The 71063-nt window shown below is 40.6% G+C and overlaps 5 protein-coding genes and 1 non-coding gene across 9 annotated transcripts; 4 read left to right on the top strand and 2 right to left on the bottom strand.

Moving 5' to 3' along the window:
- Positions 1-19731: 19731 nt before the first annotated feature.
- TRNAF-GAA (transfer RNA phenylalanine (anticodon GAA)) lies at positions 19732-19804 on the bottom strand. The gene has a single exon. It is a non-coding gene; the product is annotated as a tRNA-Phe (tRNA).
- Positions 19805-28166: 8362 nt separating this feature from the next.
- On the top strand, positions 28167-36184 carry LOC141591395 (B3 domain-containing transcription repressor VAL1-like). 3 transcript variants are annotated; one of them, XM_074411700.1, is made up of 13 exons: positions 28207-28895; positions 28982-29063; positions 29151-29252; positions 29346-30004; positions 30254-30350; positions 30740-30914; positions 31975-32051; positions 32132-32551; positions 32737-32789; positions 33713-33826; positions 33909-33976; positions 34160-34223; positions 35024-36184. In XM_074411700.1, exons 1-13 carry the CDS (start codon positions 28777-28779, stop codon positions 35055-35057), a joined length of 2064 nt encoding a protein of 687 aa, XP_074267801.1. In that variant the 5' UTR covers positions 28207-28776; the 3' UTR covers positions 35058-36184. The 3 variants fall into 3 exon arrangements, with proteins under 3 accessions (XP_074267799.1, XP_074267801.1, XP_074267800.1); XM_074411698.1 differs by lacking the exon at positions 34160-34223 and having other exon boundaries at positions 28167-28895; XM_074411699.1 differs by lacking the exon at positions 34160-34223 and having other exon boundaries at positions 28437-28895; positions 29171-29252.
- Positions 36185-36655: 471 nt separating this feature from the next.
- LOC141591397 (CBL-interacting serine/threonine-protein kinase 11-like) lies at positions 36656-38794 on the top strand. Its single transcript, XM_074411701.1, has one exon. The coding sequence runs from the start codon at positions 36917-36919 to the stop codon at positions 38228-38230; it is 1314 nt and encodes a 437-aa protein (XP_074267802.1). The 5' UTR covers positions 36656-36916; the 3' UTR covers positions 38231-38794.
- Positions 38795-47844: 9050 nt separating this feature from the next.
- On the top strand, positions 47845-51172 carry LOC141591402 (U2 small nuclear ribonucleoprotein B'' 2-like). Its single transcript, XM_074411708.1, has 5 exons — positions 47845-48014; positions 48342-48514; positions 48595-48688; positions 50263-50339; positions 50706-51172. The coding sequence occupies exons 1-5, from the start codon at positions 47939-47941 to the stop codon at positions 50976-50978; spliced, it is 693 nt and encodes a 230-aa protein (XP_074267809.1). The 5' UTR covers positions 47845-47938; the 3' UTR covers positions 50979-51172.
- Positions 51173-51967: 795 nt separating this feature from the next.
- LOC141591398 (glutathione S-transferase L3-like) lies at positions 51968-54113 on the top strand. Of its 2 annotated transcripts, XM_074411703.1 has the most exons (9): positions 51968-52039; positions 52319-52393; positions 52563-52623; positions 52696-52779; positions 52867-52965; positions 53056-53164; positions 53253-53329; positions 53593-53700; positions 53797-54113. In XM_074411703.1, coding segments are annotated over exons 1-9 (714 nt in total). In that variant the 5' UTR covers positions 51968-52037; the 3' UTR covers positions 53896-54113. The 2 variants fall into 2 exon arrangements, with proteins under 2 accessions (XP_074267804.1, XP_074267805.1); XM_074411704.1 differs by lacking the exon at positions 52696-52779 and having other exon boundaries at positions 51969-52039.
- A 2044-nt stretch (positions 54114-56157) lies between these two features.
- On the bottom strand, positions 56158-58551 carry LOC141591399 (putative serine/threonine-protein kinase PBL7). The gene is made up of 5 exons (XM_074411705.1): positions 58271-58551; positions 57704-57945; positions 57419-57608; positions 56928-57319; positions 56158-56702 (listed from the first exon to the last, which is right to left on the bottom strand). The coding sequence occupies exons 1-5, from the start codon at positions 58419-58421 to the stop codon at positions 56487-56489; spliced, it is 1191 nt and encodes a 396-aa protein (XP_074267806.1). The 5' UTR covers positions 58422-58551; the 3' UTR covers positions 56158-56486.
- Positions 58552-71063: the final 12512 nt, after the last annotated feature.

A 71063-nucleotide genomic window follows, 5' to 3' on the forward strand; every position in this document is an offset into this window, starting at 1 on the left:
CCGAATGATAGTTTGATTAACACACCACAAGATGAAGTAAAAGAAAGCTAATGAAAATAAGGCCTAATGAGGGTAGGACGAGAGGAAATCAGATGTTGCGTGTCTTATACGGGTTCACATAGTCGGGTCGGGTACGGTGCTCCAAAGCATCCAGACGGTCGAAAGAACTCCTAACCAACTGTGAAAGAGTACCAATGCTCCTTTCAAAATTAAGGACTTTCAAGGAAAGAGCCTTCGTAGCTTCCAAAGTAAGAGCTTGATCTCCCGCCATCGCTTTCCCGTGCATCACCAACGCACCACCCTGACTAGTAAGGAAAGTGAGACGATCACCATGTGGGAACACTTCCCCACGGATAGCCTTTAGCTCCCTTTCAAAACCCGCCAATCTCTTATCCACACCCTCCATCCACGAGTACACCCGACTAGCATCCAATTAAGTCTAAGGACCGAGATGGTCCAACTCGTGACAATGCCGTAGCCAAACTAGTCGAATGCTCCTCAAATTTCTGCATTAACCCACTCATAAACCCTTCCAACTTCGACTCCATTGCTCCCAAACCCGAATCCACCGGAACTTTCTCAACATCTTTGACAAGTAGCAATTCGGGTCCATCAACAACAAGACCCATTAATTTGATTAACTTGTCACACATACAATCTCTAGCACTTACACCATAACTTTCAGGCCCTATCACTTGCTTAATCTCCAACAACCTAGATATCCACATACCGTAAGGCAAATCGATGGTAGTGCTCAATTTATCCTTGGTGACCGTAAGACCCGTTTGAAGAATACGGTGCAAAACAACACTCCCCAAGTTCACCTTTTGACCTTCCAACCAAGAATAAACCATAATCGCCTCATAACTCGACACCTTATCACGGCCCCCTCTTCTCGGCACTATGGTGTTCCACAAAAAATTCAAGAGAAACTTAATTTTGGCCGAAAGAGGACGAACCACGATATTGACACCCTCCGTTGTCTCCTCAAAATATTGTTTCACCAAAGATTCCTTTTCACGTCCAACATTAGACCATTCAAGACTCGGATTTAATTCAATCCCTTCATTAGGAACCGAAAAAGCAGAGCAAAAATCCGAAACAGAGACGGTAACATCGACACCATTAACAACCGCATGCAACACTCCCTTTTTAATTGACACACTAGCAAAGAACTGTACCACCTCAACCGGGTATACAGGACCCGAAAACTGACTTATGTGACTCCACCCTTGAAAATCAAGAAAATTGATAAAGAAGGAAAGAGCGGGTACACTAACCAACCAAGACTTCGGATAATACCGACCACCATGAATAGAATACCTCAAAACGCGATTGACCAAGATGCTTTCATCGTGTGTAAGCCGAACACGATTTAAGCCCTCCTTTGTCGCGGCTTTCGAAGCATCTCTGAACAGAGTACGAGTAACACCGTTCCGAACGATCACCTCGGGTTCCTCCACAATCGCTTCACCATTATCAACAACAACTTTATTTTTACCTTTGAAAAGGCGGCGTCTTTTTCCTTCGGAGACCGATTCGTCCCGACTACGAAACAGGGGCGAGTTTTGGTTTGGTTGTGGTGAAGGACAATTCATGGAATGAGGGGTATGTGGTGGCAAGGGTGATGTTTGGTGAGGAAGGGGACGGTTTTGGTGGTGACGGGTTGAGGATCGGGTGTTTCTTGCATGGGATGTGTTCATGATGATGGAGATGGTTTGAAAAAAAGATGATGGTGATTGTTGGAGTAAAGAGGAAGATATGTAATGATGGTAAATATTTTGGGGGAGGAAAGAGGTAGGCAAGTGGGGATGGGTGGACGGTCAAGGGTAAGGGTAGATATAGGTGTGGGTTTTTAGGGTAAACAAGTGTAGGTGTTTTATGGTAAGTGAAGTTAATTAAGAATAGGAAAGTAATAAGATGAAATTTATGGTGATAGGATTTGAGTTAGGAAATTAGGTTGATATAGGAATCATTGAGCCGTGTATTGTGAGCCTTTTTGGTGAGATTTTCTTTTGTTTTTTTTTTTTTTTGTTTTTTTTTTTTTAAAAAAATATGGTGTGTTTGTTTATTGAGAAAATAAGTTTGGATATTAATTAAATTCTAAATAGCAAATAGAATTTTATGAAAATAATATTTCTATAAACGAATTTAATCATGCAACGCAATATACGGACACAGTCATACAATCTTAACTTAATTAGTCAGTCATAAAAGGATTAAACATATATAGAAGCTTAGGTACCACTGATTAAACCAATTTCCAACCGTAAAGTCTCAAATCGTTCTCTAGCTAATGATTTTGTCAAAATGTCAGCCCATTGTTTTTCAGTACTACAAAATTCAAGTTTTATATTCTCCTTCTCAACATGGTCTCTAATAAAATGGTGTCTTATTTCAATGTGTTTGGTACGAGAATGTTGTGCGGGATTTTTAGAGATTATTATCGCACTAGTATTATCACATAAAATAGGAATACATCCTACGTCAACACCATAATCACGTAATTGTTGCTTAAGCCATAAAAGTTGAGTACATACCAGTCCTGCAGCAATATATTCGGCTTCAGCAGTTGAGAGAGCAACCGAATTTTGTTTCTTCGATCCCCACGTGATGATACATTGTCCGACAAATGTGGCGACACCCGACGTGCTTTTCCTATCTAGAGAACATCCCGCGTAGTCGGCATCGGAATAACCGATTAAATCAAAATTGCACTCCATTGGATACCATAGGTATAAGTTGGCCGTTCCAATTAAATAACGCAAAATTCGTTTTACGGCCGTCATATGCGATTCTTTGGGAGACGATTGATATCTCGCACAAACGCATACGCTAAACATAATATCGGGTCTACTTGCAGTCAAATATAACAGTGACCCAATCATCCCACGGTAAGTAGTCTCATCAACTGATTTACCGTTTTCATCCAATGTCAATTTCTTGTTCTCGACCATTGGAGTAGGCATAGCATGTGAATTTTCCATTCCAAATTTCCGAATCAACTCCTTGATATATTTCTGTTGATGGATCTTAATGCCTTCATCTGTTTGTTGTATTTGCAGACCTAGGAAGAATTTTAATTCTCCCATCATACTCATCTCGAACTCGGAAGTCATCAATTCAGAAAAGTATTTGCATAGGCTTCGGTTGGTCGATCCAAAGATGATATCATCGACGTATATTTGAACAACCAAAAGGTCAGAATCCTCGCTTTTTAGAAATAGGGTTTTGTCGACGGATCCTCTCATCAATCCACTTTCAAGTAGAAACTTGGATAATCTGTCGTACCAAGCCCTAGGTGCTTGCTTCAATCCGTATAGGGCTTTATCCAATTTGAACACGTGATCCTCAAATTTGATATTATTAAAACCAGGGGGTTGTTCAACGAAGACTTCCTCTTGCAAATATCCATTCAAGAATGCCGTCTTGACGTCCATCTGGAAGAGCTTCATTCCTTTGTGTGCGGCGAATGCTATCAGAAGCCTAATAGCTTCAAGACGAGCAACAGGTGCGAAAGTCTCGTCATAATCTATTCCTTCTTGTTGATTATATCCTTGGACCACCAATCTTGCTTTGTTTCTGACAATGACTCCGGCATCATCCAATTTGTTCCTGAAGACCCACCGAGTTCCAATGACTGTTCGATTTTTTGGTCTAGGAACTAGATGCCAAACCTTGTTTCTTTCGAACTGTTGTAACTCTTCTTGCATAGCTACAATCCAATCCGATTCAAAGAAGAGCTTCATTGATGTTCTTTGGTTCGATCATAGATAGGAAAGAGTAGAAGGAGCAGAAATTGTTCAAGGAACGTCTTGTCTGGACACCCTTCTTAATATTCCCAAGAATATTGTCCATAGGGTGTAAGTTCTTGTATTTCCACTTCGTCGAAGTACTTGGTTCATCCTCGTTATTTGAGCTTGACCCGACTTCACTTGGTTCAGAATTTGAGGAAGTTCCCCCTGAATCCAATTCGGGTGTTGTATTTGAGCCGATTATAACCTCGGACTCTACACCTTGATTTGGATTCAATGTTACAGTAACATCATCTATAACATTGTTTTGGGAGTTCTTGTCTTTAGTCAATGTTATAGTATCATCAACTATAACTTTGCCTTTATCCTTTGAGGAACGATCAATTTCATCGTTTATTCCCTCAATCTCATTATCCTCTAATTCCAAATCCGGGGGGTCATCTCTTGTGAGACGGAAGTCGGGTTCATCCAAGTCTTCTTCCTCATCCTGTAAAGGCTTATCGAACACGTTATCTTCATCAAAGATAACATGGACACTTTCTTCAATACAGAGGGTTCTCTTATTGAAGACTTTATAAGCCTTGCTATGATCTGAGTATCCTATAAAAATCGCCTCATCACTTCTAGGGTCGAATTTGCTTAAAAGGTTTTTACCGTTATTATGTACAAAGCATTTACTCCCGAAACAACGAAGATGGGAGATATTCGGTTTTCGACCTCTAAGGAGTTCATAGGGGGTTTTCTTAAGGATAGGTCGGATCATAGCACGATTGTGGATGTAGCAAGAGGTGCTAATGGCTTCAGCCCAAAAGTTACGAGGTAAACCACTACACAAGAGCATTGTACGTGCCATATCTTCTAAGGTTCTATTCATACGTTCAACGACACCGTTTTGTTGAGGAGTTCTTGGTGCAGAAAAGTTATGTCCTACACCATTAACTCGACAATATTCTATAAAGGTTTGATTGTCAAATTCGGTGCCATGATCCGTACGAATAGATACTAGATTAGTCTTATATTTATTTTGAACACGTTTTATAAGACAATCAAATTCATCAAAAGTTTCATCTTTTGAATGAAGAAAGATAGGCCATACATACCTTGAGTAGTCGTCTACAAGAACAAAGACGTACCTGGATCCTCCTCTACTTCTTACCTTCATAGGTCCACAAAGATCCATATGTACCAGTTCCAAGGCTTCATTTGTGCTCACTACTCGTTTAGGTTTGAACGATGATCTTACTTGTTTACACCTAGCACACGTGTCACACATCTTTTCTTGGTCGAACTTGATCTTAGGCAGTCCTTCAACCAAGTCCCACTTCTTGAGTTTATTCAAGGTTAGTGAGCTAATGTGACCGAACCGTTTATGCCATAGACAAGGATCATCAAGTGTAACTTTCATACATGAAAACGAGTTAGTAGGCACAGCATTTAAATCTACCATATAAACGTTCCTTTTACGGTGGCCTTCAAGAATAACGTTCGGTTCCTTCAATAATAATGCGACAACTATCGTATATGAAAGACTACTTTGTTACCTTTGTCGCATAGTTGAGATATACTGAGCAAGTTATGCTTTAGACCATCCACAAGATAAACATCACTGATTGCGTGATCCTTAGAAATTCCAATTTTGCCAATGCCAACCACTTTTCCCTTTTTGTTATCCCCGAACGTCACTTTTCCTCCATTGAAGGGCTTGAGTGAAAGAAATAGATTTTTGTCTCCTGTCATGTGTCTTGAACATCCACTGTCAAGATACCATTGGTTGTTTTCTTTCACTACTTCCTGCATAAAGGATTAGATACAGTTTTTAGGTACCCAAGCTAAGTTGGGTCCCTTATTATTAGTTATTCTAAATACCAAATCCTTTCGAACCCAAACACGTCTAATGACCGTTTTTCTAACTTTAGGTTTGTTTGGCTTGGGAGGAGTTCTAGGGTTAGGGTTTTCTCTAGGTCTCGGAATTTCTCTAGGTCTCGGAATTTCTCTAGGTCTCGGAACTTCTCTAGGTCTCGGAACTTCTCTAGGTCTCTCTTGACTATTTGCCTTGTGAATAGGTTTACTGGATTGAGATTTACAAGGGCTTTGTGAGGTGCTAGGTTTCTTAGAATAGTCAAAGGCCATGTCATAGAACCAACGAAATTTGTTGTTCCTTTCTTCGTTAGGTTCATTAATGGGGGTTTCCTCATCCTCGACAACTGTGTTAACAGTTTTAGCATGTTCGGCATTTTTTCGTAAATCATGAGCCTTTTTGACACAATTGATTTGGATATGACCCGTATGACCACGGTAATTGCAAATCAAGTATTCCGGAAGATCAGCATACATCCTCTTTCTAAAGTCAAAATCTAAAGGTGTTGATTTGCATTTAGAGTGATCTCTACGGCTATAGCACTCATGTCCCAACCCCATCTTCATATTATTGTCAGATTGTTCGGTTAGGAAGTTCAGGACTTTCGTGCTACCTTCCCATTTGTCATGTACCTTTCTAGCGTGTAGAAGAAGGTCTTTTAGGGTTTTAATTTCCTCTTGACATTTCGTGTGATCTACATCATTGTCCTTTTTAAAGTTGTCACGAAAGTCTTGGAATCGTTTGTTAAGAATGAACACAACATCGGTGTGGTGTTTCTTAACATTGATCATATCGGTCTTAGATTCTTTTAATTGCTTTGAAAGGGAATCTATCTCTTCCTTTTGATCCAAGATCACTTCTTCATTAGAATTGACCTTAGCTTCCAAAAGTTCTCTCGACTTTTCTAAGTTCTAAAGTTATAGCTTCATTAGTCAGTAACTTTGGCTTGAAGGTGCTTAATATTAAGCTTTAGGTCGGAAGTTATAGCTTCATTAGCTATTACTTTGGACTCTAATTCCTTCTTTTCACCATAGTAGAATCTAATGTTGTAGCATTTTCTATATAATTTTAGACTTCAACTTCTTAGCTTTAGTCTTGAGAATATGATTCTCTTCCGCAATTTTGAGAATCTGTTCCTTTAGATCCTTTAACTCCAAATCCTGTTCGTGACACTTATCAAGAGATTGTTCAAAGAATTGAATTAAAGAACTTTTAGACAATTTCCTAACGCGTTTCTTAAGCTCAAGATAACTTACCTCTTCATCGTCATCCTCGTCCTCGATTCTCCAAGAAAGCAATAGTTTGAATGAGAATTTGTGCTTTCATCGTCATCAGCGGAGATTAGGTCAAGACTGACACTCATTCTTTGAGACAAAGATTTGCTACTTCGTCGTCTTCAGATTCCTCGTCATCTTCTGAGTCAAGGTCTCCCCAACACGAAGCCATCATAACTTGCTTGAATTCTCTCTTTGTCTTCTCACGTTTCGTCTTGTCCTTTATTTTCTCCCATGTTGGACAATCTTTGATCATATGACCAGATTCTCCACACTTAAAGCAACCTCTATTTGCAAAGGACGACTTTGAGTCATTAACCTTCTTGTTGAATGACTTGTTGTTGTTGTTGTAGGATGATTTTGTTTGTTTATTTCGAAATATTTTATTTTTGAAACGTCGTGCAAACAAAACGGTTTCATCCTCTAATTCAGAGTCAACCTCCTCACTATTTAAGGCCATACTCTTATTACGACTTGGTTCAGCGTCATCTTTGTTAAGAGTAATTTCATGGGCCATGAGAGCACCGATAAGTTCTTGATAAGATAGGTTTTCAAGATCTCGTGATTCCTCCATTGCGGTGACTTTAGCACGCCACTTTTTTGTAAGGCTCCTAAGAACCTTTCTAGCAATGTCCTCGCATGAAATTTCCTACCTAGGTTTTTTAGTTCGTTTATGATGCTTGAAAACCTTGCGGACATACTATCTAAGGACTCATTAGGCTCCATGATGAATAGCTCATATTTTTGCATAAGCAAATCAATTCGGTGCTTCCTAACAATGGAAGTACCTTCATAAGCTAATTCGAGCCCGTCCCATATCTCCTTGGCCGTGGAACATGAAGAGAACCGATCAAACTCAGTGGAAGTCATTCCGTTTTGCAGAAGACTTATTGCTTTGGAGTTTTTCTCGGCTTTCTTGTAGTCGGCCTCGACATAGTCCTCTTCTTTCTTTTCATAGGTAGTGCCTTCCTCGGATGCCACAAGAATTTTATGCGGTCCGTTTTGGATAATCCTCCAGCACTCCCAATCGTGTCCTTTCACATAGTGAGTCATCATGTTTTTCCACAATCCATAATTCTTCCCATCAAAGACGGGACATTTGAGATATTTGGAATCCATTTATCACGTGATAGGCAGCGGAATATAAAACAATAAGATAAATGAAAAACAAGATAGATCAGCCTCTTTGCGGTTAGGCAATCAAGAGCACGAGGCTCTGATACCAATTGAAGAGTCTATTGATCCAAAATACTCAAGAGGGGGGGGGGTGAATTGAGGATTTAAAACTTTATGAAAGCTTTTTCTTTTGTGTGAATGTAATTGATTATTTAAAGTTTATCGATTAAACTTTAACTAATCAACTAATGATTGTAAGCAAAGTAAATGAAAGAACGAAAGAAGAAGAGACACACGGATTTTTGAAGTGGTTCAGTTTCACAAGTCGAAACCTACGTCCACTATTCTCGATTAATAAATTTAGTACCTTTCTCCGGATTACAAATTTACTAACCCAACTCGTACAACTAACTCTAGCTGTAACCAAATGAGTACCGTTAAATACTCGAGTGACTAACTTACGCTAATAAGAAAGCACTAATGATTCTTCTAATAGTTCACGTTAATGAACAAGTAAGAAATCAATTATAGCACTATTATCTTATAACGATAATGAAGAACAAGTATGCGAGTTTGTAGAACACGACCTTTCGAAATTTGCAAATCGGTTTTCGCTAAAAACACACGGTTTGCACTTTTAAAATATGAAAACAATTTTATGCTTAAGGTCTCTATTTTAGATATTGCAAATGACAAAGTATTTATAGGCAAAGAGAAGGAGAGCTACACGGTTTCAAGGAAACCCTAATAGCCGAATAATAGGATATAATTATAAATTATATCTTCTTATTATCTCTTACCTAAAAGCCATAGAAGATAATAAAGAATATTCTAAAAGATAGAATATAATCTTTCTAATATTATCTTTACTATAAATTCTAAGATTATGATAAGATTTCCTAAAACAAGAAAATCTTTTACTATAAACAAATATATAAGTAAGATATACAAGATATGTAAAGATTATTTTATAGAATAAAATCTTTACCTAATCTCTTAGGCAACACGGCATAACACGGCTCATGGGCTCGTGAATCCATGCAAACCCTAATCTTATTATATAATTAGAATTTAGGTTTTAGGAGAGGTCAGATGAAAACCCTAATTGATAGTAAAGTCCAACTCATAAGTTGACCCAAAACCCATCAATTAACGCCAACCATAAAACCGGATTCCTCACTAAACCGGGCTTTATAAAATAAACACTTTCATTAAAACATATAAAATAAACTTTAAGAAATTACAAAACAATTTTCGAACCATTTAAAAGTCGTGTATAAAAACTCGCATTTCAATGTTATAGTAGAAGAGCTATAACATTGAACTCTTTTACTAGTAATGTTATAGCTGCAAAGCTATAACTTTACTAATTAAGAAACTCATACTTGATTACCATTACGAGATAATCACCTATACTATTCTAATCTTCAAGAAGATCTTCGAGTATAGGCTACATCAACATCCAAGCTTGATTTAATCTTCCGCATTTAACTCCGTCTTTTTTCATAATACTTGAATGAATCTTTGAATTGTTTGATCTTTAATAGAGACTTGAACTTCTCATGTAATCGTCACAATCCTCTTGGTTGCTCGTAATAGGTTAATGCTAAAACACTTAACAAACAATTACACGCAACAAGTATATAATATATAAGGCACCTTGACATCATCAAAACATAAACATATAAACCATATGGTCCAACAATAATGATAAATGAGGAAACTATTTTAAATCGAGTATGACCATTAGATGCACGTATTTTGATTTATGCCCTCCGAAAGTCGAGATTTCGTTTGAGGGTCTCGGTTTTACGAAATTTTCAAATGTCTAATCTTACACTTTTACCTCCATGAATGTCTTAATAATGATATATGATGAAACTATTGTAAACGGAGTATGACCATCAGATGCACGTATGTTGATTTATGCCTTCCGAAAGTCGAGATTTCGTTTGTTGGTCTCGGTTTTAGGAAATTTTCAAACTCACTAATCTTGCACTTTTAACTCGATGTCTTAATAGTGATAAATGAGGAAACTATTGTCAATGGATTATGACCATCCGATGCACGTATTTTGATTTATGCCTTCCGAAAGTCGGGATTTCGTTTCAGGGTCTCGGTTTTACGAAATATTCAAATGTCTAACTTTACACTTTTAACTCCATGAATTTCTTAATAATAATAAATGAGGAAACTATTGTAAATGGAGAATGACCATCAGATGGATATATTTTGAATTATGCTTTCAGAAAGTCGGGATTTCGTTTGAGGGTCTTGGTTTTATGAAATTTTCAAACTCACTAATCTTGTTGTTTTAACTCCATGAATGTCTTAATAATGATAAATGAGGAAACTATTGTAAATGGAGTATGACCATCAGATACACGTATTTTGTTTTATGTCTTCCGAAAGTCGGGATTTCGTTTTAGGGTCTCGATTTTACGAAATTTTCAAATGTCTAATCTTACACTTTTATCTCCATGAATGTCTTAATAATGATAAATGATGAAACTATTGTAAACGGAGTATGACCATCAGATGCAGGTATGTTGATTAATTCCTTCCGAAAGTCGAGATTTCGTTTGATGGTCTCGGTTTTAGGAAATTTTCAAACTCACTAATCTTACAGTTTTAACTCCATGGATGTCTTAATAATTATAAATGAGGAAACTATTGTAAATGGAGTATGACCATCAGATGCACGTATTTTGATTTATGCCATCCGAAAGTCGAGATTTCTTTTGAGAGTCTCGGTTTTAGGAAATTTTCAAATGTCTAATTTTACACTTTTAGCTCCATGAATTTCTTAATAATGATAAATGAGGAAACTATTATAAATGGAGTATGACCATCAGATGCACGTATTTTGATTTACGCCATCCGAAAGTCGGGATTTCGTTTGAGTGTCTCGGTTTTAGGAAATTTTCAAACTCACTAATCTCGAAGTTTTAACTCTATTAATGTCTTAATAATGATAAATGAAGATAATATTGTAAATGGAGTATGACTATCAGATGCACGTATGTTGATATATGCCTTCCAAAAGTCGAGATTTCGTTTGAGGGTCTCGGTTTTAAGAAATTTTCAAACTCACTAATCTTGAAGTTTTAACTCTATGAATGTCTTAATAATGATAAATGAGGAAACTATTTTAAATCGAGTATGAACATTAGATGCACGTATTTTGATTTATGCCTTCCGAAAGTCGGGATTTCGTTTGAGGGTCTCGGTTTTCCGAAATTTTCAAATGTCTAATCTTACACGTTTAACTCCATGAATTTCTTAATATTGATAAATGAGGAAACTATTGTAAATGGAATATGACCATCAGATGCACGTATTTTAATTTATGCTTTCCGAAAGTCGAGATTTCGTTTGAGGGTCTCGGTTTTAGGAAATTTTCAAACTCAATAATCTTGCAGTTTTAAATCCGTGAATGTCTTAATAATGATAAATGAGGAAACTATTGTAAATGGAATATGACCATCAGATGCACGTATTTTGATTTATGCCTTCCGAAAGTCGTGATTTCGTTTTAGGGTCTCGGTTTTACGAAATTTTCAAATGTCTAATCTTACACTTTTACCTCCATGAATGTCTTAATAATGATAAGGGATGAAACTATTGTAAACGGAGTATGACCATCAGATGCACGTATGTTGATTTATGCCTTCCGAAAGTCGAGATTTCGTTTGATGGCTTCGGTTTTAGGAAATTTTCAAACTCACTAATCTTGCACTTAACTCCATGTATATCTTAATAATGATAAATGAGCAAACTATTGTAAATGGAGTATGACCATCAGATGTACGTATTTTGATTTATGCCTTCCGAAAGTCGGGATTTCGTTTCAGGGTCTCGGTTTTAGGAAATTTTCAAACTCACTAATCTCGAAGTTTTAACTCTATTAATGTCTTAATAATGATAAATGAAAATAATATTGTAAATGGAGCATGACTATCAGATGCACGTATGTTGATATATGTCTTCCAAAAGTCGAGATTTCGTTTGAGGGTCTCGGTTTTAAGAAATTTTCAAACTCACTAGTCTTGAAGTTTTAACTCTATGAATGTCTTAATAATGATAAATGAGGAAACTATTTTAAATCGAGTATGACCATTAGATGCACGTATTTTGATTTATGCCTTCCGAAAGTCGGGATTTCGTTTGAGGGTCTCGGTTTTACGAAATTTTCAAATGTCTAATCTTACACGTTTAACTCCATGAATGTGTTAATAATGATAAATGAGGAAACTATTCTAAATGGAATATGACTATCAGATGCACGTATTTTGATTTATGCTTTCCGAAAGTCGAGATTTCGTTTGAGGGTCTCGGTTTTAGGAAATTTTCAAACTCAATAATCTTTCAGTTTTAAATCCGTGAATGTCTTAATAATGATAAATGTGGAAACTATTGTAAATGGAATATGACCATCAGATGCACGTATTTTGATTTATGCCTTCCGAAAGTCGGGATTTCGTTTTAGGGTCTCGGTTTTACGAAATTTTCAAATGTCTAATCTTACACTTTTACCTCCATGAATGTCTTAATAATGATAAGTGATGAAACTATTGTAAACGGAGTATGACCATCAGATGCACGTATGTTGATTTATGCCTTCCGAAAGTCGAGATTACGTTTGATGGCTTCGGTTTTAGGAAATTTTCAAACTCACTAATCTTGAACTTTTAACTCCATGTATATCTTAATAATGATAAATGAGAAAACTATTGTAAATGGAGTATGACCATCAGATGTACGTATTTTGATTTATGCCTTCCGAAAGTCGGGATTTCGTTTCAGGGTTTCGGTTTTACGAAATTTTCAAATATCAAATTTTACACCTTTAACTCCATGAATTTCTTAATAATTATAAATGAGGAAACTATTGTAAATGGAGTATGACCATCAGATGCACGTATTTTGATTTAAGCCTTCTGAAATTCGGGATTTCGTTTGAGGGTCTCGGTTTTAGGAAATTTTCAAACTCACTAATCTTGCAGTTTTAACTCCATGAATGTCTTAATAATGATAAATGAGGAAACTATTGTATATGGAGTATGACTATCAGATGCACGTATCTTGATTTATGCCTTCCGAAAGTCGAGATTTGGTTTGATGGTCTCGGTTTTAGGAAATTTTCAAACTCACTAATCTTGCAGTTTTAACTCCATGAATGTCTTAATATTGATAAATTAGGAGACTATTGTAAATGGAGTATGACCATCAGATGCGCGTATTTTTATTTATGCCTTCCGAAAGTCGAGATTTCGTTTGATGGTCTCGATTTTAGGAAATTTTCAAACTTACTAATCTTGCAGTTTTAACTCCATGAATGTCTTAATAATGATAAATTAAGAAACTATTTTAAATGGAGTATGACCATCAGATGCACGTATTTTGATTTATGCCTTCCGAAAGTCAGGATTTCGTTTCAGGGTCTCGGTTTTACGAAATTTTCAAATGTCTAATCTTACACTTTTAACTCCTTGAGTGTTTTAATAATGATAAATGAAGATAATATTGTAAATGGAGTATGACCATCAGATGCACGTATGTTGATTTATGCCTTCCGAAAGTCGAGATTTCGTTTGAGGATCTCGGTTTTTGGAAATTTTCAAACTGACTAATTTTGCACTTTTAACTCCATGAATGTCTTTATATTGATAAATGAGGAAACTATTGTAAATGGAGTATGACCATCAGATGCACGTATTTTGATTTATGCCTTCCGAAAGTCGAAATTTCGTTTGATGATCTCGGTTTTCAAACTCCCTAATCTTGCAGTTTTAACTCCATGAATGTCTTAATAATGATAAATGAAGATAATATTGTAAATGGAGTATGACCATCAGATGCACGTATGTTGATTTATGCTTTCCGAAAGTCGAGATTTCGATTGAGGGTCTCGGTTTTAGGAAATTTTCAAACTCACTAATCTTGACGTTTTAACTCCATGAACTAGTTTTGTAACACGTGAAAATCACGGATTTGACTTTTTTTGTTGGTTTGTTTTCGCTGTATTGTTCGTGAAAGTGTTTTTCGCCTTTTTTCTGTACTTTCTTTTTGACTTGGAGATATTATAGTGAAGTGAAACCCTCAAGACTCGGATTTTGGTTGAAACTGTCTCGATTTGGACAGTGAATGGGACTGTTTAATTGTGATAAAAACGACTAAAAACTCAACAGAAACTCTGAGGACTGCAATCGAACAGTCGACAGAACTGTTTATAACCACGATTCCAAAACTCTACAATCGAATAGAGTAAAGGATGTGATTGGGATATGACTTAATCCAAGCACAAAGCCACTAGACTAAGCCTAAGGATAATTTCAAGCACACAGCAAAGAAAATACCCGACTCTAAGCACTAAGCAAAAGAGGATTTTCCAGCACTAAGCAGAGGAGATTAGTAGAAATCAAGGTTTCTAACTTGTGTTTGTTCATTCATCAAATTCTGATTTTTACACTAAGGAATGCCTTGCTTTTATAGGCCAAGCAAAACAATCCTATCCATCCATCCAACCTAGCAATCTAACGGTCCAAAAGACCCTAGAAAACCGGTTTCAAAAGGTGGCCCTAGGCCTTACACAAGTTCTTACACAAGTTAAAATTCTTAAAGGAAAAACAAGAAAGTAAACTAATGAGGACAATGATAATTAGGACTCCTTGGAAGCTTCAAAAGATCCGGCCATTTAAAGGATATACGAGTTAGAGCATGTAAGAGAGGCTTAAGAGGTTGTCTTGGACGAAATGGGAAACTTGAAAGCGACCCTTGTCCTTGGTGTTGCAAATCGTGTAAAAGGGGCCACCCGGTTTGTCCTTAGCCTTGCTCTATGACAACCACCTTCCCAAGACACCAACCCTTGGACAAAAATGCTCTTGACTCTTCATAGAAGACTTCTAAACCGAAAAAGCTCCATTATTCTTAGACGGATTTCTTACTTGGACCCTATTTCGGTCAAGGGACCAAAACCGGGTACAAACATATCTAATGTGATTTGTTTTGCTTCATATAGTTAGAGGTGGCAACACGAAAACACGACAGGAACCCGACACGAAGTTAGCGGGTTAGTGTTAAAACTTTGTGACCCATTTAAGTAATTGGGTCGACACGGACATGATATGAAATATAAATGTGTCGGGTTATAGTTGAGCTCTTTTGACACAAACCCGACACGACTAACCCATTTATTTAAAAGTGTCATAATATATTTGGATTGAATCAATAATTCAAACAAACAACTTAAGAATATGCAATTTGATTCATCATTTTTGGGATAATAGGGCTATAAAGCTTAATTTAGTTTATTAGTTTATTGGGTTAAACGGTTTAAAAATGACCTGCTAAAAGATAAACGGGTTAAACAGGTCGGGTTGGGTTATGGAAAAACTAAATGGGTTGGGTTAGGGTTGATACAAATGACCCATTTATGTAATTTGGTCGGGTTAGGGTTAGGGTGGTAATGACCCGTTTAAAGTTGACACAAACACGAACACGATACAACATGATCTGTTTGCCAGGTCTAATTATAGTTAGGGTATTTTGAAAATTTGTGATATGAGTCAAAACTACGTAATGAGGAATAACACCAAAACCCCTGAATCAATATGATAGTTTGATTCGTCTTAATACAACCCATAAATTAGTATTCCATTTTAATATTCGAGGATTGTAACCACTAAATCAAAGTTACTTAAGGGAGGAAAAATACTTGGTATATGTGAAATAAAAGTAAAAAGAATAAAATATTAATTGTTTATACCTCGACATTTAACGTTTATATCCTTGGTAAGTACACTCTGAAATTAAACAAAAATAAATTAGAATCCAATTAAATAGAGTGTAAAAGACTAAACAAAAGTACGCAAATAAAAATTATAGGTGAATGAAAGTCCCGCCGTCTTTTGTGGTCTTATTTATAATCTTGAGTTATACGAGTTTTAATTGATATATCTCTTGAGTTATCGGTTATAATTGATCTCCACAAACCCTCCTAGTGCTAATGATAAATGAGAGTTATTGAAATTAGACTTTAATGAATTATAAGGGGTTATAATATGTAAATATTATTTTAATGAGTCAGTTTAACTAATTTTTATTTTTTGTCTTTTTAGTTGCCAAGATCATTAACGATATAGTACTAGAAAATTTAGTGCATATTTATCTTAGGGTGTTTATGGAGGTTCTAACATGATCACTTAGTCATTTATTTAACCAATTTTTATTATTTATCTTTATAGTTACCAAGATCCTTATTCATCTAGTTATGAAAAATTTAGTGCATATTTATCATTCTTTGTCTTTTTAGTTACCAAGATTATTATTCATAGGATTATGAAAAATTTAGTGCATATTTATCTTAGAAAATTTATAAAGTTCTTAAATGATCACTTAGCTAGAGTCAGATGATCTCACTTAACACTTAAAAAATTGCTCAAACTATCATTTCTATGTTATTGTATAGATAATCTTGATAATAACAATAATTTGTGAATGAATGGACTATAAAAATATCATGTGAAATAAAATTAAATGGTTTAGGTAGCCTTGTGATTGTATATATATAATAATAATATCGTACGAATTAATGGATTATAAGTCATTTGAAGCAAAATTTAATGGTTTAGGTAGCCTTTGTTTAACTTTACCCTTTTAGTTATAATTAATTAATAATAATATAATAATTTGTGGATTAATAGATTAAAAAAATCTCATGTGGAATTGGAAGTGAAATTGGATGTGGTTGGGTGAAATGTAAATAATAAAGTACTCTTTTTATTTTCCTTTTTTTGCTACTCCTTTTTCTGCTCTTCATTTTAGCTTGATAATTAATAAAGAAATAAATAAATTAATTAAAATGTATAGAAAGTATATTGATTGCTTATCCTATGTAAATTTTAATTAATTATTAGTGACATATGAAATAAAATTAATTGCTTTTGCCTAACCTTTAAAAAAATATTAAAATTAAATTGTTATGTATAGTTAATATTCTAAATTGCTTGATTTCTATTGTGAGTTTTCTTTTCTAATATTAAACGTTGATAATAATCTATACTAAGCTATTAGTTTCATTAGGTAATATTAAGATATGATTCATCGGAACCATTAGTAATAATGCGCCGTTGAAATGAGATGTATTATAGGTTAGTGACACACAGATTCATTTTTTTTGTTAAGATGTGTAATTTTTTTCCAAATAGAGAGTTTCATGAAATTCTTATTATTTGCACCAATAATTTGTACATAATTCTCATAAAAGTCATGTGATGATTTGTTAATCACATACAAAAGTCATATATTCTTTGAATTGCCTTATTACATGGAACTTTTATTTTTTTTTCCAGCAAGATATTTTTTTAAAAAAAAAATGTTCAAGGTTAAGAAAATAGTGAAAACTCTACTTTAAAATAAGATCTCATTGTAATAGAAAGATGTGAATTCTTTTATATGATTACTTACATTGATTATGTACGTGGAACTCAATGATAATACATAAATTCTTATTCAAAACAAATAAGAAATCAAAATGAGATAGACCAACAGTAATACTCACACCAAAAAAAAAGGAGAGTAGAAAATACACAATAAACCAAAATATAGTCATTTAATTTTTATACCAAGCGTCCTACTACATATAAAACTTTAATATAATTCTCCGTTATAAACCATGACAAACTCTAATCTTGAAACATTAGCAACATTCTAGAGTTGAGGCCTTAAAGGTAACGATTATTAGACTTATTTTGTTGATTGAATCCTGAAAAAGAGGTAGCAATAATTAATACTATAAACTTATTAAACTATAAAATAAAAAATGTAGCCTTGTCTAAATTAAAGCAAAAATTATCTTTAAGATAGACCAAATGTAATACACAAAAAAAAGAGTAGAAAATACACAATAAATCAAAATATATTCATTTAATTGTTATACCAAGCGTCCTACTACATACGTATAAAACTTTAATATAATCCTCAGTTATAAACCATGACAAACTCTAATCTTGAAACATTTGCAACATTCTAGAGTTAAGTGTGATTATTAGACTTCGATTTTGTTGATTGAATCCTGAAAAAGAGGTAGCAATAATTAATACTATAAACTTATTAAACTGTAAAACAAAAAATGTAGCGTTGTCGAAATTAAAGCAAAAATTATATTTTCTTATAATTAATGATAAATTAATCATTCGACTTCAACTTATCTAATGATGTGTAGTTGTGAACTTGTTTTATGGTAGGAGTTATATGAGATGTAGAAAAAAATGTAAAAGTAAAATAAATATCAAACGCTATTACATGTAATGCCTTATAGAAAAAATATGTAAACCAAGCAATACCTCATTCTGCCTACATTCATTTTCTATTTGCCCACTTCAAATGCAACATCGACGTACACATGATGCTAATCCAAAATTGGTGAGATTCATGGGAACTTAAATGTATACCTTTGAGATCAAGTAGAGAAATTTTACACAGGCATGCAAATAATTTATTTCATACGGTAGTGTTGAAGCATGAAATTTGTGTTAGTTTAATTTATATAAGGATGTATGAATTTAGTGATGGCTTTTGGAATACGAAGAGCTAAAATATTTATTAGTTGTTTAATGTTGGTTAGATGTATGTTTTTCAAACTTAGATTATACAATATTTGACACCAAAGGTCATGAGATAGTCTATCTATAAATACAAAAAAATAATTATTTAAAAGATAAGATTAAGAAGTCAATGATGCTTGCATTTTTCATGCGGACGTGTCATTCCATAGTCAAACGTGGCATTTCGTTAATCAAAGGTGGCATTTTATGATCATACGTGGCTTTGTCTACGTGGACCTTATGAGTCATTTTAGTCTAGGTTTTTAATAGTATTTTATAGATGTCTAAATAATGATAAATGAGGAAACTCTTGTAAATGGAGTATGACCATCAGATGCACGTATTTTGATTTATGCCTTCCGAAAGTTGGGATTTCGTTTGAGGGTCTCGGTTTTAGGAAATTTTCAAACTCACTAATCTTGCAGTTTTAACTCCATGAATGTCTTAATAATGATAAATGAAGATAATATTATAAATGGAGTATGACCATCAGATGCACGTATGTTGATTAATGCCTTCCGAAAGTCGGGATTTCGTTTGAGGGTCTCGACTTTACGAAATTTTCAAATGTCTAATCTTATACTTTTAACTCCATGAATGTCTTAATAATGATAAATGAGGAAACTATTGTAAACGAAGTATGACCATTAGATGCACGTATGTTGATTTATGCCTTCCAAAAGTCGAGATTTCGTTTGAAGGTCTCGGTTTTAGGAAATTTTCAAACTCACTAATCTTGTAGTTTTAACTCTATGAATGTCTTAATAATGATAAATGAGGAACTATTGTAAATGGAGTATGACCATCATCAGATGCACGTATTTTGATTTATGCCTTCCGAAAGTCGAGATTTCGTTTGAGGGTCTCGGTTTTACGAAACCCTTGGTAGGGTTAAAATTGAAATAAGCCTGGTAAATTCAGCAGCGGACTCTCTATTTTTTCCATCTAATTTGTTTTTTTGTTATCAGGATTATGGCATAAATCATGAATGAATGTTTAAATCTTTCTTTCTCTTTGAATGAGATCTCAATTCCAGCGACGGGGTAATTTATTATCTTTTCAAAAAAAAACTCGTGGAGATTTCGTCAATTTCTAGGTATAGAATAAAAAAAACACAAATGTGCCAGGAACCATATTTGAACTGGTGACACGAGGATTTTCAGTCCTCTGCTCTACCAGCTGAGCTATCCCGACCATTCCCTTTTCTGGTGCATCATCTCCCCATTTTACGAGATAACTTGGGTCGTTTTAACTCTATGAATGTCTTAATAATGATTAATGAGGAACTATTGTAAATGGAGTATGACCATCATCAGATGCACGTATTTTGATTTATGCCTTCCGAAAGTCGAGATTTCGTTTGAGGGTCTCGGTTTTACGAAATTTTCAAATGTCTAATCTTACACTTTTAACTCCATGAATGTCTTAATAATGATAAATGAGGAAACTATTGTAAATGGAGTATGACCATCAGATGTACGTATGTTGATTTATGCCTTTCGAAAGTCGGAATTTCGTTTGAGGGTCTCAATTTTACGAAATTTTCAAATGTCTAATCTTACACTTTTAACTCCATGAATGTCTTAATAATGATAAATGAGAAAACTATTGTAAATGGAGTATGACCATCAGATGCACGTATTTTGATTTATGCCTTCCGAAAGTCGGGATTTCGTTTGAGGGTCTTGGTTTTAGGAAATTTTCAAACTCACTAATCTTGAAGTTTTAACTCCTTGAATGTCTTAATAATGATAAATGAAGATAATATTGTAAATGGAGTATGACCATTAGATGCACGTATGTTGATTTATACCTTTCGAAAGTCGGGATTTCGTTTGAGGGTCTCGGTATTACGAAATTCTCAAATGCCTAATCATACACTTTTAACTCCATGAATGCCTTAAAAATGATAAATGAAGAAACTATTGTAAATAAAGTATAACCATCAGATGCACGTATGTTGATTTATGCCTCCCAAAAGTTGAGATTTCGTTTGAGGATCTCGGTTTTAGGAAATATTCAAACTCACTAATCTTGAAGTTTTAACTCCATGAATGTCTTAATAATGATAAATGGGGAAACTATTTTAAATGGAGTATGACCATCAGATGCACGCATTTTGATTTATGCCTTCCGAAAGTCGAGATTTCGTTTGAGGGTCTCGGTTTTAGGAAATTTTCAAACTTACTAATCTTGCAGTTTTAATTCCATGAATGTCTTAATAATGATAAACGAGGAAACTATTGTAAATGGAGTATGACCATCAGATGCACGTATTTTGATTTATGCCTTCCTAAAGTCGGGATTTCTTTTGAAGGTCTCGGTTTTACGAAATTTTCAAATGTCTAATCTTACACTTTTAACTCCATGAATGTCTTAATAATGATAAGTGAGGAAACTATTGTAAAAGGAATATGACCATGAGATGCACGTATTTTGATTTATGCCTTCCGAAAGTCGGGATTTCGTTTGAGGGTCTCGGTTTTACGAAATTTTCAAATGTCTAATCTTACACTTTTAACTCCATGAATGTCTTAATAATGATAAATGAAGAAACTGTTGTAAATGGAGTATGACCATTAGATGCACGTATGTTGATTTATGCCTCCTAAAATCGAGATTTTGTTTAAGGGTCTCGGTTTTTAGGAAATTTTCAAACTCACTAATCTTGCAGTTTTAACTCCATTAATGTCTTAATAATGATAAATGAGGAAACTATTGTAAATGGAGTATAACCATCAGATGCACGTATTTTGATTTATGCCTTCCGAAAGTCGGGATTTCGTTTTAGGGTCTCGGATTTACGAAATTTTCAAATGTCTAATATTACACTTTTAGCTCCATGAATGTCTTAATAATGATAAATGAGGGAACTATTGTAAATGGAGTATGATCATCAGATGCACGTATTTTGATTTATGCCTTCCGAAAGTCGGGATTTCGTTTGAGGGTCTCGGTTTTACGAAATTTTCAAATGTCTAATCTTACACTTTTAGCTCCATGAATGTCTTAATAATGATAAATGAGGAAACTATTGTAAAAGGAATATGACCATGAGATGCACGTATTTTGATTTATGCCTTCCGAAAGTCGGGATTTCGTTTGAGGGTCTCGGTTTTACGAAATTTTCAAATGTCTAATCTTACACTTTTAACTCCATGAATATCTTTATAATGATAAATGAGAAAAATATTGTAAATGGAGTATAACCATCAGATGCACATATGTTTATTTATGCCTTCCAAAAGTCGAGATTTCGTTTGAGGGTCTCAGTTTTAGGAAATTTTCAAAGTCACTAATCTTGAAGTTGACAAAATTTCTAACCGCCAAAAATATAAGATAACGAACGATAACCGTTGTCGAGTTCAAAACGTTTACAACGGTTTATTTAAGCAGAACCGTTGACAAAATTTTATCAATATAAATGGATAACGGTTACATACCGTTGTCAACAGATGAATATAACAACGGTTTTGCACGCAATAAAGCCGTTGTTAAATTTTGACATTCAAATAAATAATATAACGAAATGAACCGTTATTATATATAATATTTAACAACGGTTTTGGAACGATAAGTCGTTGTCAATAGTAAACTACGACAACGGATTTGATACCGTTCTTAAGATTTAACAACGGTTCTTGATGTTATATAACGGTCGCTTGTTATTTGTACAACCTTTGTATATATTTAACAACCGTCGTTGCAATAACGGTCCCGTGATTTTATTTAAAAACGGTAATTTACATTATTTGACCCTTATTGAATGTCTTATTTGGCGTAGTGTTCCCGCGCCGCGGGGACCTATTGACCCGCCAAATTACCTATCGCCTCACAAAATAATTTTTAAAAACATAAATCTTGAATCTAAAACATACTAGTCTCGTACTCTCGTACATCTTATACATATCAGTTTCCACAAAATGGTCTATCATTTAATAAACTAGTACAAAAAGTTCTCAAACCACGAAATAGTTTGAGTATTAGCGTTTTTTTGGGGTTTAGGTTGTTGGATTTTAGGTGGGTAGGAACTAAGAATTAGATGGAATTTGTATAGGTTTATGAAAAAATGATTTAAACTTTTTATCTAAGTTATAAATTTTATTTTTATATATTACAAATTTGTCTAGGTTCAGGAGTAAGGCGGGTATAAGCGGAGCTGGGACATGCGGGGTGGGTGTGGGGCGGGGTGGGTATGAGGCGGGTCTCACGTGATACTCACCCCCCCCCCCCCCGACCCGCGACGAATGACACTTTTGAAACTCATCCCCGCCCCACGACCCATGAAATCATTGCCGGCACCCGCCCCAAAAGGGGCGAGTGTGGGGCGAAACCCGCCAAAACCCGCCCCACTGATACGCCTAGGTGCCGGTATGCTATAAACAAGTATTTATCAAATTTCATATAGTCGTGAAAAATGGATTAATACTCGTTATTTGAGGCTGAAATCAAATAAACTAAATCCTAAAATGACCTCGGATACCGATAGAAAACCCGGATAAAAAGAAACATGATCCGGTACGACCTCCCAAACGGCTCAATTGAAGTTTATATAATACACGGTTTTTCGGGATTCCAGGGTCTGGGAACGAAATTCTCCGGAAATCACACAGAAATTTCCACGTGTAAGATAAAGCGGCTAGACAAAATTTGAGGAGAAAATGAGCAAATTTGGAGGTGTCGGTATACGATAAACTTGTGAAACCTCGGATAATCTTGAATAACGGATTAATACTCGTTATTTAAGGCTGAAATCGAACAAGTTAAATCCTGAAATGACCTCGGACACCTGATAAAAGAACTGGGAGAAAAAGAAACGGGTTCCGGTACGACCTTCCAACCAGCTTAATTTGAAGTGTATAAGACACGGTTTTTCGGGATTCCAGGGTCTCGGAACAAAATTCTCCGGAAATCACAAATAAAGTTCCTCGGGTCAGATAAAGCGGCCACACAAAATTTGAGGAGAAACGGATGACATTTGAGGAAGCCGGTATGCGATAAACCAACATCCATCGAATCTCCAATAATCGTGAAAAATGATTTAATACTCGTTATTTGAGGCTCAAATCAAATAAGTTAAATCCTGAATGACCTCGAACACCTGATAGAAACCAGGAGAAAAGAAACACGGTCCGGTACGACCTTCCGAACGACTCAATTTGAAGTGTTAAAACACGATTTTTCGGGATTTCAAGGTCTCAGAACGAAATTCTCCGGAAATCACACAGAATATTCCTTGTGTAAGATAAAGCGGCTAGACAAAAATTGAGGAGAAAATGAGCAAATTTGGGGGTGTTGGTATGCGATAAACCAGCATTCGTGGAACCTCCAATTATCGTGAAAAATGGTTTAATACTCGTTATTTGAGGCTAAAATCGAATAAGTTAAATCCTGAAATGAAATCGGAAACTTGATAGAAGAACTAGGAGAAAAAGATACAGGGTCAGTTACGACCTCCCGAACGGCTCAATTTGAAATGTATAATACACGTTTTTTCGAGATCCTGGGTCTCGGAACAAAATTATCCGAAAATCACACATAAAGTTCCTCGGGTCAGATAAAGCGGCCAGACAAAATTTTAGGAGAAACGAAGACCATTTAAGGGTGCCGGTATACGATAAACAATCATTCATCGAATTTCCGATTATCGTGAAAAATGTTTTAATACTCGTTATTTGAGCCTTAAATCGAATAAGTTAAATCCTGAAATGACCTCGGACACCTGATAGAAAACCTAGAGGAAAAAAAACATGGTCCGGTAGACCTCCAGAACGGCTTAATTCGAAGTGTATAACACACGGTTTTTTGGGATTCCAGGGTCTCGGAACGAAATTCTCCGGAAATCACACAGAAAGTTCCTCGTGTAAGATAAAGCGGCTAGACAAAATTTGAGAAAAAAATGAGCAAATTTGGGGGTGTCAGTATGCGATAAATCAGCATTCGTGGAATCGCGGATAATCTTGAAAAATGGATTAATACTCATTATTTTAGGCTGAATTCGGACACCTGATAATTGAACCAAGAGAAAAAGAAACAGGGTTCGATATGACCTACCGAACAACTTATTTTACACGGTTTTTCGAAATTCCGGGGTCTCGGAACGAAATTCTCTGTAAATCACAAATAAAGTTACTCGGGTCAGATAAAGCGGTCACACAAAAATTTGAGGAGAAACGAAGGTCATTTGAAGGTGTCGGTATGCGATAAACCAGCATTCATCGAAACACCGATAATCGTGAAAATTGTTTTAATACTCGTTATTTGAGGCTGAAATCAAATAAGTTAAATCCTTAAATGACCTCAAACACCTGATAGAAACAAGGAGAAAAAGAAACAGGGTCCGGTACGACCTCCCGAACGTCTTAATTTGAAGTGTATAATACACGAATTTCCGGGTCTCGAAACGAAATTCTCCGGAAATCACACAGAAAGTTCCTCGTGTAAGATAAAGCGACTAGACAAACTTTGAGGAGAAAATGGGCAAATTAGGGGGTGTCGGTATGCGATAAATCAGTATTCGTGGAACCTTGGATAATCGTGAAAATGGATTAAAACTCGATATTTGAGGCTAAAATCGAATAAGTTAAATCCTGAAATGACCTCGGGCACCAGATAGAAGAACCAGGAGAAAAAGAAACAGGGTTCGATATGACCTCCCAAACAGCTTAATTTGAAGTGTATAATACACGGTTTTTCGAGATTCTAGGGTATCGGAACGAAATTCTCCGGATATCACACAGAAAGGTTCTCTTGTAAGATAAATCGGTTAGACAAAATTTGAGAAGAAAATGAGCAAATTTGGGGGTGTCAGTATGCGATAAGCCAGCATTCATGGAACCGCGGATAATCCTGAAAATGGATTAATACTCGTTATTTGAGGCTAAAATCGAATAAGTTAAATCCAGAAATGACCACAGACACCTGATAGATGAACCAGGGGAAAAAGAAATAGGGTCCGGTACGACCTCCCGAACGGCTTAATTTGAAGTGTATTATACACGGTTTTTCGAGATTCCAGGGTCTCGGAACGAAATTCTTCAGAAATCACATATAAAGTTACTCGGGTCAGATAAAGAGGTCACACAAAATTTGAGGAGAAACGAGGTCCATTTGAGGATGTCGGTATGCGATAAACCAGCATTCATCGAATCTCCGATAATCGTGAAAATGTTTTAATACTCGTTATTTGAGGCTGAAATCATAGAGACGGTTTGTCGGAATAGACAAAGCGACCTCATAAATTTTGAAAAACAATAGAGGACATTTGAGGCTGTCGGTGTGTGAAAAACCAGTCTCGGGCGGAAATCAAATACTCGTTAAAAATGGTTTAATACTTTTTATTTGGGGCTGAAATTGAATAGAATAACTCCTGAATCGACCTTGGACACGTATAGAAAAACCAGAAGAAAAATAATCAGGACCCGGTATGACCTCTCAAACGGCTCAAATTGAAGTATAACTGAAGCATACACATGATTTTTGAGATTCCAAGTTCTCGGAACACAAATGTCCGTAAATCACAAGGACGGTTTCTCGAGTCAGACAAAGCGGCCTCACAAATTTTAGAAACAACAGAGAACATTTGAGACTGCTGGTGTGCGACAGATACGTGGTAGAAAAACCGAGAGAAAAAAAAGCACAACTTGTACGGTCCTCGGAACGGCTCAAATTCAAGTGTAATACATAGTTTTCGGGATTTCAGTTTCACGCAATAAAATTATCCGTAAATCGTAGAGATGGTTTCTCATATCAGCCAAAGCGGCCTCATAAATTTTGAAAAGCAACTGGCTACATTTGATTTTGTAGGATATTAGCATTCTAGTATGCTCAATTTTATGTTTTTACCAAATGAAAAACTATATCTAGTGAGTTTGTAGGATATTAGCATTCTATTATCCGATTTCACCGATTTAATTCCAATTAGTCAATCAATTCAAAGTAAAATCTTGATCCTAACATCACTAATTCCTATTACCTATAGGAGGGGGGGGGGGGGGGAACCAAGACTCTAGAGGGCTTAGTCTTGTTTCGTGGGACATGGTAACAAATGAGAAATCGAGTAGAGGGTTAGGAATTCGTTCCATGAGACAGGTTAATGTAGCTTTCATGGCAAAATTGGGTTGGAGAATGCTTACGAAACCAAATTCGTTATGGGCTCGCGTGCTCCGGCATAAATATTGTAAGGGCCGTTGCGACTTAGGAATGTTCAAAAACAAACAATCCAGCTCCAATGTGTGGAAGGGGATTGTAGAGGGAGTAGAGGCTGTTAAAAACGGCATGAATTCATTTGATGGAAATAGCTTAGATACATCTTTTTGGTATCAGAAATGGGAGTGTGACAGACCCCTTATTGAGTATACGGGCAGTCCTATTCCTGAGGCGATGTCTACACATGCGATATTTGATACGTGGGATGAGCAATCGGGTTGGAAATGGGAAGTGTTCGCTGCGTATTTGCCGTCAGACATACTTCAAACAGTAGCTTCTTATGATGTTATTCCAGGTGACGAAAATGCCGATCAAGTATACTGGGCTGGTACGTCGTCTGGGTTATTTTACATTAAATCTATGGTTAAGCTTATCCGAGCTAACACTGATGATGAGAATGGTGAAGTATGGAAGCTACCATGGAAAACTTGGGCGCCTCAGAAAATGAGGTTATTCTTATGGCTCCTTATGCATGATAGAATTATGACTAATGTGAACCGTACTCGTCGCAATTTTACAAAGAATCCTTATTGTGATGTATGTGGTGATCAGGAAGAGACGACTCTTCACTTACTGCGAGATTGTGGGGAAGCTAGAAAAGTATGGGAACTTTTCCCATTTGTTAAAAACCATCAATTTAATGACATTATGGACATCAAATAGTGGGTTATTTTTAATCTATCGCATAAAGGTTGTGAAGAGCTTTGTTCATGGACTAGTGCTTTTGTCGTGACTGTGTGGTGGCTATGGCGTTGCAGAAATTGTCGGGTATTTGGGCGTAATGATGCGATACCGAACAATATTTACACTTTCCTGATACAACGGAGATGGAAGGTTATCAACGCCAAAGAGGTGACGGACATTTGTATCAAATCTAAAGCTCAGATACATAAAGAAATATTTATCAGATGAGTTACACCAACAAATGACTGGATTACTTTAAATATTGATGGAGCGTCGAAGGGTAGTCCCGGCTTGTCAGGAGCAGGCGGTATTTTTCGAACTTCTATTGGTCAGATTGTGGAAGCTTTTGCCGAGAGGTTAAGAGTTGCGACGGTCTCACGAGCTGAGCTTATAGCTTTAAAAAGAGGGTTGATGATTGCCATTAAAAGACAGATTCCGAGACTTATAATTCAGATGGACTCGTTGCTCGTAGCTAAGTTGATGGAATTGGATTTATCTTACCCGTCGGCTCCATCACACTTGATTCAAATCTACATGGCTATCATTTCAGATACCATTGCGAAGCTAACAAATGCGCCGATTGAATGGCAAACCTAGGAGTCCAATTTCCACATAAGCTCTGTCGAGTAGATCACACTAATATGCCGTCTGAATTATTTCAACTAATTCAACAAGATATAGGTGGAGTGGCTTGGCCTCACTTCGTTCCTTTATTTCTGTTTAGTATAGTGTTTTATTTTGTTTAGCTTAGTTTGAATTAATTCCGCTTTTCTCTACCAAAAAAAAAAAAAAAAAAAAAATCCTATTACCTCAAAAACCCTAATTAAATCGGTTTTAGTAAACTTGCAATATTAGTACGGAGTAGGTTAGTAGTAGTCATTCCGTATTGTGAATAAATAAATACATATACATAATTACATATACATGGTGGCTCAATTTGGTGATTATTAAAAAAAAAAAAAAAAAGGACTCCGTAGGTGGTTGGTTATGAAGGAAGGAAATTGGAAAGGTTTGTTAGGTTCTCGTATTTGCATGCACACCCGCAGAGCAGAGTTTTATGTTCCTTTGACAGATTTGGTAGTAATTGGTATGCAGCAAGTTTAGGTAGTAGGATTGATGAATAGGCGGCGCTGTTAGTGTTTGGAATTTGGATATCAATGGCATGCAAATAATAATAATAATCCTATCCAATTCTATCCTATCCTAGTGTTACTTTTCAGAAATTGAATTGAATTGAATTGAATTGAATTGAATTAGTTGTTGTGTTGTTGTTGATGATGGAGTCAAGAATTTGCATGAACACCTCTTGCGGTGCAAAGTCGTCTTGTATTCAATGGAAGAAAGGCTGGGAATTAAAATCCGGACAAGTTGCGGATCTGTGTTTCAACTGCGGGTGAGAGTACTTGGTTTGTTTTGCTAGCTAATGATTTATGTATTCATTTAGATGATAATTTTGACTTTATTTTGTTAATTTGGCAGATCTGCTTACGAAAATTTGGTCTACTGTGATACATTTCATGTTGAAGAAAGTGGGTGGAGAGAGTGTAGTTTGTGCAACAAGGTATGACTAATGTATTTGCTATTTCTTTTTTACTTATGTATTTGGTATTTCCAGTATTTGGTTTGTTGATTTGACTTGGTAATGCAGAAACTGCACTGTGGTTGCAGTGCTTCAGCTTCATTCCTTGAGATCCAGGATTTTGGCGGAGTCTGGTGTACTACCTGTGCTCGCTCTGCTGCCTCTCACTCAGTAACCTTTCTATTCTATTATGCTTCTTTTGCTTCAAACTAAGTCTTGCCATTTTCTAGAACACAGGTATATATGAATAATGCTGTGATGCAGGTCATGAGAGACGGAATCTCTTGCAAAGGTCAAACTTTGACCAAGAATAACAATACTTGTGGCCTACAGAACTCCCAGATTACTAGTAAACCAGACTCCGTTAACTTGGGTAATGGGAGTATCTTGGCTTTGGGTAACATCGTCCAGAACAACGGACTTAGTTATTTGCCTCATCCTCACACAGATCTCATGGATGGAATTTGTGGGCAACCAAAGCTGGAGGCCAGTTGTCCACAACAGGCTCTTGGCTTGGGTTTCCCAGATGACTCTTATGGACTGAATGGACCTGCAGTTTGTGCTCCAGCTAATGAAGATAAAAACAATACAGTCGTCAAGGATATACGAGGACCTCAAATTCCATCCCTCAATATAAACCTTCAATCACCTTCAAAGACTTCCAATTTTGCAATCAGTTTTCTTAGCGGTGTTGAAGACGGAGACAAGAGCAGACCAGCACTCTGTCAGTCAGGACAAAAGCCTCGCCACATTTTACCCAAGCCTCCAAAAAGCAATCCCTCCAAAGGTGTTGATGCAAGTAAAGTTCCATATACACCAATGCGGGTGGCACGACCTCCTGCTGAAGGGCGGCTGAAAAATCAGTTGCTTCCACGTTACTGGCCTAGGATCACAGATCAAGAATTGCAAAAGCTATCTGGAGAGTATCCTTCAAACAGCTGTTCTTCTTTGAGTTTGTCTATTACTATTCATGTTGTGCATGTGATTGTTTATAGCATACATCAACAGGCGGTCAAGCGCGCGTGCACACAAACATATTCATACACACAAACACACATGTTGTTGAAGGATACACAAAAACACACATTATGTTTTTTTTGCTTTACTTGTGCTGTTTTTTTTTCTGTACATTGGCTGTGTATGTTACCTACCTTAATTGCACTATCTTCTAGGTTGAATTCTACAATTGTGCCGCTATTTGAGAAGATTCTTAGTGCTAGTGATGCAAGTAGAATCGGCCGCTTGGTTCTTCCCAAAGCATGTGCAGAAGTAAGTTGTAATCATATGATGCATTTCCTGGGCTCATACCAGCTGGCTATTTAAAACTACCTCAGCTCCATATCGTATTTATTATTCTCGTTTGAATTTGGTAGTCAACCGAATTTCAACTTTAGTCTCAAATTCTCTAAAGTATATGTGGTTAATCTAGCTATACAACATAGAATTGGTCATTTTGATATAACAAAAGTCAAAACGACTGTTTTTATATTACCATGCATCATTTTTAAAAAAAGTTGCTAGTATATCATATTGTGAGAATATATGGTCAAAATTGATAATGTTTGACAACCAAATAAAAATGGAGGCAATATAAATGGGGTGGAGGGAGTATTGTTCATGAAGGTTCTGGTAGCTCACTTTTTTCGTTGTTCATGCAGACATATTTTCCTTCTATTAATCATTCAGAAGGTCTTCCATTGAAAGTTCAGGATGTCAAGGGGAATGAGTGGACATTTCAGTTTAGATTTTGGCCAAACAACAATAGTAGAATGTATGTTTTGGAAGGTGTGACCCCCTGCATACAGGCCATGGAGTTACAAGCTGGCGATACAGGTACCCTCTCTCTCTCTCTGGCTTATATTATCTTGTCAAAGAACATAGGATTCATTATTACGACACATGTCTAATTTACTATAATTGAATATAATCTTTTAGGTACTTCTTTCTTTAACCTTCGATAGTTGAATGTAACCTGAGTCATATGACACCAAGACACTCCCTTTTTAAGCAAAAAATCTTTTTAAAATTGTCACGATTTAGCCAACCCCAGGCATGCAACTGAGATTTATAACATAGACAGAAACTATGGAGGAGCAAAGCTTTCATATTTACTTCATTGAATTAAAGTTTTAGTAACTCTAGTAGTCAAGTGTATGCTCAGTTAGTCAGTTGTGGTGGTGAATCCTCTAGTTATTTTAAAAAAAACTTTACTTCTTAAATAACTACGACATGATATCTTTGACTCTCTTTGATGGGATGAGTCTGAGATATAATGGTATTATATTGTCCTCTACTCAAAATATGCCGAAGGTTTGATTCGTTGATAGCACAAGCATGTAGCTGTGGCCGTTTCATCTAGGAGCTTCTGAGAGGGTAGTGAATATGAACTTTTTAGATAAATATTGCGAGTAGTCTCAAGTCTGCCATATATTATTATGCCTTCGACCAATTACATTGTTCGACTGAGATATAATCGGTGAAGTCAGTGGTAAGCACCAGGCACATATTCATATGAAGCATTGGACTGAGTGCAATGGAAAAAGAGATCAGCATACTCTTTGTGGTGTCATGGATACAAGTGAGTTGTCATTGAAAGAAAGGAGAGAAGAAAAAAGAATACAGAGTTTGCTGATCTTTTACATCAAATCACTGTACAATTATTCTCCACATATGCTTGTATTGAATAGACCACTGTTACATTCGAGACTTCTATCGTTTAGCTCCCGTGGCTCACTTTCACTCTCCTATGTCATGAATTTCCTGGTGTGGTGGTATTCTGACCCTTTTTTTCCACTTTAGATACCCCTATTAATGTCCTGAAGCATTGTGTTTCCACTCTCCAGCCTTTGAGGCGGGGCATTATCTTCCTCTAATTGTGGCTGTTTGGTCCTAGTTACATTTAGCAGGATAGATCCTGGAGGCAAACTTGTCATCGGCTATCGGAAGGCATCAAATGCTCTTGAAATCCAGGTTTCGTTCATAATCTTGTTACATCTGAACCACCTTGCTGCAAATACGCTGTTAACTGATATTGCTTTTTAAAAAAACAGGAGACACAAACATCATTGGTGAACCCTAATGGTGTGCCGTCTGGAGAGAGCTTGTGCCATGATGTGACTGATGGCTTGGCTACTGATAATGGTCCTTCTGGTCTACACTTGACAAGAGACCTAGAAAATCATCTCACTTTTCTTCCTGAGCAGTTGGAAACTTTGAATGGGGATACTGTTTTAAATAAGTATGAGAAGTTAAGCATGGCGAGTAAAGATGCCTCGCAGCAGCCTAACCTGGCACCCTTGAAGAAGAGAATGCGAGATATTAGTTCTAAAAGCAAGAGGTCAATCATGCACAATGAAGATGCCGTTGAAATTAGACTTTCATGGGAGGATACTCAAGACCTGCTTCGTCCTCCGCCAAATGCAGAACCAAACATTGTCCTGGTTGAGGATATTGAATTCGAAGAATATAACGTAAGTTTGATCAAATTTCTTTTTAAAGGAACAAGGTTTGATTTATACGAAGATGATGCATCCATGGAGGTTGCTCTATACTGGCTCTTTGTTCTTTTCCTTCGTCACTCTTCTATTCGTGTAGATAAATATTTGTATTATTTTATATTTAAAACCATCATAATCATCAATTTTATGCCTTTTAGGAACCTCCAGTTTTCGGTAAAAGAACATACTTCACCGCTGCTCGTTTGTCAGGGTAAGTTAACATTTGCTATTTATATTTAAATTTTCTAGTCCATTTCATTGCAGTTAAGAGCTGGTTACATTGTTTCCTTTTATTTTAAATAATACTTTAAAGAGTTTATTTATTTATTTATTTATTCTTGTGGATTATTAATGGGTACTTTAGAAATGGAATTCTACCTCAATTTTATGATCCTTTTGGTTGAGAGTCTAATTTTACGTAATTGCTATTTCGTATAAGGTGAAATTGAGAGTCTAATCAAACACATTATTTTTCACAAATTTTCCTTACCTTACCCCTTTCCTCAACTAAATTGACTTTTTTCCCCCTCTTGATCTCAAAAGTCACCCCAAACTACTTGAAAATTTTCAATTATGAATCATAATTTGCATATTAAATTAGTAATTACCCCGTTTTCTTAAATAAATTACAAGAATTTGTGTTTTTGGTTGAAGTAATTGTTGCTCGCTATGGGGAGGGGAAGTAGGTGCAAAGGGGGTGGGGGTGGTGGCAGCCTGGCAGGAGAAGGGCGGTCGGATGATGGAAGGAGGGGTGGCAGGGAGGGCGTCCTGTGAAGGAGGTGTGGCATAATTTGAGTTGATATCATGTTAGAATTCGAAAAAGGGTTTGGACCTCACCCACAAGGAGAGAGGGAGCCCACATTACAAGCCCAAGGGCCCAAACAGGTTTTATCCTAAAACCAATTGGTGATAGGAGGTGTAGCCCCTTGGTTTATAGTAGTGAATTCCCTTTCAGCACTACTATTGGATGACTAAAGGTTGTATTCGAATTGATGACCTTCTCTTATGCCATATTTCTTGTATCTTCTATCCTAATTTAATGTGTTGAAGCCTTGAAGGTTAAGAAATCTATTTGTCTTGTCCTAGTAGTGATCGTATTAACAACTTCGTGATTAAGTTTCTATTGAAGTTCAGGGTGCAAGAGCAATGGGCTCAGTGTGATAATTGTTCAAAGTGGAGGAAGTTACCAGCAGATGTTCGCCTTCCGCCAAAGTGGACATGTTCTTCAAATATCTGGGATCTAAGCAGGTTTCCGACATTGTTGTTTGTCTTATGGTTAAATTGATGGATATTCTTATTGATCTTTGAATGCCATGCTGGTTTCCTGTAGGTCTTCCTGTGATACATTAGAGGAGATGAGTTCGAAGGAACTTGAAAGTGTTTTCAGATTTAAAAAAGGTTTGTCAGAATGCACAGTCTATATTGCAGGATAGCCAAAAATTCCCATTGTTGTCTTTAATTCGCTTAGTAGACTGCAGAAAGTTAACTAATAAGAAGAATGTGGATTACTGAGACGGAAAGATATTAAAACATACTGGAAATCTCAGGGATCACTAAAATCAACTTTGCGTGTGTCTGCAGACTCTGCAAAGTCCATTTTTTGGAAGGAAGGAATGCCACCACATCACAGTTATCTCCATCATGTGTGAGCCCGCTAAACTCCCCCCTTCAACTACATTGCACAACCCAAAGCATCAATCCTACAACAATCTCCATATAAATTAAGCAAATTTTTCCAGTAGGCAAACCCAGTGAATAGCCCTTCTAGTTGGTCGCAAATGGTGGACAAAAAAACTCACATTTTGAAGCCTGACTATAGGCGCACTAATACAGTGACAATACTTGAACCGAAATAAGCCAAGGAGAAAACCAGGCTGCTGCATAAGCCTGATTAGGATTTTTATCCCCAAGCCATTTTCAATGAGAGTTGACTTGTAATCTAATTACTAACTCACCCATTTTTATCTTTTGATTTGGGACAAGCAGCTAACACCTGAACCCATGATGGTATAATAGGGCAGAATGTTGAAGGTTCTTTTTGCTTTATAGTTGGGGCTTATTATTATTTGTTTGGATACCGCTACCTCAAACCCAAGTTAATCTTCCTCCGAAAATTGGCGGTCAACCATTATCGACTTTGATCACTAATTTCTCCAAATATATGCAGAGATAGAATGTAGAATTTGTTCTGATTTATCAAAACCTTATTTCCACATTGATATATTACTATAAAGAACATTCGATTTTTGTGTGTGTGTGTGTGTGTGTGTGTGTGTGTGTGTGTGTGTGTGTGTGTGTCGGTGAATGGATTGATATATTACTATTAAGCTATTAAGAACATTCAATTTTGTTCTCTGCAGTCCAAGCTTTTATTATTTCACCCTAACATTGTTCAATGTCCGGAGGAGAATAGACCAATGACATTGTTCACTCTGAATATTTCAGATTTCAAGAAGCAGAAAGTACTAGAAAGCCCTGAGTCATTCATAAGATATGAGTCTTCAGGACTAGATGCTCTAGCTACTGCTGCCACATTGGGTGACCATGCAGAGCCATCAGCTGGTGCCACTACAAGGCATCCCAGGCACCGTCCTGGCTGTTCTTGCATTGTCTGCATCCAACCCCCAAGTGGGAAAGGCAAGCACAAGTCTTCGTGTGTATGTAATGTGTGTTTGACAGTGAAACGCCGCTTTAAAACACTAATGATGCGCAAGAAGAAGCGTCAGTGTGAACGTGATGCTGAGCTGGCTAAACAAAAGAGCCATGACCGCCCGATCAAAGGATCCCCACCTGTAAAGAATCCATCTACAGATGGTGTGATAGTAGATGAAGTTTGTCCCAAAAATGATATCCTAGTAAAAAAGCAATCAGTTGGTGAGAGCTGCAGCAAAGATGGCATAGATTTGAATTGCCACCCTATTCGTGAAGACGGTAGCAAAGGGGTTGTTCAACCGAGTAAAGCAAGCACGAGTCCTGCTCAAACAGCCAAAGATCCTTCAGATATTTACATGAACCCAAATGAGCTTGGAAACCTCCTGCAGAAGCAGCCAACAAATAATGATTCCTCTCATCAAGAAGCAAACGATGTTTGTCCTCTATAAAGGATTGTCATACCTCAGATAAAAGGTACAGGAACAAGAGGCTGTTGATGGGTTCAAAAGTGGTTCACTTTAGACGAGCAAAAAGCGGTCTCATCTTGGACCCTTTACATCTTTCGTTCACCCTGGCTTAACATTGCTATGTGGTTGGTTCGTCGGTTCTTTTTTTCACTGATGGATTTTTTTCCCCCGATTGTGGGGACTGGGGAGAGAATAAGTCGCTGAGATGACACGGATGCGTGAAGCTCCATTGAGCTCTCGCCAGTTACCCAGCCGAAAGCAAAGTACTCCTACCACCGAACATTCACCTTATCGTGTAATTTTTCCCGTGATAAAATATGGTGTAATCATGATTCATGAATCATGATATAGTCAAAAGAGATATGTTAGTGATACTAAATTACTGATATATACGAATGCGGGAAGTAACATGTTTTAACTTCTGCGAATATTTATCATACTTTTTACTTTTATTTTATTTACATTTATTTATTATGTTCTTACTTTATTTTGGTGCATTCTATAGTAATTTTCTCCTGTGGGTTGTTGTAAACAGAAAAAAGGTAATGTTTCACAATTGATCCTAAATTTAAACAAGGTAAAGTTATATAATTATTTACTGGATGCAGGTGTATGCGAAGGAGGGGTGGAAATCGGGGTGGTTTGCCGTGACGATCGAGGGGAGATCACACATCTGAAGCTACTAGATAGAAATGTGAATTCTCCGTGTCACCGAAGCTTTTTGCAGTTGAGTTTTTCAACGCCCCCACCTGGTTCAGTCTCCTACCCACTTACGTGGCCCCTTTGTTATGAGTATATGTCTTTATCATGGAACGCGTCTTTGAAAAGAAAAAACAAAAAAAAACAAAAAAATTAAAGGGGTGGCAAGCCGTGTTATTTTAATAGAAAACACAAATGTAAACTGTAATTGTTAAGATTAACAAATAGCAGGTGTCTCATCATGATTGGTCATACTATTAATGGAGTAATATTATATTATAAAACAGGAATGTTGGTCCAACTACAGCACTTGTCCCAGCCTGTTTTGAATGTACATCGTCGCTGTTGTTGGCCACTTGTTATTATTTGCTAAACAAAGAAAAAATAAAACAGAGAAAAAGTAATTTGAAAGAAAGAAAGAAAGAAAGAAGAGGTAGTAATCCGTTTAAATACATAGAAATTTGAAAGAATCCTATAAACCAATAATCCCGTCTTCCGTAATTAATTAGATTCTCCATACATGGTAGAAGTTTTGCTTGGTAAATACGAGGTAGGGAGGCTGCTAGGATGCGGTGCATTTGCCAAAGTCTACTACGCCAGGAACATCAAAGATGGTCAGAGCGTTGCTATCAAAGTCATCAACAAGAAGAAGCTTTCTGGTACGACCCTCATGTCCAACATCAAGAGGGAGATCACCATCATGAGGCGCCTTCACCATCCTTCCATCGTCCGCCTTTTCGAGGTCCTCGCCTCCAAGTCTAAGATCTATTTTATCCTTGAATTGGTCAAAGGTGGGGAGCTGTTTGCCAAGGTCGCCAAGGGACGTTTTTCTGAGGACCTTGCACGCAACTACTTTGGTCAATTGCTTTCTGCCATTGCCTACTGCCATTCCAGGGGTGTCTACCACCGTGATCTCAAGCCCGAGAATCTGCTGCTCGATGAGAATGGCAACCTCAAAGTCTCTGATTTCGGCCTCAGCGCCCTCAAGCTCGATGACAATACCAATAACCACCTCCTCCAAACCCTGTGTGGAACTCCAGCCTACGTCGCCCCTGAAATCCTCGCCAAGAAGGGATATGATGGTGCCAAGGTTGACATCTGGTCTTGCGGGATTATCCTTTATGTCCTCACCGCAGGCTATCTACCCTTCAACGATCCTAACCTCATGGCCATGTACAAGAAGATCTACAAGGGTGAATACCGCTGCCCCAAATGGATGTCCTCCGACCTCAAGCGCTTACTTTCTCGCCTCCTCGACACCAACCCTGCTACCCGCTTCTCTGTTGATCAGATCATCCGTGACCCGTGGTTGGCTAAAGCTAAGGATCAAGATTCCACCTTCCACTTGACCGTTTCTGATGAAACATCTCACCAGCTGGATACTGCCGGTAGTAGTAGTACTAGTAGTAGCTCTTGTTCCCTCAACGCCTTTGACTTGATCTCCTTCTCCTCTGGCCTTGATTTATCAGGCTTGTTCCATGACCCCTTCAACCCCATTGTACACTCTGAGAGGTTTCTATCAGCCGAGCCTGCTTCTAAGATCCTCGACCAGATTGAGAGAGCTGCATCCTCTGAGAATGCCAAGGTCAAAAGAAACAAAGACGCTCATGCAGTTGACTTGGAAGGTCCCAAGGCCCATTTTGTGGCCAGGTTGGAGATTACCCCCTTAACAGACCAACTCCTTGTGGTTGAGGCCAAGACCAAAGCCGGAGACTCCGCTTCCTTCACCCTCTTTTGGACTAACAAGATCCGACCCCATCTTTCAGGATTATTGTATGAGCCACCGCCATTAACAATTACTCATGCTGCTGCGGATGCTTCAATAGTTTTATAAACTACCTACCAATTCTTATATTGTCATCAAAATTTTGTTGATGCTTTTACTCAACAGACATTGTAAAAGCTGGTTGCCAAGTGTTGGGTGTGGTTTGGAAAGGTAGAGCTGAGGATAGCCTGTGGTAGAACATGGGTATGCTGTACCACCTGTAATTCGACAAATATTGTGCATTTTGTGATCTAAAATCTATCATATAGATAGATAGATAGATAATACTCCATATGTAATTTTTTTTTCCTTGTTTTCCACATTTTGCCTTGTAAATTCCATAGTCGGTTGTCATTTGTTGTTATTGCTTATTAGCATTTCTGCCCTGTTGCTATGAGGAAGCTTTAAACGGGAATGGTTACTCGATGATAATGTCGAAACTAAGAAGGCCAAGTACACATTGGCTGCCTGGATGAGGAGGCCTTCTAGATACTGTTTATATTGGATAGGTAGCATTAGGAAATACGTATCAAATTGTGTGTGATTCTTGTTTGTATCAATACATTTGTACAAAAAATACATTAAGGGCGTCTACTATTGGAGTAATAAAATGTTACTTGGCATCTTTTTTTCTAATTACCAAAGAAAGAGGCCAACGATACTCAGTACTGTATCATACTATCATAAACAATTAAGCGCACGAAATTCTTAGGTTAGTCACAAATTCTCATTGAAGACATGACATATTCGTCACAAGCTGAAGACGGATACCATTTTACCTCACAATGTATCCACTTTTTCTCTCTCTGCAACACTATTCATGTGGTCCCCTTTCTCCACTAACCCATTTTGTTACCATTTTATCTCACAAAATATCCGTCACAAATGGTAACCCGTCACAAGGGAGACCAATTGTAGGTTAGTAGGGCAATTGTTCAAGTTTAAACATTATGCAGGCACGTGGGAACTTCTTATCCGAAAAAATCGATTTGTCTTTCGTTACATTGTCACGATTAATATTCGTCATTTTGAAGATTTTAAAAATCAATTCATTTTACGTCGATTAGTTTAACGTTGTTTCACTCCGTAATTGTTATTTTGGTTTTAGGAAAAAAAAAATGACTCGTTTTACATTGATTAGTTTAACAAATTTCGATTCGTGGATCAAATATAAGGTTCTTCAATTGTTTGTTATTCGATAATAGTTGTTGTTCCGGGTGTAATTCCAGAGCAAGTATCGTTACCACCCGTGGCTTGTAGAATAATGTCTTGAGTTGAACCCTTCTTGCTTTTATCGTTCCTCTCGGCCTCTCCTGCAACAATGAACGAACTGAGGGCTTGGCTTTGTGCCAAGCGTACTCACTCCGACGCTCAAGTCAATAAACTTAAAGGATTAAGTTGTGTTACTTGGCTAGGTATGTATTGTAGAGAGATAAGGAAGATATTACCAGATGAATAGTGTATTTAGGTTCAGTTGTGGGATCCTTTCCTCAATGAAGGTTGAGGAGTATTTATAGGCTTTCACCTTTTGTCACGTAGTGGCCAAGTGGCTAGCAGGTGGAAAGACTGATCTACCCCTCGGCCGAGGGACCTATGGCGGCCGGCGGGCCATGTTGACTCACCGCCGAGGGGTCTTGGATATGAGTACGCGGTATGTGTCCCGGCCGGTTGTCACGCCGAGACCCAGGCTAACAGTAGATGGGTCGCATCGGCTAGGTTGTCTAAGTCGTTGACTTCTTTGTGGATATCTTTGACCTTGTTCAATATGTTGACTTGATCGGTGCGTAATATGCCCCATCAATTTGCCCCAGCGTAGTTTATGCGTGGTATGGGCTCCGATGTACGTTTGAGCGTATATTCTGCGCAAGTAATTTGTAAAAAATGTTCTGCATCGGCTTCTTCTGCGGCGGCTTCTTTTACCTCGGCCTGGTCTACCTTAGGCCGTACCATATCCCCCCTCCACATGGATGCGTAAAGGGTATCCGATGTGGAAAAGAAAGTGACGCCGGCCGAGACCGGGGTTGAGAGTGCTTGTTTTTGATTGCCCCGTGCCGGCTACCTAGCTTGGTTGATCGAGTGGCCGACGGAGAACAGATGCTTGGGAATTTGTTGAGGAAGGTGAATAGGCGGAGAGATATGAATGGGCGTGTTGAAGACGCTTGGTCACCATTGCATTGATTGACGTCTAAGCTGTTGCAACGATTGACATCCGTGGTTGCATGTCCGACACGTGTCCGCACGCCGATTGGGTGACGCTTCATGGGTCATTTCGTTGATTGGTCCTTCTTTATGGGCTTTTCCCTATAAATAGGGCGATTATTAAAGTGAAATTGGCCACCAATTTCATTCTCCAAAATTTTTCTTCACTCTAAACTCTCAAGGGCTTCTTTGTCTTCTAATTTTCAGAGTTGTTACTCCGGCGAGTGTTTTTCTTCAAGGTAAACAAACTTCCCAATTTCTTAACTTTGTAAGTTTTTTATTGTAAACATGTCTTCTGCTGATGCCGAGCCTTGTAAACCGGCGCACGGGGGTTCCCCGTCGCGTCTTGATGAGGAGGAGAAGTTGGACGCCCTCCGATAAGGCACTGGGGCCCTAGGTCTCCTTCTCCTGAAGTCGATCCTCGAATTTTGGAGGAATGGGAGGATGACGATGATGTCGATGATGACGCAGACGATTTTGGTGATGATGCTTTGAAAGTGCTCGTCCCAAAGAGAGGAGGCGATGACGTTATGGATCACGGTGACGTCGTCGTAAGGCAAGCGTTGATCGAGCTTGGACCCATAAGTTGGCCGGTTGTTCCGGTGAGAAGTTTTTTGAGGGCCACTTTTTCTTTGGCAGGGGATACAAGATTGTTATCCCCGAGGAGGGTCAGGCCGTCTGTTGCCCTCCACCGGGCCATACCGGTGTATATATGCGACACTTGGAGTACCGGCTCCGGTTTCCGCTGAACGAGTACGTCATGGCTATCATCAAAGCTATGAACGTCGCTGTGGCCCAACCGCATCCGTTGGCCATGAGGACGATAGTCGGCTTTGTGTGGCTTTGTCTCTTCAAGGGGAGGCCCCGACGGTGAATTTATTCCGCCGGCATTATCTCCACCACAATCTCTGGCCGCGTCGGTTGGTACAGTGTGCACATGGAGAAGGGTTATGTCTCTGTTGACAAACTTACTTCTTGCAAAGACCGGAGAGATCGGTGGGTGTACGTTAAGGTCTTGCCGATGACTATCCGCCCCGCCGCTTTCGACCAAGTTAACTTGCGGTGTGAGACTAAGGCGGAACATGACGAGATGGGTCTCCGGAAAAAACTCAAGATGGATGCCACAGGTCTCTCTTAGGGAGGATGAGAGGCTAGCGATGAGGCTCTTTGAGGCGGACAAGAGTGGGGTGCCGAAAAGATGGATTCCCCCAACGCAGATCATTCTTCGGGATGAGCCGCTCTGCCATCGGCCTCATACCGGCCTTAGCACAGGTGAGTAGGGTCGGTATGAGGCCCATCACCGTCAAATGTTCCTGTTCTTCGAACTCCGATTTAATTCCTCTATTTAATTCTTGCTTTGTTTCCTTCGCAGACCACTTTGGACCGGATTTGTCGAGGATATCCTCCGAGAATGGGCCGCACAAAGACAAAACCGTTGCTAACTTGCATCCCAAGGCTCGACCCACGACCGCGGGACGTCGCCGAATGATCTTATGGACCAAAGAACAAACGCTTGAATGTGGTGGAGGCCCAGGCGAAGGTTGTTAGTAATATGCCGCGCCATACGCGAAAAACAAATCCTTCGGCGATGATGGCGTCGACATCGGCTCCGCCTTTCCACCCCCTTTTCGAAGGAGACGGTGGAAGTCGTTTTTATCTCCAATGGCGATGATTCCGGTGAGGAGGAGGGGTCTCCCCTTGTCCGTAAAAGAAAGCAGACAGCCTTTACCGCTGCCGTTGCTTCTGCTGCTGACGAGGAAATGCACCCTTCGGCCAAGAAGGCCAAGCACGGTATTGATCTATCCGGTGGCTCGATTTAGCTTGGTTCATCAGCGCCGATGACAAAGCGCTTTTTCGGCATGCCTATGTATGTTGATACGATGCCCCCCTTTTTTTTTTTTTTTAAAAAAAAATTTGTAGATCAACCGCCGTCGCCGCTCTTATTAAGCGAAAGAACGGAGGAGAACCCCGCGCAGGTGGTGATCATAACGTCGCCATCGACTCTTCATCCCGAAGGTTTCCCTTTCCGTCCGCAGTGGTGATCATAACGTCGCTACTGACTCTTCATCTCAGCTTGTGGCGGAAGGCGCGAGGTTGATTAAGAGACTGGCGAGGTGGAACGAGCTGACCGACGCTCGTATCATGGAGCAGGAGAAGGCCGTGGCTCAATCCGCTTTTGAGCTTAATGCCACTAAGAAGGTGGCCACGAAGGCGAAGCCGGATCTTCTCAATGAGCGAGGCTTCGGGGGGCCGAGAAGGCGCTCTTGGGCGAGAGAAAGCTCAGGGAGGACGCTGAAAAGGAGGTCCTTGCTGAGAGGGCCAAAGCCGAGACTTCTGCGGCCGAAGTTGAAAAGCTGCTGGCGAAGTGTGGCCTCGTTCAGAGGCACGCCGACCTCTATCTCCAGCAGAGGAATGAATTCGAGGAACGGTTTCGAGATCCGGGGAAGGTGATTCGGAGCAAGGAGGCCATCATCAAGCAAAAGGAGGACGACATTGAGATGCTCCAAACCAAAATGCTCCCGACATGTGCTCCGACCCGGGATCCGGCCGAAGCGGTTGCCGGGGAAGTAATTGAGGAGCTCTTCCCTCTTGAAGGTTCCTTTCCGTGGAGCAAATTCGACGAGCTGTTTGACGACAAGCTCGAAGCTAAGGAGAAGGCCGTGGAGGAGAGGGTCAAGGAGGCGGTGAGGGTGAAGATAGAGCGAGGCGGCCGAGGAGGCGAGCCCTTGCTTTGAGAGGGCGAAGACGGCCAATGAGGAGGCCAAGAGAATGAGGGAAGCTGAGGCTGCCGAGACAAAGGCTGAGGCTGCCAGGAAAGCCGCTGGGTTGCCCACCGAAGGAGACGCTGCTACCGCCGCTGGCGATGGCGGCGAAGCACATAGGGAGATGATGTCCGCCCTTTTGCCTTTCCGTCTTTGTATTTTGTACAACTTTGGCAGGTTGTCCTTTGGCTGACCCTTATGGGGACGGCCGTCGTTTGTATTTCTTGTAATTTGTTGAACATATTTAATAAGAGCTCGTTTCTTCTGCCTCCGGCTTGGCCGAGGTCTTTACCTCATTCCCTTTTTCTTGTGCTAATAATTGAGCATCTCAATCTGTACCTAACGTTTCACTTTGTCTCTGACTCGGCCGAGGTCTTTTCTCATCCTTGTCTGAGTTTTTTTTTTTTTATGTTATTAATTGGGCGTCTCCTCTGTTTCCGCCTTGGCTTGGTTGAGGCAGTCTTAGAGTGCGTTCCTCAACTGTGCAACGCTTCTAAGGCGTTTTGATCACTTTGCGAGTGTCAACTGCGCTGGTCGTGACCGTCGAGGTATTTATTTCCTGAGGGTGATTGCCATTCTTGCCGGTGTGACGGTGTCAGCCGGCGAGTGCTCCTTGTTAGTGACTACCGCTCTTGTTGGTGTGACAAAGTGTGAGTGGCGTCTATTTCTTGATGATGACGGCCGTGGCGTCTACCACTGGAGTGATCACGACGGCGTCTACCTCTTGGGGTGATCGCCGTGGCGTCTACTACTTGGGGTGATCTGCGACGCGCCTTATTTCTTGGAGGAGACTGCCGCTCTTGTCGATGTGACAGTGTGAGCTGGCGTCTATTTCTTGGTGATGACGGCCGTGGCGTCTACCACTTGGAGTGACTGCGACGGCGTCTACCTCTTGGGGTGACTGTCGTGGCGTCTACTACTTGGGGTGACTGCGACGGCGCCTATTTCTTGGAGGAGACTGCCGCTCTTGTCGATGTGACAGTGTGAGCTGGCGTCTATTTCTTTTTGATGACGGCCGTGGCGTCTACCACTTGGAGTGACTGCGACGGCGTCTACCTCTTGGGGTGACTGCCGTGGCGTCTACTACTTGGGGTGACTGCGACGGCGCCTATTTCTTGGAGGAGACTAGCTCTTGTCGATGTGACAAGATATGAGCCGGCATCTATTTCTTGGTGATGACGGCCGTGGCGTCTACCACTTGGAGTGATCTGCGACGGCGTCTACCTCTTGGGGTGATCGCTAGTGGCGTCTACTACTTGGGGTGACTGCGACGGCGCCTATTTCTTGGAGGAGACTGCCGCTCTTGTCGATGTGACGTGTGAGCCGCGTCGCTTATTGATAGAGACTCCGCCGCTCTTGTCGGTATGACAAAGGTGCGAGCCGGCGTCTGCTGCTTCCTAGTGACTATGGGGAAAATGAACGTTCTGATGGAAGACTTGGACGATTTTTCATTAGATAAAAACATGCGTCGGGGTGCCCACAGCTGTTTTGGACACCTCCGCCATTACACAGAGTTTTCCCGAGATTACCAGTCAAAGGCACACCTTCCCGGTCAGCCGCTAGCTACATCCATGAGGTCGCCCTCCTGTTGTAAGGATAGACTTTTCCCTTTCTCTGATTTCTTTGCTACTTTGAGGGATTGCATGTTGCATCCTCTGGCAGCTATCTGGACGTTGACCACTTCGTCATTCTCGTCTTTGGAGATGAGCTTATGCGCTTCCCCCCGGTCCGAGACATACATCAGTGTTAGGGCCCGGATGGACATCACTGCGTCAGCCTCACTCAGGGTGATTCGGCCTATGAGAACGTTGTAGGCGGACGAGCCGTCGATGACCACGAACTCAGCTAAGACATTTTTAGCCGCATTCTTTTCGCCGAACGTTACCGGGAGTCTGATTGATCCTAGTGGTACCAGGCCGGCCCCGAGAAGTCGTATAGTGGGTTGGTGCGGGGCTCAAGTCCTTGACTTTCGGTAGGCCGAGGAAGCACTCCCGAACATGATGTTCGTGTACGCGCCTGTGTCAATCAGGCACCTTTTGACCAGGTGGTTGGATATGTCCAAATTGACTACAAGTGGGTCGCTGTGAGGAGCGATGACTCCTTCGTAGTCCTTCCTTCCAATGGTTATATCGGGGATGTTGGAAGCGGGGATCCCTGTGTTGGGCACAAAGTTGATGGCCTGATATAGCTCGTTCAGGTGCCATTTGTGCCCATGAGCGGACCCTCCGTTCTCGTTGCCCCCGATGACAACATGGATCACTCTTATCCGTTCGAAGACGGATTTCTTACCTGAACTGTCGGCGTCAGTCTTTTGGCTTTTGGCAACGTACTTGCCGAGGCTCCCCTTCCGGATCAGCTCTTCAATGGCATTCTTTAGATGCCGGCGGTCGTTGTTAGATGGCGGTGTGGCGTGGTACTCACGATCTTGGCTCGTGTCACCGTCGCTTTTTGGCTTGGGGGTCTCTCCCACTTCCGGCCCTCGTTTTGCTCGGGCGAAGACCTCGGCGGCTGATACGACGAGAGGGGTTTTATCACTATACCGCCTCTGGTGGTACGTTCCTGAACTCCACCCGGCGCCCTCCGAGTCCTGTTTCCTGGTGGATCTGTCCGACCGTGACCTATTATTCTCACGGCGTCTTTCATCGGACCGTGACCCGTTGTTGTCACGGCGTCTTTCATCCGGGTTGTCCTCCTTGCGGCTCTTCTTTTCTGAGTGCTCGGCCTCGCTGGGGCCTACCCAGGTCTTGTGATAGTCTTCTACCTTGATGGCTTGGTCAGCCAACTTCCTGGCGGCGTCCAAACCTAGGCCTCCGCATTTGATGAGCTCATTTTTTAAATCTCCCCTTGGGAGACCCTTCATCAGCGCGAAGGCCGCCAGTTCGGGATTGATTTCTCGAATCTGCTGGACTTTTCCGTCGAACCTCTTCACATAGCTTCGTAGAGACTCGCCTCCCTCCTGTTTGATAGTTAGGAGGTCCGATGTCTCCACGGCCCTTCTCTTGTTGCAAGAGTACTGGGCTAGAAAGGCGTCCCTTAGGTCGGCGTAATAGTATACCGAGCCGTCGGGAAGCCCCTTGTACCAACTTTGAGCCATTCCATGCAGAGTTGTTGGGAAAACTCGGCACCAGACCTCATCGGGCTGCTCCCATACCGACATGTAAGACTCGAAAGCCTCAGCGTGGTCGGTTGGATCGCTATCTCCCTTGTATGATAGAGGTGGCAACTTGAGCTTAGTTGGCAGCTGGACTTCTAGGACGTAGGCGCTGAGGGGCTGTCTGACCACGTGTCGAACGACACGCGGCGATCGGCTCCTCGCATTCCTAATCCGGCTCCTCTCCTCGTAGCGGGAAGGACTCCTTCGACTTGGACTTCTCCTCCAACTCTGTTGAGTCGGACTCCTCTGGCTCCTTTGGGGTAAGCCTCGTTCGTGCTGCGGGGACGCTGTCCTCCCATGAGTGCGGGAAGGACTTAGGTCTACCGCGCCCACTTTGGGCTCCCCCGGCGTCTTGACTGGGTCAGCTTCTCCTAGTGCTCCGTTCAAATTTCTCGGAGTCACGTTTTGGGCCCTGGTCTCCTGGACGGTTTCCGCCGCTCTTGTCGGCGTGACGGTGTGAGCAAAAAGGCGTATCGATTAGGTCCGGAGCATTTTCGGTTTTGCTACGTCAACCACATGTCCCATGATGGTGACCTGGTTGGGGCGCGGCGTGTCGGGTATTGTTGGCATCCCGAACTCGGTTGGATTACTCCGCCGGTGGAGGGCCGCACGACTCGAGGTTGTTGAAAGTATCATCTTGGTAGAATGTGGTTTCGTCGGTCACGACTGCGTCTTGTTGTTTCGACATCTTCTTAGCTTTTTGGGTGGGTTTTTGTTGTTTTTTTTTTTTGGGAATGAATGTGACTAGCTTCTAGTGTCTATCCCCACAGACGGCGCCAATTGTTCCTGGTGTAATTTCAGAGCAAGTATCGTTACCACCCGTGGCTTGTAGAATAATGTCTTGAGTTGAACCCTTCTTGCTTTTATCGTTCCTCTCGGCCTCTCCTGCAACAAGAGAACGCGAGGGCTTGGCTTTGTGCCAAGCGTACTCACTCCGACGCTCAAGTCAATAAACTTAAAGGATTAAGTTGTGTTACTTGGCTAGGTATGTATTGTAGAGAGATAAGGAAGATATTACCAGATGAATAGTGTATTTAGGTTCAGTTGTGGGATCCTTTCCTCAATGAAGGTTGAGGAGTATTTATAGGCTTTCACCTTTTGTCACGTAGTGGCCAAGTGGCTAGCAGGTGGAAAGACTGATCTACCCCTCGGCCGAGGGACCTATGGCTGGCCGGCGGCCATGTTGACTCACCGCCGAGGGGTCTTGGATATGAGTACGCGGGTATGTGTCCCCTGGCCGGTTGTCACGCCGAGACCCAGGCTAACAGTAGATGGGTCAGACGGCTAGTTTTCTAAGTCGTTGACTTGCTGTGGATATCTTTGACCTTGTTCAATATGTTGACTTGATCAGCGGTGCAGAATATGCCCCATCAGTTGTTATTTTCGATTTGTCCATTAAAATTATTTGTCTAAGCACTTAAGCAGTTTGGAAAGTTCATTAAATATTGTCGATGATTCGAACTAATATACTTTGTATATAGTAATATATATACTTTATGTGGACGACCAATAATAATTGAGAAGGCAACCCAATGAAACCGGATATGGGCCGAAAGATGTTACTATATAACTAGAAGTGTTGAGGGCGTAAGAGTTGAAAGGTAAATCAAAGAACAAATTGGAGCGTTGTGACATTCAATTGCCGGTGGTGAGAGTTGAGAGATGATGATGTCCGGCGATATTCCCCCAAATCAGACTATTTACATTAAAAATCTGAACGAGAAGGTCAAGAAAGAAGGTTGCTTCTCCTTTTCCCTCTTTTTTTAATTTGTATTTATTTTCTAGGGTTTCAATGTTTCAGTTTTGTTCCTATTTTGGTACTTATTATTAGGGTATTTCGATACTGATTATGACTGACTGGAGATGACACCATATGTTTCCATTCTATTCTGTTCTATTGATGAATGAATACTCCACTCCGTAGAGAAGAGTTAGGGCTAGCCTTAAGTTTACCACTGAAACCAAATGAAAATAGACGGCGAATGCCTGCACAATATCATACTTGTGCATTTAATTTGATGTATATGTATATGTATATGTATCTGAATCCTCTCTTTTTACTTAGAATTGAAGAGGTCCCTCTATTGCTTATTCTCTCAATTCGGGAGAATTCTAGATGTTGTCGCTTTGAAGACTCCTAAACTTCGAGGCCAAGCATGGCTCTGCTTTACTGAAATTACTGCTGCTAGCAATGCTGTCCGTCAGATGCAGAACTTCCCTTTCTATGATAAGCCCATTGTCTGTGAAATTACTATTTCCATCTTTCTTTCTTAACTCCTCCGTATCATTCTTTCTTAACTCTTGTCGTTTTGTTTCAGCGAATACAATATGCAAAATCTAAGTCAGATTGCCTTGTAAAAGCAGAGGGGACCTTTACATCAAAGGACAGTAACAAGAAACAACAAGACCAAGGTTTTCATTTTCTTCTTATCATCCACTCACTTTTTATTTCTCAATTCTTGACTAACCTTCACATGCTTTCACCTCCTACTTCTTTGGTAGATTGCTTCTCATGTTTCTAACTACCCAACTTTGTCAGTGAGGGAGAACTAAATATAAGATAAAAAGGAGAATGACTCAAAGTGGTTTACACATGTGAGTTACAATCAAATAAGCCACAATTAGGATGCTTAAATAATGAACAATTGCTACAACATAAGGGTAAGGGAAGGCCTTAGGGATCAACAATGGACGGAAATAGTTCATTTGGATTATAAAGTTTGACCATATTTTGGGGTGTTGAGTTATTGATTTTCTTACTATACATTTTACTCATTATAGACTTATAGTACATGGTTGACCATTTTACCCCGTCATTTCCACCCATTGCATACTGCATAGAAAAACTTTAAAAAAATACATCAGCAGACCAACTAATGTACTACCCCAACCACCTCCACCAGCCCCTCCCTCCTCCGGTGAACACCACCAGGACCTCCCTTCACCACCGCGTTGTCGCGCACCCTCGACCACCATTACCCGACCAAAATCAACCAACCATTTTATACCCCTCCAATCTGTATCCCATCTCTGCACACCACGTCCAAACTCCCTCCTGACCCCGCCACCCTTACAGCCGCCCCTCCAGCTGACCACCGTTCCTCCGCCTTTATAGTCTTACAATATTTTTATATTTTTAAAATACGTGTTGTGAAAATAAACTACGATATTTTATAGTCTTACCATATTTTTATATTTTTATCTGTTTTGTCTATACTTTTTGGACTTTTTCTGTATCTTCTAGAAAATTGAAATTGATATACTGAGTACATATGAGGGTAATCAGGGCATAAGTCGATACCAAATTGCACCTGACCTAGTCGGAGCTGGTATAGTAGTAGGCGCTTGGTGAGTTGCCATATTATTATACCGACCATGAGTGGTCGGAAGAGGGTGGTTTTGCACTGCTCTCGCTTAATACTCAACTATTGATAATTTGTGAGAGGAATATAAAACAATGAGGAAGTAATGATAAATCAGCTCTTCCTAAAAAAAGTTGCCGAGGTTATGGTATAGATGCCTAGATGGCTTGCGGGTAAACGAGGTGAGTACGGTTTTAGATCCCATGTCAAACTTTAATCCATCATGGGTGATGGGGCACTCTGACTGTTGTGAGATTGAATTTTGCTTGGTTGGTACAGTGCGGAAACTCACATATTTCTTCTTTACTCTTTTCAGAAGATTTTCTGATTTCTTTGTCTTCCTTGACCTTTTCAAACTAATAATTTCACTCTATATCTTCATTTCTTTTTACTGTTTTTCCATTTTTCTTTGTTTTCACAATGGAAGTTCTATACGATAATGGACCCCGTATCATTTTAGAACTAAAGCTTTGTTATTGTTAAGAGTGTGGGAGTTCAAATCCTATTTTGGTAACTGTGTTCTGGGTCACTGCATTGTACATCATGGTGTTTGCCAACTTTATTTCCTCTCATCTTGATTTATTCCAAAAATGGTGTTATTTCTGACATTATCTCCTCATTCAGCTGAAAAGAAGCGACATACTGAAGGAACTCAGCAAAATGCTAATGGTACCGCTAATGAAAACAATGGCGGGACATATGTAAGTAAATGCATCAACCTTTTCTTTCTATTTTACCTAAATTACTTCCTACAGAGTGTGTGCATAATTCCTAGGCATATAAAAGTAAATGTTGGTTTCTCCCAACCTCATCCAGCCTGTTGATTTAGAAATGTTACGACTAAAAAATTATGTCCCTGGAATGCTTTCTGCTTTTTTTCCTGGTCTCTTATATTATACTGTCATGCTTGGTGGAGCGTAAATGTTCTTACAGTTAAACTGATCTCACTTTATACAAATGCGGTGGAAACTATAGGGAGTAAGAATTGAGAGATGTCTCATCTGCTGCGCTGTTGTGTTATGATGCACATTGTTTCACTTACGGCTGATGTTTTATTGCGATGACAGGCTTCACAACGCAGACCAGGAGGGCGGGAAGCTGCAACTCCAAACAATCTCTTGTTTGTTGAAAATTTACCATACAACACAACAAGCTTGATGGTGAAAATGCTGTTCGAGCAGTACCCAGGCTTCAAGGAAGTGCGGATGGTTGAAGCAAAGCCTGGCATTGCTTTTGTGGAGTTTGAAGATGAAGACCAGTCAACAGTAGCGATGCAGGCGCTTCAGGGATTTAAAATCGATCCTCAAAATCCTATGGAAATCACTTATGCAAAGAAGTGAAATTTCTCATCTCAATCACATTGTATACCTGGTATCTGATTTTATAGTAGTGAGCGGTGAATCAGATTGTCTTTGTAATATGTTCCTTGAGTACCCGGGATCTGATTTTAGAGGGGTTGTAACTTGTAAGGGTATTTTACCTGATTATGTAGTAGAGAACATATTCTAATGTTTTCAGCTTTTATTCCTTTTCATTGATGACTGGCAAATTAGGATGGCTGTGGATTCGCTCTGGTGGTATCATTGCTGGCAAATTGTAATTTCTTTCTAGATTAATGTAGAAAACAATTTCCTTCGTGTCACAGAAAAACAAACACCTATAAAGACTGCATAAAAGAGTCATTACTATATTTCAAAATTTTCAAAACACAGCAAATCAATGAGCACATAGACATTGGGGTTGGGATGGAGGGCATCCTGAACCAAGAGTTGGTGTTAGATTTCTTCATCAAAATGATCTTTAAACTGCTACAGGGAATTAATGGACTGCTCATGCAAAATGGTCTTTAAAACTGATGCCCTGCATGAATGCCAGCCAATCCCTACTCTATTTCAAGCTCTTTTTCCGGGTAAGCTGAATTTTCGAAAAGATACATCACTGTTTCCTTACAGACTGGCCTGGATTTGTGCTGGGACATAGCGATTTAAATTTTGTTTGAAGCTTTTGTATTTTGCTCGACGCTTTGCGTGTCTTTTCGTCACTGTGATGCCTCCTACTCTCCTACCTCAGCCGCCGGCCAGTATGACTGACTATTAGTATCAGAGGATACAATTCAATTCAAGGCCTCTATAGTCAATTCTTGTGCATGCTTTGTCTACCATCCATCCCCTTCAACCACCACTATCTGAAGTCTGAACCGTGAATTATTCTCAACATCGCCATCAATCAAGTCTCTCTTTCAAATTTGCTAACTAATTTTCAATATCTACTACCTGAGACTTTTAGCAGTTTTTGCACTATAAACTTCCTTTCTTCCTGCATTCTTTTCCACTAAATAAAATAATTTGTCTTCATTTACTACTCTACAGCACCAACGCCAGCCTCTCCACTAGGCCAATATGTAAATCTACTTGCCTGATTTAGTAATTATTTTCGTTTTTTACTCGGGCCATTTTTTTCATATGTTAATGTAGTAGTAGACTAGTAGTAGTAGAAGGTTGAAGCAGTTTTCATTTTTCAAGAGTTAACAAATCAACAAACTCTCTGTGATTTAATCTCACAGCTACTTGTGTGTAAATTTGACCCCCTCGCCCATACCTCGCCTGACTAACAGAAACACTGTGATTTTATATATATAAATATCTGCAAATGATTTATACTGAAAATTGAATGGTGACAGGGGAAGTGAGGAGGTTCTTCTGCCAGTTTTGAACTCTACTTCTAAGCCCCCTCCTGTATTCGATGGAACCACCAGGTACTTGTTGCTTCCTTTTATCTTTCAGTTCTCAACTTTTTTTTGCAGAATTATTAGTTTGTGATTCCCAATATACATTTACTATAGTCTATATACACAACAAATAACTCTCCAAACCCTGTGGCTAAAAGTAATCGTGTTTCTCTTTCGCATGATATGAATACTTTAGGCTGTACACTGCCTATACATGTCCTTTTGCCCAGCGGGTCTGGATTGCCAGGAATTACAAGGTTTGTGGTCGGTCGTACATTTTAATATGAATCTCAATTCAACCCCGCAACTAATTTATCTGAGGTGCACAGGGCTTACAAGATCAAATCCAACTAGTTCCCATTAGTATGGATGACAAACCAACTTGGTACAAGGACTTATACCCACCAGCTAAGGTCCACACTCCACAACTTGTTTTTATCTTTGTCTTTGCTATACTTTGCAGCTAGTCAAGGACTCTCCAACTATGATATTCTTTGTAGGTTCCTTGTTTGGAGCACAATAACAAAATCAAGGGAGAGAGCCTGGATTTGGTCAAGTATTTAGACTCTCACTTTCAAGGACCATCTCTATACCCTGATGTAAGTCTAGGAAGGACTTGTCATCATATATCGCCCTTTGGAATTCCGTCTATAACCTTTTTTGCATCTTTCCTTTTCCAAAATATGCAGGATGCTGTGAAATTAGAATTTGCCCAACTGCAATTTGCCAATGCTGACGCATTTGGCGCAGCTGTCATCACTTATCTTAAAGGAGGCTCTGACCTTGACAGTGAAATTTGTATGAATTCTAGAGCTCCATTTATCTTGCCTTGTTATAGGCTTATTCCAGCCATGACTATGACAATTCTTTCTTGCTCACTTGCTAGGTGTTCTTTTTGACAAGTTAGAAGAGGGTCTGTCCAAATTTAATGATGGGCCGTTCTTCCTTGGCCGATTCAGTGCAGTAAGTCAGCCTCTATAAACATTGTGGATTACTGATTCCTGTTGTTGAAGTATTTTGAGGTTGAACTGTAAGATTGTACCGTAACATTATGCCATTCAAACTGTCATAGCACAATTAATTTCCTAACTGTTACCCATACACATTGTAATAGTATTAATGTAATAGTAGTACATACTGATTACTGGCACAGAATACTAGGACACCATTCTCTGTGATTTGGAGAGGCGGTCTGAGTTGTAATAAGGTACTTTGTCGGATATCAGGTAGACATTGCATATGCTCCGTTTATAGAGAGGTACCAGCCACTGTTGCTAGAGTTGAAGAGCTATGAGATTACAGAAACCAGGCCCAAGCTAGGTGTTTGGATCAAGGTACACCACTGATCACCCTGCAACTCGACTTAATGATGATTAGGCAACCTAGAAGTGCTGTCTAGCCTTTTTCAACGACACTGCAATGTTGTGCAGGAAATGGACAAAATTGACGCCTATAAACAAACCAAACGGGACAGCAAAGAGCTGACTTCACATATCAAAAGGCGCGTCTTGGTAAGCCACGGTGCCTGAAAGTAGAGGCATGCTGTTACGTTGCAACTTGCTAATGAGACGTCAATGTGATTATATGCAAGGTAAGTGAAGAGGGTGTCAGCCGCAAGAGACCTGCCATATTGACTCCAATATGATTTTAATTTTTAGCCTTTGATGTGCAATCCTATGTTCTAAATATTTGATTTTCGTCTAAAATACCCTTAAATGAGATTTTTACTAAAAGTTCTTTTAGCGGTTATTACAAGTGTAGTCATTTTGAAGGAACGGGAGACATCTTGACAAGTCACTAAAAAACGCCACGACATCAGTATATGCGTATGATGTAAGAAGGGAAGAACAGAGATATATAATCACATAATCGATAAGGTGATTATGGTAGATAGCAATGACTATTGATTATCATTGATTATCCCCCTCCAAATTGAATAGAGGCATCCAACATTTTCAAGGTCACTTAACATTTGAAGAATGTAAATGAAGAATGCAAGACATTAACAACGCATACACACGCTGCTTCCTCTGAAGAATGGAAGTCTATGTTATCCCAAACACAAGTTGAATTTATTGTTATTTTTGCATAACAAGACAACTAGAGACAAGCAACATAGCTAGTATACGACATAATGACATAGCGTAACATATGGCAGGCCACTGAGCTGTTATTTACAAAGCAAAAGAGCAGAAACTGAAGTTGAGTGGAATCATAGCAGTCTAGCAGAGGCAGTAGGAAGCCTAGAATTGGGCAAAAGAGTCTTCAGTCTTGTCAGGCATTGTGAGAGAGGGAATAGGTGAACGGAAAAGTAGGCCCTTGAGACTGATGTGAGCGTCCTTGAGAGAAGCCGACAAGTTTTGAGTAGTATCAACATCCATTAACCTGCCATCCTTAACCACCACCTTCACTGCATGAATTAGAATAACAAATGACTGTTACTGTGTTTGACATCAAGAGTCTCATTCCAAATTTTCCGACTCTATACCAAACCTATGATTTTGCAACTCGGACTCTTCTGTATTCATCAACATTATAATAACAAACAGGAATGTCAACCGCCAACAATACAATTGATGTTTCGATTTTCAGATAGCATTATTAATTGATCTCCACTATCGCCAGTACAAAACCCGACCAACCGCTAAAATCACTTCCATCCTCCAAAAACAAACAAGACCCCCATTTTTATTTGCGCAGAAACAACCTAGTTTTCTCTTACGATATGCATGTGCTATCAAGAACTCCGTATTAGTGTATTACAGATTTGTCAAATTAACAACGCTGGATGCAGCAGAACCGGAAATGTGAATGCCGCCATACTAATTATTAGTAACACTAAAGTCCAGCGACAGAAAAACTCGCTCGCAAATTGAATGAGTGAAAGAATAATGTATTTACTACTACAACACAGGGAGATGAAGAAGAAGAGAACTGAAAGCAAAACAAGAAAACAAAGATTGTGAAAGAACCAAGGAATAAATGGTGAAGAAAAATGATGAAAAACGAGAGACAATGACATATAAAGAATGAAATAGAAGTAAAAATAATCAAGAAAAGTAAGGAAGTAGAGAGAAATTGGTAAAGAAACCTGGAGAAGAGAACCACCAAAGCAAGAAGAAACAGAGGAGAATGAGAATAGGAATAGCACGAGAAATGGTGGACAGCTTGATGGGACGGCGCAGAGGTGTAGTACGGTGGTGAGTGGCAGCGGAAACAGGCTGAGTGGAAAGAGAAGAAGGAAACCTCCTCCTGGGTGGGGTGCTTGGCTGCTGCTGCTCTGCTGGGATATCAATGCGGTGTTCCATGGCCGGGACGTAGTTTTCAATGAGGACGAAATCATCTAATAATAACTCCGATGATGATGATGCTCTTTCCATCTCTTTCTTACTTTTGATCAAACTACCACAACACAAGTGTTGAATATGTTGATGATATTTATAACAAGTATATAGCAGCGGAATACCAGAGTTTGTTACAAACCTCCCACCCCATCTTTTTATCTTCAGTTCGTTTCTCAACTAACTTTTTGGCGGGAATTTTTCCTTCTTTCTTTTTCCTCTTCCGTATCAAACTTTGCCTCAATTTTTTTTTTAAAAATTTGTAATCAAGGATTTTTGAAGGCAATTAATATATCTTCCAGAGTCTGGCCCATATTAGATTTAATGATGGAGATCAAGGGCCAAAAAAGACCGGAAAAATTGTTGGTACCATATAAAGGAGTGCTTGAACAAACAAGCCCATACAGCAAGACGAGTGCGGTGAACCAGTCACATTATATCAGATCCTCAAAACCAAAAGCATTAACAGTTTATAACAAACTAAATAGAGTAGAAGGTGGTGAAAGTTAGTTATTATCCATTGGCATATTACATACAATGAAAATCCACAGCGAGGCAGGAATAAGAGAGGTGGAGAAACTTGTATCCTGTTTAATAAAGCCAAAGGTTCACCGGTTATCTGTAAGTTACAAAATCGATAACGGAGAGCCTTGTGTATACACAGTATATGATAAAAATGAACCAAGTAATTTGGTGAATTCTCTCAGTTTTCGTCTTGTAATCTGCTTCGTCCTGACTTTGTGCTTGTGGGGGGAACTGGGTTTCCTGGGAGATGAGTATTATGCATTTGAGGATTGTAATTCTGAGTTCTGAGATGCCAAGAAATCCAGAGCTTTCACGATATCATGTATGAGCGGTCTCATACTTGGCTGCTCCTGAACGCACATTGCCGCTACTGCCAGTGCCTGGTACAATCCTCTTGGAGGATATCGGCCTTCAAGTGCTGGGTCTGCCATTTCTGGGAACTTCTTCCGGTTTTTGAATAGAGGTCTTGCCTGACACCAAAATAGAGCACTATATTTAGACAACGGATTCTAGCAATAAGCCAGTATCGACATCCCTTTTACTACACCCTTCTCTGAAAGTAATAGGATGCTCTTCTTCATCATATCATTCTGTGTATCACCAAAACGGATAAGTCGAGTTTCCACCTCAAGCATTGCTTAAGAAAGATACTCTATATTACAATCAGAAGAGGGGAGGGACAGCAGTCAACTTACCCAAGCAACCAAGTTCTGATCCCTAGAATCCTTTGTGCTATCAATTGCCTTTCTTCCTGTAATTATCTCCAGTAAAACAACACCGAAACTGTAAATGTCGGATTTGAATGTCAGTTGGCCAGTCATTGCGTAGTCAGGTGCACAATAGCCATATGTGCCCATCACTCTAGTGGAGACATGAGTCTTGTCACCAACAGGACCCACTTTAGCCAAACCAAAATCAGAAAGTTTAGGATGATACTCCTCACCCAACAAGATGTTTGAGCATTTCAAGTCACGGTAAATCACAGGAGGCTTCATCTTGTCATGTAGATACTCCAAGCCCCTAGCAGCTCCTGCGGCTATCTTCATCCTTGTGCTCCAATCAAGAGTTCTCTGATTCAGACGAAGGTCTGCAAAATAGTAAGTCACATTGGGAACAAGATGGATGTTTCAAATGCACAAATGATAGTAATTTACATAGGAATGCAAGTACGACTAGTATTAGATACCATGAAGATGCCTTTCCAAAGATCCTAGAGGCATGTACTCATAGACCAACAGCCTCTGAGCACCCTCAGCACAGTATCCAATTAACTTAACGAGGTTAGGATGATCTGCTACACCAAGTGTCAATACTTCAACAACAAATTCCCTGATGCCCTGTACGCCGTTACGATCTAGTTGCTTGATGGCAACAATCTGCTTTTGAAAATAAAGCTAAAAAAATTATCCCACAATGTAGCAGATAAAATAAAGGAGACATAGGTGATGAAAATAAAGCTAAAAAAAAGGACCTCGCCAGTATGAAGCAACCGGCCTTTATAGACTTTGCCAAAGCCACCCTCGCCCAAGAAAGAATCTGATCGAAAGTTAGCGGTGGCATCCACAAGGTCCTGGTAAGAAAAGGTGCGGGCGTTGGAGCTACTGGTACTGGTACTGGTGTTGGCAGCGACAGTGACATCCCTGACACTTGGAAGTGGGTATGGAATAGCGTCTGGGTTGTTGACATCTGATGGTTGTTTGGCAGCAGATGCATCTGCAGGAACAAAATATGAAAGCAAATGCTATAATTTAAAGGAGGTGATATAACATAACTGGAAGGCCCAACTTGTACATCAAGTGACACACACACACACACATAAAAATTGGTCACTTCTGATTGTGCCTGCTATAATAAAAGACAAGAACAACGAATGCCTCAATGGGTAATGAATACCTAAAATGAAAAAAAAAGATTAAACCAGAAACAAAGTAGCATCCCAGTTCCCTCCCTCACTCGAGAAATGTAGAAGGTGCAAGCTTTATAGTAATGGGCAAACTTTAATCATCAATAAATGAATAAAAAGAATAAGAGTAAGTACCATTATTAACAAGGGAGGAACAAGGAGTTGTGTCATGATGATGATGATGATGATGATGATGATGTTGATGAGTAACAGTAGGCTTGACATTGTCAGTTAATCTCTTCTTATTATTATTATTATTATCACAACAACCAAACAAACATCCCATCTCCTGATCTTCTCCTCCTTTCTCAGTTTATCTCCAGAAGATTAAACTTAAATAAACAATCTCTTCTCCTTCAGACATCAAAATTCAACAATCTCTTTCTTTTGCTTTGCTTTACGCCTTTACTTGCTTCTCCTCTTTTTCTATTTCTTTTTTATTTTATTCCTTTTCCGTCTTACGTGTATGGAAGACACCAAAATGGGCACTTGGACTTCAATTTTCAATTACTCAAATGTAATTCCCCTTGCTCTTGCTTTCACACACCAATAAAACGAGCCCATTTTCTCGACATTGCTTCAAAAGAAATGGGGAGGTATTCCTATTAATGGCTCGAATTGCATATTGACAACATCTAACGATTCTAAATTTACGCATAAAAATAAAGGATAATTACAAGAATATACGACTATTGCAAAAGTTTTTTTTTCCTAAATTTGTCGCCGTAATTTTTTTTTTATTAGTGTCATTATGTAATTGAAGTTGTTTCATCTACATGCTTGACTTGAACTTAATGACTTCGGGTTATAAATTTAAAAGAAATTAATAGAGTTTTTTTTTGTCACAGAACTAATAATAGCTATAAGGTCTTATCACTAATAATATAAAATTTAAAAATTTAACAATTTAGTAATTTAGTAATTTATGTGTTTATACCCAATCTATTTTATATTAATTAAAAGATTATAGTGTAAAGTTAATTAAAAAGTTGACAAAAGTACACAATCAAGTGGAGAGTAGAGACCCCTAACAAAAGCTGCCACAACCTGATAAAGTTGAGTCAGGATTTAAAAATGGTTTAAATTACATAACCCGAAAACACCACATTGAAAAGTGAAACAAAACTCGAATAAAAGGTGACAAAACCGAGATAATCCAAGTCAAAGTGTGAAAACCTAAACACAACTCGATTAACCTATTGTTTTTTTTGTGGGTATATAAAAGTTTTAGGTTCAAGGGTAAATCTTATCCAGTCTAAGGCTAGGGCAAACCACCGGCCTCTTTGAGAACTTAAAGTGGTGTTAAGATTGTCTACCTACATGCATATATTGTAACTCAATGTGAATGAACCCCTGATTTCAAGGTTATAAGGTGGACTATTTACCATTAGGGTCAACCCTTGTTGGTACTCCTATTAAACTATTGTCAAATGTCAAGTCTATACTTGATAGCTATGTAGCACGAACACTCCTCTTAACCAGTCGTTTCGTGTCGGACAGCGACACTCGTTAGACACGCGCCATAACGTGTCAGATGCCTATAAAGCTGTATATAATTTTTTTTCATTTATTTGGGCACGTGTTCGACGAGTGTTCATGGTATTTGGGCACGTGTTCGACACGTGTCCTTGGTATTTGGAGAACATTTCGGATGAATAATGTTCTTTAGACGAAAATAAACTGTCAAAAGAGATTGATTTGAACAAGTTTGTGTGGGAAATGAAATTGACTTATAATCAAGGCCGAGTTTTACCATCAATTATTTATACTCCCTCCAAATAACAATGTTTGCCCCATTTCTCTAATATATGGGTGGAGTATTTTATTAAAATGAGTCAAACATAGGTATTGGGAGGGAGTATTTAATATTAAATACTTTAAAAAGAAAAATCAATTGTTTATAACCATAAAATACAATATGGCCTCCCTCTGGGAAAAAGGAATATACTAAAGGAAGGTAATCGGTGATTATTATTGATAATATCACGATGTATATATACACGAGATTGTTAGCTACTAACTAGGATTTTTAGCTAATAATTAGGCAACTAATTATCTATACAATTGACTAAGTTAAGTAACTAAATATTACGTAAATAATTACATATTTACTTATATTCTATCACACCCCCGCAGTCGAAACTGGAGGTAAGCGAACGTTGAGACTGTCACGGAAATCATCAAATAGAACTTGAGGTAGTCCTTTGGTAAAAATATCTGCAATCTGATAACGCGAAGAAATATGACGAACACGAACTTCACCACGTTCAACCTTTTCACGAACAAAATGAATGTCCATTTCAATATGCTTGGTTCGTTGATGTTGAACCGGGTTGCCCGAGAGATAAACGGCGCTTACGTTATCACAATAAACAAGGGTAGCTTTCGTCATAGGTACATGTAGCTCGACAAGGAGATTGCGAAGCCAACACGATTCAGACACAACATTTGCTACCCCTCGGTACTCGGCCTCTGCACTGGACCGGGATAATGTGGGTTGACGCTTGGCAGCCCATGAAATCAAATTTGCACCGAGATAAATACAATAACCAGACGTAGAACGCCTAGTGTCGGGACATCCACCCCAATCCGCGTCGGTGTATGCCGTGAGAAGCGTAGGAGCGGATTTGGCCAGAAGTAAGCCACGATGAAGCGTGCCATTAACATAGCGAATAATACGTTTAAGAGCAGCCATGTGTGTATTCATTGGATTATGCATAAAAAGACACACCTGTTGGACCGCGTAAGAAATGTCGGGTCTTGTAAAAGTGAGATACTGAAGAGCCCCGGCGAGACTGCGGTACAAGGTAGGATTGTCACAAGGGACGGAAGGCGAAGCACTTAACTTAGCTTTAGTGTCAACAGGGGTTGCGGCTGACTTGCAATTCGACATTCCAGCGCGTTCAACAATTTCACTCGCATAGTTTGCCTGAGATAGGAACATACCCGAAGCAGACCTTGTAACGGAAATACCCAAAAAATAGTGGAGAGAACCGAGATCCTTCATGGCAAATTCAGATTGCAAATCACGCATAACACTTGTTCGAAGGGACTCCGAGGAACAAGTGAGAATTATGTCGTCGACATAGAGTAACAAATAGGCGAGATGTTGACCTTGTCGAAGAATAAAGAGCGAGTGATCAGCTTTACTATGAATAAAACCAAGTCGAGCAATGTAATCCGCAAACCGTTTATACCAAGCACGAGGTGCTTGTTTGAGACCGTAGAGTGATTTCTTCAAGAGACAAACATGATCGGGTCTGGCTTTGTCTCTATACCCAATAGGTTGATACATATAAACCGTTTCATTAAGTGCACCGTGTAGAAAGGCGTTTTTTACATCAAGTTGATTAATGGACCAAGACTTGGACAAAGCAAGAGAAAGTACCATTCGGATTGTAGCGGGTTTAACCACGGGGCTAAACGTTTCTCCGCAATCGACACCAACCTGTTGAGTTTTCCCGTCACCTACAAGACGAGCTTTATACCTTTCAAAAGAACCGTCAGAATTAAATTTATGACGAAAAATCCACATAGACCGTATGACATTCACGTCGACAGGACGCGGAACCAAGACCCACGTATCATTATTAATTAGAGCCGTATACTCATCATCCATGGCCAATTTCCAATTTGGGTCACGAAGGGCTAAGGTCGGATTTTTTGGAATAGGCGAAATAGCCACTGTGTGAGACAAATTGTGAGGTGGTTTTGGTTTGATGTAGCGAGGGTTTGGTTTATGGATGCCATGGTCAGCGCGGGTTGTAGGTTTAGAGGGAGGAGGGGGAATGGGTCGACCAGCTGGAGGTGTCGACGAGGGGTTGGTGACCGACGGACCAGGTTCCTGGACACGGCTGGTGGGAGCAGGGCTACTGGTTGGCTGGGCAGCAGAGGTCACGGGTTGGGTGGTTCGTGGTGCGGGGTTTCGTCGGGTCGATGGACTCGTAGTCATGTGTCGAAGGACATAGGGAGAGATATCATCGTCCAAAAATTCATAAGTATGTGTGTCGGGTTTATTTGTGGAAGCAAAAGGAAAGACCGATTCATCAAATATGACATGACGACAAATAATGATTTTATTAGTAGACAAGTCAAGACACTTATACCCTCGATGGTTTTTGGGGTACCCGAGAAAGACGCAAGGAGACGAACGAGGCTGTAATTTATTTATGGTCGTAGATGGCTTAAGGGGAAAGCATAGACAACCAAAAATTCTAAGGTGAGTATAAGTAGGAGACTTATTGTATAGCAATTGAAGAGGAATATTATAGGCAATTGGTTTGCTAGGAATTATATTCAAGACATACGTTGCTACGTCGAGAGCATGGTGCCATAAGTTTGCTGGAAATGAGGCATGAAAAAGAATTGTGCGCATGACATTATTAATAGAACGGATTTTACGTTCGGCCTTTCCATTTTGAGAAGATGTGTGAGGGCAAGAGAGTCGAAAAACTACCCCTTGATCCGCACAAAAATTTTTAAATAGGCCATTAATAAATTCCGTTCCATTATCGCATTGTAGTGACTTAATTTTTCGCTCAAATTGCGTTTGGACAAAGGCATGAAATTTCAAAAGAATGGAGCTAACTTCATTTTTGTGAGAGATAGGAAAGGTCCATAAGAAATTGCAATAATCATCCAAAATCAACAAGTAGTATTTGTGACCCATGGAGCTCAAAATTGGAGACGTCCATAAGTCACAATGTATGATATCAAATGGCCAATAAGTGCGCGAAATAGACGAAGCAAATGGTAAACGAATATGTTTTCCTAGAGGACATGAATGACAAATAGATTGTTTGGAATTCAAAGTACAATCAACCAATTTATTTTTCCTAATAATATTGAATATTGGATCACCGGGATGACCCAAACGGCTATGCCAAAGAGATGGAGCTAAGGCTGCAAAAGTACTTGGTGCGGCTGATTTCGTATTGGTTGAGAGAGGATATAAGTCACCCCGACTATCACACCTCATGAGACGAGTCCCCGTCCGTAAGTCCTTCACACAAAAACCAAACGGGTCAAATTCAACACTGACTCGATTATCTGTTGTAAATTTTCTAACGGACACTAGATTTTTAACTAGTGCTGGGGCGTACAACACATTTTTCAAGACAAGTGGTGGGTGTGGTGTAGGTAGGGTGGTATGTCCGTATCCCTTAATTGGAATTGATTGACCATTTCCGACAATTATACCATTACGAAAGCTCGAATTAATAAAAGGTGAGAGTGTACCTTGATCCGACGTCATGTGTGACGTAGCACCAGTATCCATAACCCATGGCTCCGGAGGCGTAAGTCCTAAAGTATACATTGCAGCTTCGATATCCGTCTGAGTCGGCATCGATTGAGCAACATAGGCCTGATTTGGCCGCGGACCTAGTACTCCTGCCTGCTGCTGGTTGCGAGGATTATACTGCGGACGGACCCATGGTCCCGATGGGTAAGGGCAAGGTGGATAACCCCAAGGAGATTAGGGCCATTGCCACGGTCCGAAAACACCAGGCCACTGAGCAACCGCCGGCATCTGAGGAGCAATAGAAGGAGCAGCAGCAGGGGAATTTGGCGTCGTTGAATTCTTGCCTTTCCCACCTTTGTTCCCTTTCTTCTTGCTACCGGAGCCGTTGCCACGGCTACCCTTTCCCGGAGCAGCAGCACTCCTGGAAGAACCAGCATCTGTGTCGACATTTCCCTGAGAATAGAGGGCCTCGGAGGAGCCCTGAGTCGACGCTTGTTTCGCAAGTCCCGCTTCTTCAAGGGTTAACATAGATCGCGCTTGATAGAAGGCAGGAAGAGGAGAGCGTTGACGAATGATCGTCCCAACATGTTGATACGCTGGAGAAAGACCGGAGACCAATTGAAGTACCAATCGACTATCTGACACAGGAGAGCCGACGTTTTTCAACTGATCAGCCAATGATTTCAATCGTTGGCAGTAGGCGGATACGGAGGAAAAATCCGTCATCTCGACATGTGAGAACTCTTGTTCCAGAGTCACGGCGCGAGAATTTTTGTTATCTTGAAAAATATCAGCGAGACGATCCCATGCCTCTCTAGCGGTGGATTCGGTCTCGATGATAGTTTCTGTTCCGGGTATGAATTCCGAAGCAGGTTTGTTTACCACGCTAGCTTTGTCGAATAATGCCTCTTCTAGCCTTGACTGCTCTCCTCGGCCTCTCCTGCGACAATGAGCAAACTGAGGGCTTGGCTTTGTGCCAAGCGTACTCACTCCGACGCTCAAGTCAGTGAACTTACTGTGATTAAGTAGTATGTAACTTGATTACGTGTATTGTAGAGAGATGAGAGAGATAATACCAATTTAAGTGGTTCTTAGGTTAGATTCTGGATCCCTTCCTCAATGAGGATTGAGGAGTATTTATAGACTTTCACCTTTTGTCACGTAGTGGCCAAGTGGGCCAAGTGGCACAAAGGTGAAAAGATCGATCTACCCTCGGCCGAGGGACCTATGGCAGGCCGGCGAGCCTGGTTGACTCCATGCCGAGGGTTCTTGGATATGAGTACGCGGGTAGGTGCCCCGGCTGGTAGGTTGCCATGCCGAGACCCAGGCTGGCAGGCCGAAAGGCTGCATCGGCTGGGATGTCTAAGTCATTGGCTTCTTTGTGGATATCTTTGACCTCGTTCAATATGTTGACTTGGTCGTCAGCGGGCACGAGAATATGCCCCATCAATTTGCCCCCAGCGTAGTCTATGCCGTGGTATGGGCTCCGATGTATCTTTGAGTATATATTCTCGCAAGTATTTTTTGCAAAATTTACGTATCGGCTTCTTCCTCAAGCATCGGCGTGGTTCTTGTTAGGCCGTCCGTATCCCCCCACATGGATGTGTAATGGACATCAAAATGTGGAAGAGAAGGTCTTCTTGCTAGGCGGACCCAAGGTTGAGAGTGCCGGTGTATTTTTGATTGCCCCGGCCGTGCTACCTAGCTTGGTTAGTCGTGTTGCCGGCGGAGAATAGATACTTTAGGAGTTTTGCTGAGGAAGGTGAATAGGCAAAGGGATATGAAGGGGCGTGTTGAAGACGCTTGTTCTTGTTGCTTTGATTGACATTCAATCGTTGCGTCGATTGACATTCCGTGTATGCATGCCTGACATGTGTCTCTTTGTTGATTGGCTGACGCTTCATGGGCTGCGTTTTGATTGGTCCTCCTTTATGGGCCTTTGCCTATAAATACCAGATCTTTGAAGTGAAATTGGTTAACAATTTCATTCATTCTAAAAATTTTCTTCATTCCAAAATTCCAAGTCTTTCCCTCTCTTCCGATCTTCAGAATTTTTACGTCGGCGTAGCACTTTTCTTCAAGGTAAACTAAAAAACCTTTTCAACTTTTGTTTTGTTTAAGTAATTGTTGTGAACCATGTCTTCTACGACGCCGGTCCCAAGACCGTGCGCCGGGGGGTTCCCCGTCGCGTTTTGATGAGGAGGAGGCGGTAGCCGCAATTCCGTTAAGGTCGAGGGGCCCTAGGTCTCCTTCCCCTGAAGTTGACCGCAGAGTTCTGGAGGAGTGGGAGGATGATGACGATGATGAGGAAAGGAATCCTTCCGGTGCGGAGAGGGCGACAGTCTTGCATCATTACGATGCCTGTACCATCGGCCCCAATCGTGCTTGGACCGATGGGCTCGCCCGCTGCTCTGGCTCTGAATTTTTCGAAGAGCACTTCTCTTTTGGCAAGGGGTACAACATTGTCATCCCTAGAGAGGATCAGACCGTCTGTTGCCCTCCTCCGGGTCACATCGGCGTATATATGAGACACCTGGAGTATGGTCTCCGGTTTCCTCTCAATATTTACGTCTCTACCATAATACAGGCGATGAACGTTGCAGTGGCGCAGCTTCACCCGTTTGCCGTTAGGACTATAGTCGGCTTTGTGTGGCTGTGCCGCTTTAGGGGGGTGATCCCAACGGTAAATTTATTCCGCCGGATGCATTTCCTTCGAATGAATGTTCAAGGCGGCCGGGGGTGGTATAGCGTCCAGACTGAGCCAGGCTATCTCACCGTGTCTAAGCTCTCCTCCTGCAAGGGCTGGAAAGAACGGTGGGTGTATGTCGAGGTCCCAGATGATTTTGTGTTGCCTCGGTCCTTTGAGCATCGCGTCAACTTGCGGTGCGAGAGCAAAGGGGAGCGTGAGAAGATGATCCCCAAGGGCAAGAATAAGATGGACGCCGCGAATGTCTATCTTAATGAGGACGAGAAGCAGGCACTGAAGCTTTTCGAGGTCGATGATGATGGGGCGCCGAAGGTTTGGTTGCCCCCGACGCAAATCATCTTGATGGACGAGCCGCTTTGCTATGTCGGCCTCATACCGGCCCTAGCACAGGGTGAGTGGGGTCGGTGTGAGGCCCATTTCTGCTTTAATGTTTTTCGTTGTTTGTATCTTGACATGTCCCTTTGTCTAAGTTTCACTTCGTTTCTTTTACAGAGCACTTTGGTCCCGTTCTGTCTGAGCAATTCCTCGAGAAGATGGGGCTGGACAAAGACGGAAATGTTACGGAGAAGAATCCGAAGGTCGATGTGAATGACCGCCGTCCGTCGCCTACTGACCTCCTGAAGGGCTTGGACGAGACGGCGGCCCAGGCCAAGGTAGCTGCTGCCTTGCCTCGCCGGGTCCGAAAAGCCAAGTCTAAGGCGGCGACGGTGTCACCCTCAGTTCCGCCTCCACCAGAGGTGGAGGTCGTTGACATTGTCGATGGAGAGGATTCCGATGCTGAGGGATCTCCGCTTAGGCGTAAGAGGAAAAGATCTCCCCATGCCACCGATGCTTCTGCTTCCGTCGCTCATGTTAATGCCAGCGCCGAGGAAACGGGTCAACCGGCCAAGAAGAGCAAACCCTCCGGTACAGATCTAACTTGCGGCTCAGATTTAGCCGGCTCATTAGATATACCTGATGACCGGCTCTCTGGTATGTCCATGAACGTTGACGTGGACTCTTTGGTTGAATTTTTTGTAGATCAACCGGCGCGATCATCCCAATTACGAGCGGCGAGTTGAGAAGAGGCCCATGCAGGCGGCGGGAAAAAATGTCGACTCCGTACTCGCGTCGATATCCAACGACCGGCTCATAGCGGAGGGTACAAAGCTGAGCAAGAAGATTGGGATTTGGTCCGATCTGGCCGGCTCTCGTATTAGGGAGCAGGAAAAGGCCTTGACCGAGACGGGACCGTTGATAGAGCAGCTGAGGCTCGATGTTGTTGCCGCAAATGGGGTGGCCGGGAAGGCTAAGCTTGACCTCCTTGCCGCACAAGCGCGGGTCGTGGAAATTGAGAAGCTGCTGTCGGCCGAGAAGGCCAAGGTAGAGGCTGCTGATTCTGCCGCCGCCAAGTTGAAGGAGGAACGGGACAGGTACAAGGGCGGCTACGACGTTGTTGTCGCCCAAAGGGAGGAGTCGAAAAGGGCGTATCGGCTCCAAGCAGAGTCGCATAGGGAGACTAGTGCTATCCTTGCCCAAAGGGAGAAGGATATTGAGACACTTCAAAGCACGATTCTCCCTCGCATGTGTGCTCAGTATAGGGACCTAACCGAAGAAGCTTTCAGGGAGGTGATAGATGAGGTCTATCCGGATGGCTCCTTTCTGTGGACAAAATTTGACGAGCTGTTCGACGATAGGCTCGAGGCTAAAGAGAAGGCTGCGGCGGATAAGGCTGCCGAGGATGCGAGGGCCAAGAAGGAGGAGGAGGCGACCGCTGCAAAGGCGGCCCTTGCAGAGAAGGCAGCTGAGGATGCTAAGGCAGCTAAGAAAGCTGCGGCGGATAAGGCAGCTGAGGATGCTAAGGCAGCTAAGAAAGCTGCGGCGGATAAGGCAGCTGAGGATGCTAAGGTTGCCAAGAAAGCCGAGGATGCTAAGGCTGCCCAGATTGCATCTAAGTCGCTCACCGAGGGTAACGCTGCTGATGGCGGTAAGTAAAGCAAAGAACAACGAGGCATAGGGAGACGGGCGGTCGTCACCAGGCTCACCCGGCGTCTCGGATAGCTTCAGCTATTCGGGGGCCAACTATTAAGCCTTTTCTCCCTGCCATCCTTTTGGCGCTTCAAAGAACCAGTCCGTAACCTTTTGCTTTACTTTTCTTTGTATTTTGTAAGACCTTGGTAGGTAGAGTCTTGGCTTATCCCAAAGGGGACGGCCGTCGTCTGTATTTCTCCTTCTTGTAACCTCGTTATCTTTTCCTTAATGAGATGAGATTTTGCTTGCTTTGCCTCTGGCTTGGCCGAGGCCTTTTGATTTATTCCTTCACTTGTCTTCTTGCGTTAATTAATTGAGCGCTTTTCGTTTTTACCTTTGGCTTTAGCCGAGGCAGTTAGAATGCGTATCTCAACTGTGTTTAACGTCTTTAAGCTCGGTCTTAATTTGCCGAGAGCGGTTGCGTTAATTAATTGAGCGCTTTTTCGTTTTTACCTTCGGCTTGGCCGAGGCAGTTAGAATGCGTATCTCAACTGTGTTTAACGTCTTTAAGCTCGGTCTTAATTTGCCGAGAGCGGTTGCGTTAATTAATTGAGCGCTTTTTCGTTTTTACCTTCGGCTTGGCCGAGGCAGTTAGAATGCGTATCTCAACTGTGTTTAACGTCTTTAAGCTCGGTCTTAATTTGCCGAGAGCGGTCGCGTTTCACTCGTCTCTTCCCGGCCAGTTACCGGGGCAACGGAGTTTACGTGTTGACCGCCGTTGAACGTATGTTAGCATATCGGCTCGTCCCCCCGTCACTCCCGTTAAAGGCCGGGATGATCGAGGTTTTGGCTCTGTCTGCTGTGTACATATGTTAGTATGCCTTCTGATTGGGGTGGATTAACACTTTGATGAAAAACTTGGACGACTCCTCATTAGATATGAATATGCATTGGGGCGTCAACAATTGTTTTGGGCAACCCCGCTGTTATACAAAGTATTTTCTGAGATTGTCGGTGTTCCAATGGCTCATCAAAGGTACATCTCCCATGTCCGTCACACCCGTATGTATGTACCCGGCCTCATTTCTTCAACTACCTTGTAGGGACCCTCCCGATTGGCCGTCAACTTGCCATGGATGTTTCCTTTGTTGGTGGCGGGCCGACTTCCTTAGACCGATCTCCTACTTTTAAGTCCCTTTTGTGGACTCTTCGGTTGTAGGCCCTTTTCATTCGGCTCTGATATACTGCTAAGTTGAGGCGTGCCGTATCTCGGCTTTCTTCGACCAGGTCCAGGGAGGTTCTTAGGCCTTCCTCGTTTTCGTCTGGGTTAAAAGTGGCCGTTCTGAAGGTCGGCACCGTTGCTTCAATCGGCGGGATCGCCGGACCCGTAGACTAGGTGAAAAGGATCTGCCCCGTTGCTTCTTTCTCCGTGGTCCGGAGGGACCATAGAACGCCGGGTAGCTCATCGGCCCATCTTCCCTTGAGGTCTTCAACCTCTTCTTCAAGCCGTTGAGGATCGTTTTATTGGCTGCCTCCGCCTGTCCGTTGCTCTGGGGGTGGCAGACGGAGGAGTATGCGAATTTTATGCCGAGTTCTTCCAACCAGCTCATTATTGTGTCACTCCAAAATTCTCGGCCATGGTCGAACACCATGACTTGGGGTAACCCAAAACGAGTTATGACATTTTCCCAGATCACCTTTCTTACGGCCGCCGCAGTTTTCGCAGGCACTGCCACGGCCTCAACCCATTTGGTGAAGTAGTCGACGGCGACGATTAGGAACTTTCTTCCTCCGGATGCCGTCGGAAATGGCCCTAGTAGATCCATTCCCCACTGTGCAAAGGGAAGGGGATTAAGCACTCGTTGCGAGTCTCGGGAAGGTGCGTGTATCACCGGAGCGTGCATCTGACAGTTGTTGCATTTTCTGGTTTTGTTTCTGGAATCCTCAAGCATGGTGGGCCAGAAGTAGCCGGCTCGGAGAGCTTTGTGGGCTAGTGTTCTTGCCCCCATGTGATGACCACAGATGCCTTCGTGTATTTACAAGATTAGCTAGCTGCATCGGGCCGGACCGACACATCTTAGGAGTGGCCTTGTCGCGGACCTCTGTATAACTCTCCTTCAAACACCAAGTACCTTCTTTGCGATCCTCTTTATCTTTTGTGAGAGGTTGCGGTCCTCTGGTAATTCATTTGACGATTTATACCCCTTTATCGGAGTCATCCATGTTGTCTCGGTTTCCACGTCGCACACCATGCCGATGGTTTCGTCAATGCTTTTAGCGTTCTGATGTCCACCAAAGACGGTTGGTGATATTCTTTATGGTTGAACGCGATTTGAGAGAGCGTCGGCCGGTTGTTCTCGGACACTGGTATGTGTCGCATTTTGAATGATTTCAATTTTGAGGTCTCGGCTTTTACCTTTTCCGGTATCTTACCATCCCATCGTCCCGAGCCAGTACTCTCCTTCGTATTGGTTAGTCACCAAGAGAGAGTCATTTTCAAAATGATGTGTTACGCCCCGCGCTCGGCTAACTCAACTCCGGTTATCACTGCCTCATATTCGGATTCGTTGTTTGAGGTCGAGAAGGTAAATTTCAAAGCGTACTCGAACTCGTCCCCGTTTGGGCTGATGATAAGGATGCCGGCTCCTGAGCCGTTCGTTGTGGAGGATCCATCGGTATATACCTCCCACATGCCGGGACACGATTCTTCCTGATACGTGCACTCGGCCAAGAAGTCTGCCAGCGCCTGCCCTTTTATCGAAGGCCTTGGTTTGTATTGAATGCCGAAGCCGGATAGCTCCACTGCCCATTTGATAAGTCTGCCTGATTGTTCGAATTTTTCCAGTGTTTTCTCCAACGGCTGGTCGGTTAAGACCGTCATGGGATGTGCGTCGAAGTAGGGTTTCAACTTCCTTGCGGCAACAACCACGGCAAAGGCTGCTTTTTCAATCAGCGGGTAGTTTCTCTCGGCGGGCAACAGTGTATGGCTGATAAAGTATATTGGGTGTTGCTGCTTGTTTTCTTCTCTG

This window comes from Silene latifolia, chromosome 7 (genome assembly GCF_048544455.1).
Source record: "Silene latifolia isolate original U9 population chromosome 7, ASM4854445v1, whole genome shotgun sequence".
In the NCBI taxonomy this organism is placed as follows: Eukaryota; Viridiplantae; Streptophyta; class Magnoliopsida; order Caryophyllales; family Caryophyllaceae; genus Silene; species Silene latifolia.

Coding starts and splice junctions, on each gene's coding strand:
- LOC141591397 (XM_074411701.1), top strand. CDS start 36,917: ATGGTAGAAGTTTTGCTTGGTAAATACGAGGTAGGGAGGCTGCTAGGA.
- LOC141591398 (XM_074411703.1), top strand. Junction 52,394..52,562: donor GTATTCGATGGAACCACCAG/GTACTTGTTGCT, acceptor TGAATACTTTAG/GCTGTACACTGCCTATACAT. Junction 53,330..53,592: donor TCCTTGGCCGATTCAGTGCA/GTAAGTCAGCCT, acceptor GTCGGATATCAG/GTAGACATTGCATATGCTCC.
- LOC141591399 (XM_074411705.1), bottom strand. CDS start 58,421: ATGGGATGTTTGTTTGGTTGTTGTGATAATAATAATAATAATAAGAAG. Junction 57,320..57,418: donor TTTGGAAAGGCATCTTCATG/GTATCTAATACT, acceptor ACTATTTTGCAG/ACCTTCGTCTGAATCAGAGA. Junction 56,703..56,927: donor ATCAGAACTTGGTTGCTTGG/GTAAGTTGACTG, acceptor TTTTGGTGTCAG/GCAAGACCTCTATTCAAAAA.
- LOC141591402 (XM_074411708.1), top strand. CDS start 47,939: ATGATGATGTCCGGCGATATTCCCCCAAATCAGACTATTTACATTAAA. Junction 48,515..48,594: donor CTTTCTATGATAAGCCCATT/GTCTGTGAAATT, acceptor GTTTTGTTTCAG/CGAATACAATATGCAAAATC. Junction 50,340..50,705: donor AAAACAATGGCGGGACATAT/GTAAGTAAATGC, acceptor TTGCGATGACAG/GCTTCACAACGCAGACCAGG.
- LOC141591395 (XM_074411698.1), top strand. CDS start 28,777: ATGATGGAGTCAAGAATTTGCATGAACACCTCTTGCGGTGCAAAGTCG. Junction 29,064..29,150: donor AGTGTAGTTTGTGCAACAAG/GTATGACTAATG, acceptor TTGGTAATGCAG/AAACTGCACTGTGGTTGCAG. Junction 32,552..32,736: donor TTGAATTCGAAGAATATAAC/GTAAGTTTGATC, acceptor TATGCCTTTTAG/GAACCTCCAGTTTTCGGTAA.